Source organism: Myxine glutinosa, chromosome 1 (assembly GCF_964187855.1).
Source record: "Myxine glutinosa chromosome 1, kmMyxGlut1.1, whole genome shotgun sequence".
NCBI lineage: Eukaryota > Metazoa > Chordata > Myxini > Myxiniformes > Myxinidae > Myxine > Myxine glutinosa.
The window spans coordinates 46,639,957-46,712,045 of NC_136261.1; the positions used below are offsets into that span (position 1 = coordinate 46,639,957).

Sequence of the window (72,089 nt, forward strand, 5' to 3'; positions counted from 1 at the left end):
ATAAGACCTTCTTCCAGTCTTCAGTTGTCCACTGGCGGCGCTTCATGGCCCAGGCAAGCCTCTTTTTCTTATTTTGCCATCTTAGCAATGGCTTTCTTACTGCCACTCGACCTGTCAAACCTGCAGCTCGAAGTCTTCTCTTCACAGTTGAAACTGAGCCTTGCTTACTTCGACCAGTGTTAAGCTGTGCTTAAAGCTGTTGTCCTATGAGCCGCCTATCACGCAAGCTGTTGACTCTCAGAAACTTGTCTTCTGATTTTGTTGTGGCTTTGGGTCTGCCAGAGCTCTTCCTGTCAGAGTTTCCTCCAGTTTCCAATATACTACTTCCTGCAGTGCAATATTGTCCAAATAATGCTTCAGAGGGTGTAATAACAGTCTGTTCCAATACTGCTTTTATACAGACAGGGGGTTTGTAATCAAGTAATCAGCAGAGGTTGGGACACCTGTAGCAATTGTTTGCATCAACTTTCAAGGCTTAATTTACTTACATTGCTGCAGAACAGCTGTAAGTTGTTAACCCACTACTTGTTCCCTGAAGAAGGCCTTTTTTTTTTTTACAATATAACTGTGCAATTTACATTATTTTCCCGTTTTTGCGAACCTCAACATTTTTTTTAACCTCGAGCAGTTTACTGCTTACCTTTGTACCATTTCAGGTCATTCACTGGACAATAAATTGCGTAAATTTCAATGAAAACTGGAAAAATTGAGGTGTTCTAAAGCTTTTGACCAGTAGTGTACATATATATACACACATACATACATACATAAACACAATCGTTTAAATACATTTTTTCCCTCATCAATCTACACTCAATACCCCATAATAACAAAGAGAAAACAGGATTTTAGAAAGTTTTGCAAATTTATTAAAAAGAAAAAACTGAAATATCACATTTACATAAGTATTCAGACCCTTTGCTATGACACTTGAAATTTAGCTCAGGTGCCTCCCATTTCTCTTGATCATCTTTGAGATGTTTCTACACCTTGATTGGAGTCCACCTGTGGTAAATTCAATTGATTGGACATGATTTGGAAACACACACACCTGTCTATGTGAGGTCTCACAGCTGACAATGCATATCAGAGCAAAAACCAAACCATGAGGTCGAAGGAACTGCCTGCAGAGCTCAGAGACAGGAATGTTTCGAGACACAGATCTGGGGAAGCCTACAAAAATATCTCTGCTACATTGAAGTTTCCCAAGAGCACAGTGGCCTCCATAATTCTTTAATGGAAGAAGTTTGGAACAACAAGGACTCTTCCTAGAGCTGGCCGCCCCGCCAAACTGAGCAATCGGGGGAGAAGGGCCTTGGTAAGAGAGGTGACCAAGAACCCGATGGTCACTCTGGCTGAGCTCCAGAGATCCTGTGTGGAGATGGGAGAAACTTGAAAGCACATAGAATCTTGTTTCTCACAGTCTGAGAGTCCTTTAGGTGCTTTTTTGCAAACTCCAACCGGGCTTTCATGTGTCTTTCACTGAGGAGAGGCTTCCGTCTGGCCACTCTGCCATAAAGCCCACATCGGTGGAGTGTTGCAGTGATGGTTGTCCTTCTGGAAGTTTCTCCCATCTCCACACAGGATCTCTGCAGCTCAGCCAGAGTGACCATCGGGTTCTTGATCACCTCTCTTACCAAGGCCCTTCTCCCCCGATTGCTCAGTATATATATATATATATATATATATATATATATATATATATATATATATATATATATATATATATATATATATATATATATATATGTCGGATTGAGACTTAGGACTTGGGACTCAGAAGACTCAGAAGTAAGGAGCAACGGATATATTTATTAGAACTCGAGTACACAAGCTTGAGGACAGCAAAGTTGTATTGAAACTCACAAGGAGTGACCAACAGCACAACAAGATGCTCTGAAATAATTCAATTAACATTGCTTTATATACACAAAGAATTAAGTTAAGCACCCCCCCCGTTTTTTTACAACCTCGCACATTACAAGTTTGTTGTCGTCAAAACAGTGTAATATACCCATGATATTGCTATATTTTCTGGAGAAGTGATATTATGGTCACATAAAAACATAACAATCATGCCGTTTTCAATATTTTATTCTGAATAATTTAAGGTGAAATTTTTTGGGAATTTTAGGCATATTTTCACCTCAATTTAAGTATGGAGCTATAGGTCCATCACGGACAGTGTGGATGACGTTTATGTTTTCTAACGTACAGTCATTGTTCTGAGAAGACCTCTAGCGATCTTTGCGTCAATAACGTGTGTAGGACCCACGTGATCGGATCACTGACTCAACCAATCACTTTTTTTCACTTTGATCACTCAATTTCATCAATGGATAATTGCTAATGTCATACCAATCATTATTTGATCTCACATACCTTAGAATATATGCCAATGTATACATATACACAAAGAATATATATTAGGGGGTGCTTACCTTAATTCGTTGTGTAGGGGTGCTTAACTTAATTCTTTGTGTATATAAAGAAAATCAGGGGTGGAGTTAGCTCACAAGACACAGAGACAGAATGGGCTCATTGGGCCTCCCACCATAGTCCCATCCTGTTGTTCAGTTAATTAAAGGAAGTTCATCCAAGGCCAGTCATGGGTTAGCTCTGATAAGGAGATGGTCAGCATTATGTGGCAACATGTTTACAACTTTCTGTATAGAAGCTAGCTTGGGAAAGTACAAAGGGAGTGGACACTCATAAAACTGTCAGCTTGCAAGATAATGGCAAAGTCAGGAGAAAGGCAAAGAGAGATAACAGTTGCCTCCAAGGCCTGGGAAGGGGAAATAGAGATTGTGCCCACGCAGGCCAGAGCTCACAGGCAGAGAACTCCTTATTAGGATATTACACATCCTCAATGCACAAGAAAGAACTCAGTATCATAAAAGAGTACAGTAGTAAGTCAAAACAAAACATACAATTGGTTATACTTGGTAATTGGTAAAGCAGCAAGGATATACAAAGGGGGAGGGGCATTACAGCTCCCTACATACCGCCCTTTTGGATCTAAGATACAAAGTTATCTACGAGCCAATCAAAGGCCTTTATTTCAAACAAACAGAAAAAATCATTCAACATATCACGCGAAGGCAGCCCCGTAAGAATGTCCCGTACCAAAGCACCACACAAACTCAGTAGGATGATTCGCGTCTGTATGTGAGTATACAATGTAAGGCCGTAAAAGCAGTGTGATCAAATGGCACACAAAATCCACCAAGAGAGGTGGGAGAGACAGTGTAAAGGATTCACTAAACGTAACGTACCACACGAATGCACCCCAGTGAGCATGTCCCGTACCCCCGTACCGCACAGCGCACTCAGCAGGGTGATCCGCGGGTGTGTGGGTGCAAGTGGGTGTAAGTGGATGTATGATGTAAGGCAGGTGTAGATGGGTGTATGAGGTGAGACCGTAGAGACATGAAGATTGAATAGCGCGCCAAATCCACAACGAAGACCTCTGGTTCCACCGGGGTCCACACCCAGGAAGATCTCCGACCCACCCTTGGTCCACAGAGGTGCAGCCGGACTCCCCCCTAACTGGAGCTCGCCCAGGCTTCCCCAAGTGAAATCCTTGTAGATCTTCGGCGCTCAATCGATATTCATGTTCATGAGGTCTCTTACATGCTGGTGATCTGGGGAAGACACAACATCGTCAGTATCAGGTGGCTCAAACCTATGGCCATGAAATAAAGCATAACGATCCAAAGGTGGAAGAGAAACTTCCTTTGGGTCAAAGTCGAGATCGTCCGAGGCGATGCTGCTTGCTTCGCTGTTATCCACGGGCGAATCTCCAAAACAATCAGACTCGGAACTCAGAGTATTTTCACGATCGAGTTCCTCTCCATCCGGGCTTGGGTTCACAGCTGGGTCCAAATCCCGAACTGGGTCAGTGGCGTTTGACTCACTGTGGGCTTGTGAGACATAAAGGTGAGCTCGTGAAACATGGAGAGGCAGAGCCTGCATTGAAATATAAACATCAGCCGGGGACCCTCGCAAGTGGCCCACATCATCATTGGTAACATCATCAGTAACATTATTCTCAGGTGGCGTAGGCCTACGGCGCCGACGGCCACCCATAGTCGTAGCCACGGCATGGCATATCGTGAAGAAACGAGAGGAATCCTTCAGGAAATCGTCGATTTCTTCATTCGACGTGTCGGGGCCCAGTTTAAACGGCCTCCTGGCAGCCTGAAATGCTTCGAGGTCCGCATAAGTGTACTCGACATCATTATCGGTAATATCAACAATGGAAGAACAATCTTCGGAAGCGGAGATCTCATTGTCGCGGCCCAGTGGCTCGTCCGGGTCGTCGTTCCAGGATCCGCGGTCTGCAGTCACGTCGATGGCCAGTGTGTCATCTGGACCCGCGGTCAGCTTTTCAAGCATCACCATGGCCTTTTCTGTTGTCGTCTTCAGTGTCCATCCTGTGGAAAACTTCCTCACACACGCAAGGACTAAAGCCTTGATTATTACACAACAAACCACGATTCCAAGGACTATTGCCAAGGCGGTTAATACCCACTTTACAATTGTGCCTGTCCACCCTTTGAACCAGTCGGTAAGCCACTGGTGGGAGGCTTCCCGATCCAGTCGATCCCTTGTCAATGAGTGGGCGCTTTCCCTTAACGTTATAATAGCAGCACTGACGCCCTGTGAGGGGTCAGGAATAAAAGTGCAACATTTACCCTCAATTATCCCACATACCCCTCCTCGTTCTGCCAATAGCATATCTAATGCAACCCTATTTTGCATAACCATTGTACGCAGATGGACAACTGTGTCCAACATTTCGTCGTGTGCTGTAGCGGTAGCGTTGGCCACCGTTTCTAAGATTAACGCAATTTTGTCAATGCGGTAACTGCTCATGACCGTCCCAGCCCATGGGAAAAAGAAACTAACGGCCTTCTCCCAATCAGCGCCATGTAAGGTGGTGGTGCCGTCGTCGTTCCAATAGGTGCTTCGTTGTGTCCTTATGAGTGCGGGGGTATTATGCAAGTGTTGTCGCATTTCCATTTCTGGGAAAACTGATCCTAAATAGCAACGTCCTCCCCAATTATCAGGTAAATACGGGTAAGCTTTGTTCCCGCATACAAACATGGTTCCGTGTGGAGCCACTAAATGAGTGGTCATGCAAGTGCGACGGTCTGCGATAGTGTTTGTTCCGTTTACCCCTTCCCATGCCAACTGGAGGTGTGTGAGATTATGTAAGGGCGAACTCGTAACATTTACTAACAGCATGTGTTTCCCTTCCCTAGGGTCCGCGAGGAGGGTAGCTCTACACACAGATTTGCCTACCGTTATTTGGCCCTTTCCTTCTAAGCAGAGGGCCCCCCTAGCCGGTTTAACCCAAACCGGCGCCGGACGTTCCTCAAAGTGTCGGGACTGGATGGGGGGCGAGTACTGGAAAACTCGTTTACACGCAGTTCCGTCAGAACCTTGGCTTGTCAGGGTTGTACTAAGGCATTTGGTGTCTAGTGGCTTTGAGCACAAATCATTGAGTGATAGGGGTAACGCTACCATTGGTATTCCTGTTGTGCTGGTGCGGGGAAGGTGCATACACATCCAACACCGTGTCCTATTTTGTAATGTGGCCATATGCCGTGCGACCTTCCAGTATGTGTTCTCCTCTGGCTTCTTTCTTACTTTCTGGGCAGGCGGGGTCTTAATGACGTAAGAGGCGCAACTAGGTCGAAGGTAAGATGTGGTTCCATTTGGAATTGTCGTGCGAGGGGGCCATATTCCACATTCAAGTATCATTGTTGTATCCGGACCAATGGGGGCATAATGCAACATGAGGGTAGTATTCTCAACGCCCTTGCCCCATCCATATCCTCGGGCATGTCGGCAGCTTATGTCCCCATATGTTCCATTTTCCACTTTCCTAACCTTAGTCAGGACTAGGCGTGTTCTTGTCATCCGTGCCTGTGGTGTGTTATTGTGTACCACTATAGCTTCCGCCCATCTTACAGATAACCACTTAAAGCTCGTTTCCAGGTTGCAGCAATTCACCGCTATTTTGTCTCCCCAGCGAGCCGTTATATACTTGACGGGGTAGAGGGAAAATGCTGAATAGTTGTCGGGTCCTGGGTACTTGGGGAGGTCCTTTCTCAGTCGCTCAAAGTTCAAGAGCCTATCTCCGGCAGGGGGTTTGAGGCAGCTACCCAGAATTCCCATCATCATGACCGTCATCACCGCCCTTAGGAGACTGTGGTGCCCTAGACGATGCATTATCTTCGGCAGTGTGAGGTGCGGTGTTTTCAGCAGTGAGAGGTGCGGTGTCTTGTGTGACTTGTGGTGCGGGAATGGACAACTTACAATGGGTGGCGTGGATCCACGAAGGTTTACCCTCGCAGAAGACTGCCGTCGGTGTGACTAGTAGCACCTGGAATGGTCCCTTCCACCGTGGCTCCAAAGCAGCCTTGCGGGTGAAGTGCTTTACGAGCACCCAGTCGCCGGCCTGGAAGTTGTGGATGGCGTGGCCTATTGGTTCAGGCAGCGCCTCTCGTACTCGAGCATGGATGCTGCGTGCCACATTCGACAAGCCTATGCAAAATCTCAAAAGCATGTCATCCATTACTGGCAAAGCAAGGGTGGACATGTCTGTTGGTGCTGAAACGGGCAAGCTCATAGGTCGTCCCATTAATATTTCGTGGGGGGAAAGGCCCGTAGTGCGACCCGGGGTGGAACGAATGCTCATCAATGCAAGCGGAAGAGCCTCTGGCCACCTTAAGCCTGTGTCTGCGCAAAGTTTCGCTAGTTTATTCTTTAAAGTCTTGTTCGTTCGTTCCACAAGTCCAGAGGACTGTGGGTGGTAGACGCAATGGAAGGATTGTTTAACGCCCAACGCCTTCAGGATGCCCTTAACCACCTGCGCCGTGAAATGGCCCCCTTGATCTGACGAAATTATCTGGGGAATGCCAAATCTGCACATAAAATCCCGCACGAGGCGCTTCACTACTGTCGGAGCATCGGACTTGACGCATGGGTATGCTTCGACCCATTTGGTGAACGTATCTACGATCACCAACACATAGCGAAACGACATGCTTGGTTCCAATTCTGTAAAATCGAACTCAATAGTTGCGAACGGCCCACTAGGCGGGGGCCGTCCCCCATCATGTGCATGTCTCGGCGGCGCCCCTCTATTGTGTTGCTGGCAGACCACGCACGATCGGCACACTTCGGATACAATCCGTGACAGTCCTGGCGCTGTCCAAGTGTAGTTTATCTGACCCATCACCCCCCTCTGGCACACATGACCATTCTGATGAGCCATGCGTGCCAGCCAAGGCAGTAAAGCCTGGGGTGCTATGGGTTTCTCGTCAAGGGTCCATATTTCTCCTGGCCCGGGGCGTATCGCCCCTCGCTTGAGCCAGTCCTCGTGTTCGGCCGTCGTTGCAGCGTTCTGCAAATTTATGATATCGTCTTTAGTAGGTGTGGCGGGTGGTCCCGCAGTCGGTATGTCAGCGATCTGTGCGGCTGTCTTCTGTGCTCGTGTCACCATCGGCATGTTGCGTTCTATCTGTTGGTTGGCGGCCTTTCCTGCCGCCTCGTCCGCCCTTGCATTGCCCCGGGCAACGTCAGTGTCCGCCCTTTGGTGGCCACGACACTTAATTACCGCAATAGCGCGGGGAAGTAAAATACTTCGGAGGAGCCCTTCTACCAACGCGCCGTTCTTTATCACTGAACCGGCAGATGTGAGAAAACCTCTCATCTTCCAGATGGCACCTTTATCGTGGACTACGCCGTGAGCGTAGGCCGAATCTGTGTAAATGTTGACGGCAAGGCCTTCCGCCAAGCTGCACGCTCTAGTCAAGGCGCACAGTTCCGCCTGCTGTGCGGAAAATGTAGGTGGAAGACGCCCGCTTTCTACCGTTTCGCTATCCGAGCACACGGCGTACCCGGACAACAGGGACCCGTCCCATGCGCGCCTAGCTGATCCATCGACATAATATGTACAGTCGGGATATTCTAAGGGATTGTCCTTTAAATCCGATCGCACCGTGGAGACTAGCTGCACAACGTCGGTGCACACATGAGGTTCGCCCTCCTCAGGAGTGGGCATCAGTGAGGCTGGGTTGAGCGTCGTGCAACGTTCGATCGTGATGTTGGCTGCAGTGATCAGTGCGGATTCGTATTGCATTAATCTAGTGTTAGACAAATGCTGTGTGCTTCGCTGTAACAACAGCGAAGTGACGCAATGTGGTACCCGTAGCGTTACTGGGTGTCCCATAACAATGTCCGCTGTTCTTTCTACTGCGTACCTGGCCGCTGCCACGGCTTGCAGGCACACCGGAAACCCTTGTTCGACCGGGTCTAACTTTTTACTAAAGTAGGCTACCGGCCGCTCCTTATCCCCATGGGTCTGTGTCAAAACTGACTGGGCGAAACCTCCCACGGCGTGAGTGTAAAGGGTAAATGGTTTCGCATAATCCGGGAGTCCTAATGACGGTGCCGTGACCAGCGCCTTTTTCAGCCCGTCAAAACATCGCCTCAATTCATCCGTCCATACCAATTCGATCGAGGCGGTTGATTTGGTTGCCTCGTATAGTGGCTTAGCCAGCAGTGCAAAATCAAGTATCCAAGTGCGGCAATATCCCGTCATACCTAGGAAGCGCAGCATTTGCCGTTGCGAGCGAGGGCGAGGCAGCTCCATAATAGCGGTCACTCGTCCAGCATCCAATTCTCGTTTTCCGTGCGAAATGGCGTGTCCCAAGTAAGTTACAACCTGCCGCACAAACTGAAGTTTTGGTCTGCCTACTTTGTGGCCTTTGGCCGCCAAGGCCTTTAATAGGGCCAAGGAATCCATTTCGCACGCCTCCTTTGAAGGGGAGCAAATCAACAAATCGTCAACGTATTGCAGCAACACTGACCCTCCCTTCAATTCCACATCCGCCAGGTCGCGGTGCAGCGCCCGAGAAAACAGAGTGGGGCTATCTGAAAACCCCTGAGGTAGTACTGTCCAAGTATACTGGCGCCCCCTATGGGTGAAAGCGAACAAGTATTGTGACTCAGGCGCGATGGGCACAGAGAAAAACGCAGAACAAAGGTCGATGACCGTGAAGTATGTTGCGTCCGGCGGAATTGACATCATGAGGGTTTCTCCGTTTGGAACTAGTGGGTGTATGCCCTGTATCACCTTGTTCACCTCCCTTAAATCCTGTACAAACCTCCATTTGTCCTTTGACGGCTTTTTTACTGGCAAAATTGGTGTATTACATGGGCTGTTAGTTTCCACAATAATTTTCTGTTCCACTAGGGATTGAATTACTGGTGCTATGCCTACGTCGGCCTCAGGTCGTAGCTTATACTGTTTTACATTTGGCAAGCGCATCCCCGGCTGCACTGCTATCACTAGAGGTTCGGCGTCTCACATCCGTCCAACCTCACCGTCGCTTTTGGGCCATAAATTGTCTGGCACCTCCGCTAGGAGGTAATCTGACTCACCCGGGTCCGTCAGCACTGCCCTCATGGCATAGGTGCCCTTAGGAGGCAACTCTGTTGCTTCGAACACTCCATCCCTCCGTTGTGTCTTGAAGTCAATTGAGAACCCTTCGCCATTTTGGAGCCGTTTCAAAGTCCAGCGGCCTCTCTTACTCCGGTAACCTTGTAAGGGGACTTCTCGTAACCTCCCCACCATCCAACCTACACTTTCCGGCGGCCACCCCTTGGCAGTAGTGAGGGTAACATGGGCGGCCGCTCCTTCGGGGTATTGGGTCAACGCACGCTGACTCGAGGTTAGGACTGCCTCGATTCCTATTCCCTCACGGCCGATCCATATCCGTGATAAGTGTAGAGGCGTGCGCTCGCCCAGCTTTTCCTTAACCTTTTCTCGATAATTCTCGTCGTTGCCCGTAGCATCATAGTACGCAGTGCAATGGGGTGGATTATCCTTTAAGGTTTTTATCGAAATTTGGTGCAGTTGTAGCCAATCTCGCAGGACCGCACTGTCCAAGCACACATTATCTATGATATGCGTCCAGGTAGCCAGAGCCCCTTCATCCATGCGCCACCAATACACGGTGGGGCCGGGCCGAGACAATGCCGTCATTACCAAGTCGCGTTTAGATTCCGCGACGTCTACGAAAACTCCCTCCTCGGTACATGAGATTTGACAGCCCAAGCGGCACAATAAATCCCGTCCCAACAAATTCGTCGGGGCGGTAGTGGTCATCAAGAAAGCATGTTTAGCCTCCAGCGGGCCGCATGTTACTCGCACTTCCTCCGAAATAGGAAGCGCTTGGGGTAAACCCGAAACACCCAGTATTTGAACGTTCCTGGCCGTAGGGCGCAAAGAGGGCAATTGCCCCTTGTTAATTGTGCTGCGAGTCGCACCCGTATCTACGAGGAATTCTAATGGTCTTCCCTCCACGTCCAACATCATGGTTGGTTCCTCTGCCGGTGTCATGGTCAAGAGAGGACACTCCTTGGGCGACTCGCCAGTGTCCCGTCAATAGGCCCCTCTATTGTATTGGGGCTGAAACCCCTTACGAGCCTTTGGGCAATCACGTATCCAGTGTCCCATCTGCTTGCAATAATGGCACGGTTCCTGCGGAACCGGTGGTGCGGAGGGCATAGGTCGTCCCTCTACAGCGCCCCTTCCGCCCTGCCGGCGTTCTGGCGGCCCCCAATGTGACTGGTTTACTGGTTGCCACTGCGGCGGGCCCCGAGGCGGGGCCCAGTTCCCCCTTGGTCCGTTCTGCATCCCACTATTGGGGGGTGGTCCAGGGGTTTGGAGAAGGGGTCTTGGTGGATACCAATTTTGGGGAGGGGGCCCTTGCACAGTCCAAGTTTGAGGGTTTTGAGGAGGAGGGGGAAGAGGGGGTGGTATTGTCCATTGCTGTTTTATTTCATCCATATTAATTAGTCCTAAATCCTCAGCAGTACAACCTTCACAGAGGTTACCTTCGCGGTGGATCCACTCTCCGTTAGGGAATTGGCCCCTATAGAAAGGCAAACCGCTCCTCCCAAGGTCCTCATAACCTCGAACAGGTCCCCACTTCTGGCACTGTTCGCGTATGTAGTCCTGACTCTGATCCCCCTTTTTATTTTGATTAAATTGAGCCCGTTTCTCCTGGACAAACATTTGCAATATTTCCTCCTTAATATCCTTCTTCTCCTCTAGGGAGGAGCCCGGGCATTGTTCCAGTTTGTCGCATAATTCGTTGGTTGTCATTCCCTTCCAGCCGAAGAGGACGGTCTGTACCTGTTTCTTTAATACCGGCCGAAGCCCCTCGATTAGATATTGATTTACCAATGGTTGGGGTAGCCCTACCAGCTGCATCGGACCCAGTCCTCCCCAGCGCGCAATGGCCTTTTCCAACCTTTCTCGGTACTCTCCAATTGGTTCTCCTGCCTTTTGTTTTATGGCCCCGATTTTTCCCCAATCCGGACCCCCTGCTGGCAACAGCGCATGTTCGATGGCACCCAGCAGCCGGACCTTCAGTGCCTCCCATTGCACTAGTGTTATCTGGGGGTTTGCACCCACCGCCCTTGGGTCGTCGTGCGGCCAGTGTGCTCTTTGTCTAGCCCTTTCCCATACTTTGGGTGGGAGCACGGATACTCCCATATGAGTTATGTCTCGATAGTCGCACTCGCCAGCTATAAACCAATTCGACATGGTCGGCACTATCTGCCGTGGATCCTCAATAAGCAAATGTTGAATCCTTTCCCGCATTACAGTTAAAGAGGATTCTTTCCATGGTACCCTTTCTCGAACCCCCTGTCCTTGGGCGTCAACTCCGATAACTTGTACAGGGCACAATGTTTTCCTTCCCTCTATTTCCTGACATTCCAATGGGGTAGTTTGTGAGGTCCTTTTCCCCTTACAACCTACCAGTGAGGGGTATAACCCATCCGGTCCTATCGGTGGCGGGAACCCTGCGATGTCGGTCCCGTCATCTATTCCATTAGCCCCGAGTTGTGCAAACAGTCTTCCCTGGCTCGGGTGGTTCTGGGGTATCTGGGGCGCGATGGTAGCGGGGTTATAGGGGGGTGGTAGCAGGGGCGCAGAAAGGATAGGTGGTGCCTGAAACCCCGGGACAGGGTTTAGGTCTGGGGCTGGGGAGGGTAGATTGGTCGCTACCTCCCCTCTCGCGGGGTCTGGGTTTTCAACGAGCGGCATCAGTCGCGCGTTGGCCTGCTTTTCTATTTCCTTAAGCGCTTCATCCTGCTCTTTATTCGCCTGTTTCCTCAGACCCTTGAGTTTTGTTACCTCACCGGCCAAGCTGGCCTGTTTCGACTTTGCGTGTCGCTTCATCGCTTCTTCCTTCCACCAGCCAAAGACTTTCCAGTAGTCCGGCGGGAAGTGTTTCGTGGTCTGTTCAAACTTGTCTAATGTCTCATACAACACGTCCAATTTTTCCAGCGCAAAAGACCCTCCTTCGGGCCATGGTTCTCCTAAATCCTTCGTCAGCGCAACCCATGACTTCCCTGGTCTCACAGCATCATAGCCATGCCTCTTAAACATAAAAAATGCTGGGGTATGTCTAAGCGGTTCACCTGCCTTTACTGTCTTATTACCTATACTGTTACCCATCCTAAGAAACCTTAGTTTACCGACGTAGCCTTGTACTCGTGAGGATCTCCCGCCTCGCGGCACAGCTACACTACCTAACTCTGAGAGGCTCGCAGCCTTGTACCCGTGAGGTTCGCCCGCCTCGCGTGGTACGGCCGCGCTACCTACTCTCCTGAGAGGCTCGTCCGCCTACACAGCCGTCTATCCTACCCTTACTGCACTTTCCTGGCGTCCTACGCCCGTGTAATAGTTCTGATCTTACTTAAAATCCCGACGTCTCCCGGGTAGGTCTCGGATCGGGACGCCGCCCTTATCCTTACCCTCACAACCCAGAGATCTATTACCCCTTAACCTCAGGCGCCCAACGTGGGGCACTTTCCCTTACATAACGTTACCCTGACGAGTCCATAAACAATCAGTTGCTCCAGGACCCAAGCGGTCCGTAATTAAATTTAGGTTCGTGGAACAGGTATGAGCAGGGAACGGAACAGACGGCAACCGAGCAAGAGAGAGTGGGTTACAATTTGGACTGACCCCCAGGCTAAAAAGGAAAAACAAAAGAAAACCACAGCTCACCTGACCCGGATCAATTGCCAGCTGGTCTCTCACCACTCACTTGCCTGGGACCGCGTCCCGGACTGCCCAGACTGATCCCACCGCTGCCACCAGTTGTCGGATTGAGACTTAGGACTTGGGACTCAGAAGACTCAGAAGTAAGGAGCAACGGATATATTTATTAGAACTCGAGTACACAAGCTTGAGGACAGCAAAGTTGTATTGAAACTCACAAGGAGTGACCAACAGCACAACAAGATGCTCTGAAATAATTCAATTAACATTGCTTTATATAAAGAAAATCAGGGGTGGAGTTAGCTCACAAGACACAGAGACAGAATGGGCTCATTGGGCCTCCCACCATAGTCCCATCCTGTTGTTCAGTTAATTAAAGGAAGTTCATCCAAGGCCAGTCATGGGTTAGCTCTGATAAGGAGATGATCAGCATTATGTGGCAACATGTTTACAACTTTCTGTATAGAAGCTAGCTTGGGAAAGTACAAAGGGAGTGGACACTCATAAAACTGTCAGCTTGCAAGATAATGGCAAAGTCAGGAGAAAGGCAAAGAGAGATAACAGTTGCCTCCAAGGCCTGGGAAGGGGAAATAGAGATTGTGCCCACGCAGGCCAGAGCTCACAGGCAGAGAACTCCTTATTAGGATATTACACATCCTCAATGCACAAGAAAGAACTCGGTATCATAAAAGAGTACAGTAGTAAGTCAAAACAAAACATACAATTGGTTATACTTGGTAATTGGTAAAGCAGCAAGGATATACAAAGGGGGAGGGGCATTACAGCTCCCTACATATATATACATATATCTGCTCAGTATATATATACTCAGTATCTGTATATATTATATATATATATATATATATATATATATATATATATATATATATATATATATATATATATATATATATATATATATATATATATGTTGGAACCCATCTGTGGATCGGTCCCATCGGCCGATGGGTCTGACCCATCTGTGGATGCACGAGAAATGACAATGCAGACCCATCGGCCGATGGGTCTGCGCCATCTGCGGATGTGTTGTTCACCTTGAAGGAATGTGTTGACAGAATTGTGCTCTTCAATCAGGTACACAGTCATTGGAATTCCATGTGGTAGTAATTTAACAGAGATGAATTTTAAATGTTTTATTTAACTTTTATTTTTTAAATTTAAATTTTATTTTTTTATTTAATTTAAATTTTATTTTATTTAATTTAATATAAAGGAATTTAACATTCCCCTCCGCCATTATCAGAAGAACACCTAATGTTTTGTATGAATGTTGAGTATGTTATGTAAAGCTTTACTAAAACTGCCATGTATCTGGTAATTACAAAATGTATTGACAAAATGTATAAATAGATGGGTAGAAATAGATAATAAAACATTTTAAATTCATCTCTGTTAAATTCCTACCACATGTAATTCCAATGACTGTGTACCTGATTGAAGAGCACCATTCTGTCAACACATTCCTTCAAGGTGAACAACACATCCGCAGATCGCGCAGACCCATCGGCCGATGGGTCTGCATTGTCATTTCTCGTGCATCCACAGATGGGTCAGACCCATCGGCCGATGGGACCGATCCACAGATGGGTTCCAACATATATATATATATATATATATACAGAATACTTTGTGAATGCACTGTAAAGAATATATATATATATATATATTCTTTATACATGGTCTTGACTTGTAGAAGGATACTTAAGCAACATTTTGTTGGGGTGTGGGTGATTTAACGGGTGTAGAATATATCATGGCTTTGGATGGGGGATGACACATCCTCTTCCTCTTTCTCTTTCTCTTTCTCTTTCTCTTTCTCTTTCTCTCTAACTCTGTCATGGCCCTAACTTCGTGAAGGTGGTGGTACACCATCCTGGATATGGGGGGTATCTGTGTCGCTCCTGGTTGATCGATTGGTTGTCTCTGTGTTGCGGGCTTGTTCGAGAGAACTTTCCAGTGCTTTTCAACAACAACCACAACAAAAACAACAAGAACACTTCAGCCACACTTAATTTCCCACAGGAGTAAAAATCCATTGTTCCTCTTGTATCTCAACACAGAAATGTACTCACTTTCACAAAGATGAGTGTTCTGATGTATCATTTTTAGAATATTGACTTGCATTACTATAAACAATTAGATCATTAAGTTTAATCACTTGAAGAAACATGAACTATGGGTATCCAAAGAGGATTCAATCCAACTATGATGTTTCATGGAAAAAAAAACAGGTACCGGTAATTACAGATCGATAAGTTTTACTCATTGGCATGTGAATGTTTTTGAAACAATAATATAATTCATTTCTTCAGCTATGATACTTTTTCTACTTGTGCCATATTTAACCCTTGCCCTGCTTGATTCACTCTCCGAGACGTCTTTCAGGGGTCGCAGGATAGCACATCGTAATGGTTTTGTCAAGGTGTTGCTGTTGGTTGGAGAACAAATTAAACAAGAATGTATCAATTGAATGCAGGTTTATTCGCAACAACGATGAACAATCAATCTGCAAGACAAAGAAAGCGATGGTAGATATTAGAATAAGATAATAGATACAGAATATGCAAATAACAATGCGCAGTATTACACAAGATGAGAACGCAATAGAGAACAGCACCATACAAGAGTTGTCTATCTCCCTTTCCCAAAAACGTTCAATTGTGACACAGAATAGAACGAAACTGGAGACCGAGAAAAAGGATCACATGAGTTTATAATTGATATTTTTCTGAATTGAATCGGGCTGGTGGTTTGATAATTCGCTTCGGGCGGCCCGTCACCACCCGATCAATCGTCGGAGTCCTCTGAGGGCAGTTCGTAATTTCCTGGTCCATTGTGGGAGTCTCCGGTGGGTGGTTCACTATCGCCCTGTCCGACGCCGGAGTCCCCTCCAGCTGGTCCATCATCACCCGAACCGTCAAGGGGGCAGAAATAGGCAGTGACCGTGGAGGTGTGGCGGTGGTCTGCACATGTGGTTGGTTAGCGACTCTCGCGGGTGGTGTCATCGCGGTGGTGGAGCGGAGTGTCTGTGATGGTAAGCCCGGCGCAATGACATGTTGGGGTTCACCCTTCTGGGGAGTGGTAACAGGATTGAGACAGACTCTTGGAGCGGCGATGGGTTGGGTACCAGACATTAAGTATTTCGGTACGATTGGCATAACACTTGGCATAACGGTTGGCAGCATGCCACTTTTGCCAGTCGTAGTGGGAGTTGTCATGCTGAAAGGCGTAAAATGTCGCAGGAACTTACGATTCCGGAGAGTGATTCTTCCGGAGCCATCCACCTTGACAACGTATTGATCGAATTGTTTTACCTCAATCACGGTTCCGGTCCGGTCCCATTTTCGTGGTTCCAGGCCGGTCTGGTTCTGGATCCGGACATGGTCCCCGACGGCCAGTGGAGGTAGTTTTGTCGTGTGTTCAGAGAGTCTTTCGATCTCCCTGGCATGCCGAATGCGCAAAGCTTCCTCACGATTGTTGCGTGTTTCCGGCCAGGTGTCCGATGGCAAGTATCTGCCTGGGATGATGGGTATGAAGTCCTTGACTGGCCTCTTGAAGATGATCATGGCTGGAGACAACCTAGTGTCCTGATCCGGTGCATTCCGGTACTGGAGTATTGCACGTTGGAACCGATCAGTGTCTAGTTCACCATTGGAACCAGTGTTATCGGTGATCATTCTTTTCGATGTTTTGACTGCGATCTCGGCACGACAGTTGCTGTGTGGGAAGGCAGTGGATGACAACCGATGGTTAACGCCCCACCGACGCAAGAAGTCTTGGGTGTCATGTGCCGTGAATTCTGGCCCACAGTCAGATGCCAATTCGTCGGGGATACCATAAGTGGCGAAGTTCGACCGCAGACATTTCACTAGGCCTTGTGCCCCGCCAGTAGTTAGCTGAATGATTGGCCAATTAGAGTAACGATCAACGGTGACCAAATAACTCCGACCCTTGTGATGAAAGTAATCTGAACAAACGTACTGGAAAGGGTAGGCAGGTTCAGCTGAGGCTGTAGGTGGAGCACTTGGGTGCGATGGGGCCATCCGATTGCAGTGTGAGCAGCGATTGCGCATCTCATGAATCTGGGGAGTGATTCCAGGCCAAAAGATCGAGCTGCTGGCCCGGGTGGTCATAGCCGTGACTCCTTGGTGAGCAGCATGAAGATTCTCAAGGACAAGCTTCCGTAGCTTCGGTGGGATGATAATCCTCCCCTTGTAGACCACTATGCCATCAATAGTGTAGAGGTGTTCACGGAAGGGAAAGTATTCCAAAATGGACACAGGGAAATCGTCCCGACTGGCAGGTAGACCCTGCTCAATAGAATTGAGTAACTGCAGCATCTGAGTGTCACTTGCTGTTTCGTCCCGAACATCGTCCCAAGTGACGGACCGCACAGAATCGAGTGTCTTGATGGCTGCCATAGAAATAGCCATTTCCATGCCAGAGTCGTCATCTGTGGTCCACAGCCCAGTCAAGGTGTGCTGTCTTAGTGTAGTCGATGTGGCCACATCCATAATGGAGGAAATGTCATCCACCAGTGGCAGTCGTTCCGATGGTCTGGCACCCGGCGGATGTCGTGAAATCGCATCTGGTACGCAGTGTCGTTTTCCCGGGATGTGGATAATTCGGAAACGATATGCTAGGGTCCTTTCTTTCAAGTTGGCAAGCCGCGTGTTATGGATGTCCTCTAATCGTCTGTCACCAAGAAGCTTGATTAAGGGCTTGTGATCGACGGCAATAATCAGGTTCTTGCATCCCAACACAAAATACTTTACTTTTTCCAGGCTGTCCGCCACTGCTAGAGCTTCACCCTCTATCGGAGCATAGCGCGACTCCGCTGCATGGGTGAAGCGGCCTCCAGCAAGGGTGATTTTCCAGCCATCGGGGCAGCACTGTGGGGTTTCACCAGGGCATCTGCAGTGTTTTTGGGGGAGCCAGAAGCCAATCCCATCCTTCGACCAGTCAGTTGCGAGACATGTTGTCCGTTCCTTGTCAAAGATCCGGACCCCATTTGCGACTTCAGATATGATGAGTCGTTTTGATTCTTCGAATAGGGATTGTAGTGTTGCATCCCAGTAGAAGGGGGTGCATGGTTTTAGGAGGTCCCGAAAAGGTCGCATCCTCTCGGTCATGCTGAAGCAGTATGTTACCTGATTGACTAGCCCAAACCAGGAGCGAATGTCAGTAATTGTTTTTGGTGTGGGGAAGTCCTGTATCGCTTGGAGATACCTTTGGCATGGTCGTACACTGTCCATGGTGATCTCGAATCCAGCGAATTCGACCGTGTCCTGACCAAAATGGAATTTCGTCGGATTTTGCGTAATCCCATTACGGCCGCACAGGTCGAGCCAGTTGCATGTCTGAAAAAAGCTCTCTTCCAATGTGTCGCTCCACATGATGGTATCATCAATACATTTGGACTTGTTTTTGAAGTCCGATACGATTTCGTCAAATCGTCTGGAGTATCCATCACCTGAAGCGATGTAACCTTGGGGAGTGGTGCAGTAACGGTATCGGCCCCATGGTGTGATGAACGTTGTCAGATGGCGGTCACATTCTCTGATTGGAACGCTGTGATAGCCATTCCAGGCGTCTGTTACCGTCTTTTTGGTGTTATGTGGCACCGCCATTGCTTGATGGAAGGGTGACTGGGTGTGGTGGGTCTCACGTGTGCAGTGCGCATTCAGTGGTTGCAGATCAACTGTCCTCCGTGGGGTCCCATCCTTCTTTGGACAGACGACCATTCTGCTGCACCATGTCACTGGTTCACCAATTGGCACCGGTTCCAGAACCCCTAACCTGATGTCGCGATCGATGCCAGCCTTGACTTCTGCCTGCCAGTGTAAGGGGACAGGCACTGGGGTGTGCACCGCTTTTGGTGTTGCCTCGGGGTCAACCATCAGTGTGAGAGGCGGACCTTCCATGTGGGGTAGTGGCTGGTGTTCGCAGACATTGAATGTGCTGCTTTTGTAGTACTCCAGTAGCCATTTCTCCAGCCTCTCTCGGTTCTCGTCAGTGGCCGGAAATGGGATAGATGTAGGCAGTGTAGGGGGAAGCGATCTTACCGGGCAGTTACAATTTGCATCGATAACTGCTGCCACTGCAGCACCAACTGTGTTGGATTCGCCAATGGTTGGGAAGCTACTAGACACGAGGCCTAGATCGACGCATGCTTCACGACTGAGATACATGTTCCGTGTGTCAGGTGAGATGTAGCAGATTTGTCGGGTTTCAATAATGTCGCCATTGGCTGTGCGACCAGACAGGTGTAGGAGCATGGCGCCGATAATCCGGACCCTTCCACTGTTAACAGCATTCATCTTCAGGTTGACAGGTAACAGGTCTTCATTACGCAGCCCGAGTTTGTGGAAAATATTAAGTCCTGTGAGGCAGCTTTGACAGCCAGTGTCGGCCATGGCCTGGAGCCTGGCCGATTTTGGTCGGGATGACAGTGGCTGGCCGAAATGGTCATAAGATTCCTTATCGATCCGTGCTATGAGTTTTATGTACGGCTGTGGTTGAGACTTCTTCTTGGTCCAGCCAGAGAGGTGGTCAAATATATGGTGGTCGAGGTGTAGTGGAGTTGACAAGGTGGCCATGGCCCTTTTAATTTGCGGCTTCCAAATGGCCGTTTCTCGTTCCGTGACAGAGCAGAGGAGATCGTGGACCTGGCTGCTTTCATCCACATCATGAGCATCCATTGATTTGTCCGTAGGTTTGTTGTCCGCCTTTTTCGTGCCTCCCCGGCAGACATGTGCAAAATGGCCGCGAGTGGCGCATTTACTGCATGTTTTCCCGTAGGCATTGCAGAATTGACGCCTTTGGTCGATGTTCGGCTGTTTGCCATGACCAGTTTTGCCGCAATAACTACAAATGGCCGCCTGCTTGTCGGTAGTGATCAGGGCTCTTTTGTTCTTCCAGTTTTTGTATTGGCTTGCGCCATGAGCGCCTTCACTATCGAGCAAGGCATTCTGGGAACGTTTCCCTGCTTCCTTGGCCTCGACGAAAATGAGAACTTCCTCCAAGCTCATGTTCTGATTTTGATCGCCGAGAATGTCCTGTTGTATATCTTGATCGGCGAGTCCCCGACATAGGACATCGCGAACCATGTCCTTGGTGTAGTTGACATCAGTAGGGGGATTGCATGAGCATACAACAGAAAACTTGCAGATCTCAGCTTGACCAGCCAGACGGGCTGCGTAGGTACGAATTGGTTCTTCTCGGTCCTGTCGCATGTTGTGGAGGTTTACGCGGGACACCATGGTATTCTCCTCTCGGACAGCAAGGGACCGAATGGCTTGTAGTATAGCTGCCTCGTCCTTGATTTCAATGCGTGGGTTGCTGCGGTGGAGGTCACGTCGTAGGTTATCATCACAACATTCAAGGAGTTGAACGCGAACATCATTGCCGATTATCTGGGTCGCTGCCTTGTAACCATCCCATCTTCTGGTGAAATATTGCCAATCTTCGCTGGTACCGCCGGTTTGGATACGAGGACGGCTGACTTTGTCCGGTTTGGCTGGTGCAATGGACGTGTGGGTCATGGCGTGGATGGAGAGCTGGATAGCAGCAACGGCATTGTCAGTGCTGTCAGTAACGTAGACACAGCTCGGGAAGGGGCAGACTGCAGCAGGCATCCTCAGATGAGTTGATTGTTCATAAACAAGAATGTATCAATTGAATGCAGGTTTATTAGCAACAACGATGAACAATCAATCTGCAAGACAAAGAAAGCGATGGTAGATATTAGAATAAGATAATAGATACAGAATATGCAAATAACAATGCGCAGTATTACACAAGATGAGAACGCAATAGAGAACAGCACCATACAAGAGTTGTCTACAAATAATTAGCAATAATAAAGAACAGTTTTGTCATCATGAATAGTGTTTCATGGACTGGCCATTCTATCAATAGCTAATTACACCAGGACTACCAGGACTTCGCATTCCCATCCACCAAAAAAGAAATCTCAATGATAGTCCTCAATGAATTAGCCATAATAGAAGGTGTGACAACTTTCAACCTTGACAACGCCAACAACCCCCCACCCCCAACCACTCCCCATTACCAGTCAGCTGGCACTCATTTTGCCAACCTAGCAAGGATGACAGGCTGAGACAACCCACATGGTGTTAATTCAACGGCACAACAGGGGCTTAAACGTAGGACCCTGAGTTTACAAGCTAGCCAGTTTAGCCATTAAGCCAACACCTGGCTTTTCTCATATTGACAACAGGCTGGTAGGATAGGATTGAGGTACACTATGTCCACTCGCCTCCAAGATGTCTCGTCTCAATCGGCAACCCCTGAATCCACCATTTGTTTTAAATTGCTCAATTTAAATCCACTCATCCTTAAGCATTGAGATATCACATGTTTGTACAGGTTGTTTATGTCAACATAATAAGATAATTTAATTCATTATTTTCATCATATCCGTTAAGATATACACGTATTTTTTGCTTTTGCATATCTCTGATCGCAGTTGTGAAATGCCTCCACTTTTAACAAGTTCAAACATTAAGATAAATCGAATTTTGTTGTGTCATCTTTTGAACTGATTTCCAAGCTAATCCTGATGCTGTGTTCAAGGAGCAGGCTCAATATTCTAAGAATCTTTATCTAAGCAGGTTTTTCTAATTTCTTCAAAAGTATCTGTTAGTAGTCGAATGTCCATTAGTAAATAAAGTTCGTAATATTCTCCCATGTTTTTCATGTTAATTAAACTCCCATACCTTGGTTCATGTTCATAGTCTTTGTTAGAAATATGATGATCGTTCAATCTGTCATAAAAGTCTTCTTTACATGACAATAGTTTCATTAAATTTTCAAAATAATCTTTCTTTTGGGAAATTCTTTTTATCACTAAACTCTTTGTATACAGTTGGAAAATATTGTTATGAATTTTGGGTAGGGGGATATATAGATTCAGGTAGATCTGCATAGGTAGGTGCTCCGATGTCGTGAAGAAGAAGAACCATCTCGATGTAAGTAAGTCAGGGATCTGTCCAGCCCGGTTTGCCGGGGTAAGCTGCGTATCTGTGTCCCCGCCATGAGGGGGTGGGGCTTTGTAACTAGAATTAGGGCATAAGGATAAGATTCCATTGTACATCGTTCCCTCTGTGATCATTCGGGTGTCCCGTATGGCAATGCACTCATACACATTAGTTTGGCCCAATAGCGCACCACATTAATTAAATCCCCCCCTCAGCCACAATAACTTATGGAAAACAGACCGGAAGTGACCGCACACTAAGGCGGCATGGCAGGCAAACATCGAACAGGCAGTCTGGGAGCCACGCACAGGAGAACTCGTGATTGGCCAGGGGAGGGGCGAGTAACAACCAGTTCAGGTCAGGAGAATAAGGAAGGTGAAGGACGTGCCACACTGATTTGCCACCGACCAATGACACCATGGTCAATCAGTGAGGAGGGCGCGAAAGAACCACAAGAAGCAATGCACTGATTGGAGGAGAAGCGACGGTGATGTAAAGAGGGCACGAAAAACTATGAAGAAGCGACGCACTGGTTGGGGGGTGGGGGGGTGGATGGAGGAGAGCTGACATCAGGAGACGACCAGTAAAACCAATCGCTGGCCGACATTTCCTTCTTCTCGTTTTTGGATTCTTCCTGCCCGGACCTCTCTCTCTCTCTCCTCTCTCCTCTCTCCTCTCTCCTCTCTCCTCTCTCTCCTCTCTCCTCTCTCCTCTCTCCTCTCTCTCCTCTCTCTCCTCTCTCTCTCCCCTTGTGTACCTTTGCCTGTTGGGCGCCGACAATCGTCCTCCCCTGTTGTTCTGGCTCCTGGTGCCTGTGGACGAGTGCTGTGGCGTGGGACAAACCATGAATCGAGGCCGGTGTTCGCGCCAATGACCGAGCGGTTCGCGCCAACCGGATCTGGGGTCGGGCGATGTGCTCGGACCCAACGATTCCTGACGGACACTGCATCCAGACAGAGATAAGACGCATCCACAAGCACAACCTTTTCTTTCATTTATCCTTTCCATTTGTCTTTTATTTGTAGTGAGGTTTGGGGACGTCCCGATATAGGAGTTTAGTTTTTACCGGCGCGTTTCTTTGTTCTCGGAGTCCGGCAATAAAGCCGCGGTTGATTTTTGCACATAAATTCCGTTTCTGTGAGTCATTTTCAAAGGGTGAAGACATCGTCGAGGCCACCCAGGTAAGTCGGCATTCTCCCCCAAACCTCCCCCCCCCCCCTCCTCGCGTATTGTCTGCCATCAATTGGAAACGCCTCAAAGTAAGCTCGATTAGCCATCCATGGAGGCTCTGTCTTAATAGAGTCATCCACAGGACAATATGTTAAAATTTTAGCTAAACCTGATAGAGAATATGCCATAAATTAAAAATAATCTAAAAATCGAAGATGAGTTTTATGAATAGGATTTGATTTTGTAAAAGAAATGTATTTTTCATCTTTTGAAGGAATATTGGAGATATAACCAGGGGTGTTACTTACAGTTTGCATTGTTATAGAAAAACACGAATAAAAGTTGTGGTCTCAAAATTCAAACAGGTCAGGAGACGACGATGGTTCACGAGCGAGCGGTATTCAATGACAAAGGACATACTATAACCGAAACAGGCCCGGACTGGGGGGTCGGGGGCCCATGTGGCAGGTGTCAGCCCCCGATATGCAGTGTACATGCCTATTTACAAAGGGCCCCAATGCGGTGCGTGCGCAGGCATTTAAGAGCCAGCTGTACGTAACTGTGTGTGGTGCTGGTCTGGAAATGTCAAAACGAAGGTTACTGACCTTGAAATGAGATAGAAATAATGCATAATCAGTTATGAGGTTAGTTAGCTACACAATACCGAAAATTCGGTTCGATTCCGACAACTTTGAAAATTTGACCTTTGTGACCTTCAAAGGTCAACGGTCGAAGATTCTGAAATTTGTTGGAAAACTTGTATTTCATGATGTGTGTGATAATATAAGATCATGTACGACATTTCACCCTATCAGGAAGCGAACAATGTAATAAAACCATAAAAAATCAACTTTTCTAAATTTCCTGGCCTTGTGACCTTGGGGCGAAAATGAAAAATCGAGCTCCGTGGGGCTAGACAGATGACATTGGCCTAACCAAATACTGAAACCCCTGTCAGATTCCACCAACTCCCTCGGAGAAGATGTAGCTTGAACACGATTACCCCCTAAAAATACATCTTTTTCGGGCGTCGCTCCGCCCACAATGGGCGCAATACGCCCACTCTAGGCAGGACACAACTAGATCATGATATCAACCTCCCACCCAAGTTTCATCAAGACCGGATGATATCATCGGGTAGTTATGCTGCGGACATACAGACACACAGACACACAGACAGACACGCACCCATGACGAATATAGTGGTCACTCTGTTTGATAACTCATGAACCAATTACATGCATTATGAGCTACTTCGCGAAACTCCCCCAACATATGACAATTTATTTAACATGTTTGACAATTTTGGGTATTTTCAAAAAGGCCTCTTTTTCTCGTTCTGTACTCACCATTATCTCATTTTAAAATAATAACACATTGTAAGTTATTTTACATGTTGTTGTAATATTTTAATAAATTATTTCATTGCATCTTTTTCCCTGTATCATTCCATTTTATTAAATTGTTTACCTACGGATGATTTGATATAATAATATAAACCTGATGGAATGTGTTTTTCATATTCTTTCTCGTGTGATTTATTTGTATTATAAGAAAAATAAGTATTTTTTCTAAGGTACATTCAAATTAGCATAGATTACAAAATACTGTTCGATTCTTTTTTATAAACATAAAATTTAACAAGTCAGGAGACGACGATGGTTCACGAGCAAGCGGTATTCAATGACAAAGGGCAAAACCGACATGGAAAAAATATAAATAGGAATGTATTATCTTTTATGAGACTAGTTAGCTACACAATAGCGAAAATTAAGTTCGATTCTGACAACTTTGAAAATTTGACCTTTGTGACCTTGAAATGTCAAAACGAAGGTTACTGACCTTGAAATGAGATAGAAAATAATGTATAATCAGTTATGAGGTTAGTTAGCTGCACAATACCGAAAAAATTCGGTTCGATTCCGACAACTTTGAAAATTTGACCTTTGTGACCTTCAAAGGTCAAAGGTCGAAGATTCTGAATTTTGTTGGAAAACTGCTATTTCATGATGTATGTGATAATATAAAAGCATGTACGACATTTCACCCTACCAGGAAGCGAACAATGTAATAAAACCATCAAAAATCGACTTTTCAAAATTTCGTGACCTTGTGACCTTGACCCTGGGGCGAAAATGAAAAATCGAGCTCTGTGGGGCTAGACACATGACATTGGCCTAACCAAATATCGAAACCCCTGTCAGATTCCCCCAAACCCCTCGGAGAAGATGTAGCTTGAAATCGATTACCCCCTAAAAAGACATCTTTTTCGGGCGTCGCTCCGCCAACAATGGGCGCAATACGCCCCCTCTAGGCAGGACACAACTAGATCATGATATCAACCTCCCACCCAAGTTTCATCAAGATCGGATGATATCATCGGGTAGTTATGCTGCGGACAGACAGACACACAGACACACACCCATGACGAATATAGTGGTCACACTGTTTGATAACTCGTGAACCAATAGTTGTATCTCCAGGATACATTTTAATTGTAAGTGTTTTATTATTCAGGAAATATTCCATATGTTGTTCGAATCCTCGTTTATCATTAAATAATTTTAAGCTTCTTCTACAAATAATTTTGTCCCATCTCTTAATTTCTGAGAAGTATGTAATATTGATAATTTTTCAACGAATGTATAATGTGAAATGGAACCATGGTTAAAATAAAGGTCAATGTGAACTTTTAAATTTAAACATTTTTTTGGATCTCTTAATACATAGATTTCATTCTTATCTGTTAGTCCATGAACATTAATGGATAAATTATTTTGTTCTTCAAACCTTTGAACATCTTTTATTTTGACTGGGTTTTCAATGCCTTTAATGTTTAAGTTATCCTCAATAATTTTATATTTACTGACTGTTTTGAAATTAGCAGGTTGAAGATGAGAGAAGAGAGACCAAATAAAACATATAATATTTTGATTTTTTAAAATGTTTATTACTGCTTTTTAATTCTGAATGACTTGATAATTCAATGTAAGAAGAAAGAGATAAAGAATTAACTTGAAATGTGTAAATCAATATAATTAATCTTAACCACACCAAAACCACACTGCCTGCCCTGTTATCCTTTATTGATCTTACATAGTTTTATAGTTCTCTGCAAATATTGTAATTACTAGCAAAAGTACCCGGCGTTGCCGGGTAACAATGAGTTGCTTCATGAGAGGAATATGAAGAGAGGGGGAGCAGAGGAGGGAGGGAGATGGGTGGGGAGGATCGGAGGTTGGGGGATGGGAAGGGAAGGGAAGGGGAGTTGGAGGAGAGAGAGGGAAAGGGGTGGGGGGAAAGGAGGGGGAGGGAGGAGAGGGTTAGTATATCGCACAAAAATGTTAGTCAATAAAAAAATGGGTACGCAAAAACAAAAAGGGAGCTGTATCTACTGTAACACCATGGCTTTCAAAAGCAGCCTGAATATCGTTCACCAAATGGTGGGTAATCATATTCAAAAATGGTGCCATAACACACCCAAACCTCCCCGGTCTTGTGACTAATTAATTTCGTACACAGGTATTTCTGATTTCATTTGCAGAGCCCTCGCCAAGCAGCTTAAGCACTCCAGCAAGCACTCCAACGAAATGGGTGATAAGGAACGGCTGGCTTGGCAAGCGATAGCAAGCTGATTGCTTCTGGTTGAAATGGCCGAGGAATTTTAAAAACAGATTGCAGGTACAGTGGAGTGACACCCTATCCCATGGAAGTATGAATTAAGTTAAAATTATTATTAGGTTAAATTACAAAAAAAAACTAACCCCAGAAGAAGAATGACAGCCTCGCTTAAATAAATGCATATATACACTAAGATATAAAAATCGCTAGATATGGTAAATTTCGTCAGAATTCACTCCAGATTTGGACATTTATTTAGTCTACATGATCCAATCCTCATATCCAAATCCAGATTTTGATGATATGCTTGCTTCAATTATGTAATGATAAATCGATCGTCTTTCCAAGAAAGGCACGTTTGAATAGGCCGAAACAAAATGCCGGCTTAAAAACTCAGTGAGTGGCAGTGGGCTGACCAATATGGCGGGCTGCCATATTGGTCCACCACGACATCCGTTGTTTTTATTCTGAGCACCTCGTTAATCTTCTTCAAAAAGCATGTTATAACACACAAACACCCAGTTTTCATCATTGCAATCTGTTAGAGGTTCAGGTGTATGCATGTAAAGTTTGAGGCCACTAAGTTTCATGGTTTTGGAGTTATGGAGGAGACCATTTGAGCTTTGTTAACAAATTTTCAACAAAGCTTTATTATGAGAACGAGCATGACTCGGCGCGCTCCACGTGCCTCACCACACGTCGTTTCAGAGGGGTAGGCATCTTTGACCATTTCGGTGTCTTTTGGGTCCTCATGGTGTTTTGGGTATTCAGGGCCATTTGGGTCTTCAGGGTCTTTTGGATCCTCTGGGCATTTAAGGGTATTTTGGGTCTTTGAGGTGTTTTGGGTCTTCAGGGTCTTTTGGGTCTTTGGCATCTTCAGAGGCTTTTGGGTCTTAAGGGTCTTTTGTTTCCTCTGGGTCTTTGGGTCTCTGGGTCTCTGGGTCTGGGTCTGGCCTCTGGGTCTTTGGGGTGTTTTGGTTTCTCTTGGTCTTTAACGGTATTTGGGTATTTTTGGGTCTTCAGGGTCTTTTGGGACTTCAGGGTATTTTGGGTCTTCAGGGTATTTTTGGTCTTCAGGGTCTTTTTGGTCTTCGGGGTCTTTTGGGTCTTTGAGGTGTTTTGGGTCATTGGAGTCTTTGGGTATTCGGCACCATTTGGGTATTCAGGGACTTTTTGGTCTTCGGGGTGTTTTGGGTCTTCGGGGTGTTTTGGGTCTTTGGGGTGTTTTGGGTTTTCAGGATATTTTGGGTCTTCTGGCTGTTTTGGGGTCTTTGGGGTGTTTTCGGTCTTCGGGGTGTTTCGGGTCTTCAGGGTGTTTTGGGTCTTTGGGTCTTTGGGGTGTTTTGGGTCTTTGGGGTGTTTTGGGTCTTTGGGGTGTTTTGGGTCTTTGGGGTTTTGGTTTTTTTGGGGTACTTAGGGTCTTTTTGAGCCTCGGGGCCTTGAAGGCTATTTTGGGTCTTTGGGATGTTTTGGGTCTTCGGGGTCTTTGGGGTCTTCAGGGTATTTTGGGTCTTCAGGGGTCTTGGTGGTTTGAAGGGTCTTGGGGGATTTAAAGGGTGGTCGTCAAAGGTCTGAGGGTTCTCAGCAGTCTTAACGCAATTAAGAAGGGTGGTAATTAAGAGGGTGGTAATTTTATTTGAAGAAGAAGAAGACGTTTTTGTCGCATATAAACATAACGACATACATAACCAGATACATTTGCTCTATTAAAATTAAGATATTTCAGAAACAAAAAACATGACGTTTATATCAGCACAATTTATTTTATATTTTGAGGTTTTTAAATGCTCTCTTCGATGTTTTTTTAACAACGTAACAAAAACACCTGGGACAAAGAATCATCGGTTTGTAGCGGTTACCGGAAGCATGACACAATCACCTTGCACCGGCCGATGATGTAACCGGCGGGTGGTTACTTGCCCAGACTCGCCCGGACGTGTCCGGACTTGCCTTGCCCGGGCGGTCTCTCGATTTGCATACCACGCCCCGTTGAGAGGCGTGGCTTTTGTGTGGTGAACTTTTGATATAAATTGCCGCCCTTGTTAACGGGCTATTCGGTGCTTTTGAGTTATTTCGAGTTGAGCTAGAATAAATAGCTCAGTGAAACTTCATTCCTGGTGTTGTCCATTTTGTCCGGCTTTATCGTGCGAGCATAGCTCCACAATTGGTGACCCCTTTTCAAGAACATGGCGATGGAGTCATCTGTAGCGTTGAAGCTCCCTGGCTTTTGGGAATCGCACGCAGCCGTCTGGTTCGCCCAAGCGGATTCTCAATTCGCCCTGCGGAACATTACGGAGGACATGACGCGCTACCACCATGTGGTCTCCGCACTCAATGCCTCCACTGCTGCCCGGGTCCTGAGCTTCCTACAGAACTCGCCGAATGCCGACAAATACGGCGCGCTCAAAGGCCTACTCCTCGGTGCGTTTGGACTCACGGAGACCGAACGCGCGCGACAACTGCTCGACCTCCCGGAGCTGGGTGAGGCCCGTCCATCCGAACGCATGGACCACATGCTTGCTCTACTCAGTGACCACAGCCCAGATTTCGTCTTCAGCGAGCTGTTCCTCCGGCAGCTACCTGGGCAGGTACGATTAGCTTTGGCTAATTCGCCCATCACGGACCCTCGCGCCCTGGCCAAGGAGGCCGATAAATTTTTCTCGGCCAGGCGACACGTCGGAGCGGCCGCCTGGACCCCTGGGCCGACCGAGGCAACACCCGCGCCACCACCGGTGCCACCACCGGCCGAGTTAGCGGCACTGGCGGCATCGGCCACCGCGACGCCCCGTCGACCGAACCCGACGCGACCGCCGGAGCCTCCACTAGAGCGGACCATGTGCTACTACCACGCCAGGTTCGGGCAGAAGGCCAGAACGTGCCGCCCACCGTGCACTTTCGGCAGGTCGGGAAACGACCAGGCCGGCGCTCGCTGCCTGCCATGAGCGTCGGCCATTCAGGCAGCCTTGTGTTTATTACGGACACAGTGTCCGGGCGGCGTTTTTTGTGCAACACTGGCGCTCAGCTGAGCGTGATACCCGCCTCGGTGCAGGACAAACAGGCCGCGCTCTGCGGCCCCGCCTTGGTCGCCGCAAATGGCTCCTCCATCCGCACCTTCGGTTCACGCAGCATGGCATTCTGCTTCGGGGGCCAGCGCTTCATGTGGGACTTCATCACGGCGAACGTGCCCATGGCCTTGCTGGGTGCAGATTTTCTGTGCACGCATGGGCTTTTGGTGGACGTCAAACGGCGTCGGCTCATCAACGCGGAGACCTTCAGCTTGCTCGCTTGCTCATTGAGCGGCTCCGCACCAACCAAGCTAGCCTGCGCGCTCCCGGCCGCGGACGATTTCACCCGCCTGCTCGCCGAGTTTCCCGCCCTCACGCAGCCGACGTTTTCGGCTGTCGCCGTCAAACACGGCGTCGAACACCACATCCCGACCACAGGTCCACCGGTCTACGCCAGGGCTCGTCACCTCAACCCGACCAAACTCGCCGTGGCGAAGGCGGAATTCGACGCGCTGGAGCGATTGGGCATTGTGCGGCGCTCGAATAGCACGTGGGCCTCGCCCCTGCACATCGTGCCCAAACCAGGTGGCGGATGGTGACCATGCGGCGATTACCGCCACCTCAACGACGCCACCACCCCCGACCGGTACCCGATACCACACATACAGGGCTTTTCCGCCCGTTTGGCGTGGCGGGTGATCTTTTCCAAGGTCGACCTCATTCGGGGCTACCACCAGGTACCCGTCCGGCCAGCCGATGTGCCGAAGACGGCGTTAATTACACCTTTTGGCCTCTTTGAGTTCCTTCGCATGCCGTTCGTTCGGCCTTAAGAACGTGGCCCAGGCCTTCCAGTGGCTGTTGCACAGCGTGCTGCGCGACCTCACCTTCCTTTTCGTCGACTTGGACGACATTCTCGTCGCCAGCACTTCCCGGGCGGAGCACCTCATCCACCTGCGCATGCTTTTTGAGTGCCTCGGCCAGCATGGCCTCATCATCAACCCGGCGAAATGCCAGTTTGGGGTAACGGCCGTCGACTTCCTAAAGCACCGCATCATGAAAGCGGGGCCGTCCCGCTGCCTACCAAGGTGGAGGCAGTCACATGTTTCCCGCGCCCTTGCTCCATCAAGGCCCTACAGGAATTTTTGGGGATGGTAAATTTCTACCACCGGTTCGTGCCTCGTGCCGCCCAACTCATGTGCCCCCTGTACGAAGACCTCCGGGGCAAGCCGGCCAAGCACGACGTCGCCTGGACCAAAGAGATGGACGAGGCATTCACAGGCGCTAAGCTGGCCCTCGCCAACGCGACCATGCTGACGCACCCGGCGCTCGACGCACCCATCGCCCTCACCACGGACGCTTCCGACTACGCGGTGGGCGCCGTGCATCAACAGTGGGTGAATGGGGCTTGGCAACCGCTGGCCTGCTTCAGCCGGGAGCTTCACCCTAACGAGCGCAAGTATCACGCTTTCGACCGCAGCTCCTCGGCCTTTACCTGGCCGTTCGCCACTTCCGCCATCTTTTAGAGGGCCGCCCGTTCACGGCGTTTGTGGACCAAAAACCCCTGGTCTTCACCATGGCCATGGTTGCAGAGCCGTGGTCGGCCCGCCAGCAGCGCCACCTCTCCGCCGTGTCCGAATTTACGACGGACATCCGGCACATCATGGGCAAGGACAACGCTGTGGCCGATTGCCTCTCCCGGTCCGGCGCGAACGCTGTCCACCTCGGTGTGGACTTCGCCCGCATGGCGGCCGACCAGACCGCCGACCCCACGGTGCAAGCCCTCCGGACAGCGGACACAGGCCTGCGGTTGGCCGACGTCCCCTTCGAGGACACAGGCACAGTTCTCCTGTGCGGCGTTTCCCTGGGCCAACCTCGCCCCATCATGCCCACCGGATGGCAGCGGCACATATTTGACGCCCTCCACGGCCTTTCCCACCTGGGCCGGAAAGTGTCGCAGAAGCTCGTGGCAGCAAAGTTCGTCTGGCACGGGCTCTGTAAGGACGTCCGCGACTGGGCCAACGCCTGTGTCGCCTGCCAGCGCGCGAAGGTCCACCGGCACACCCAGGCCCCGTTGGCACCATTCGACGTGCCCATGCGGCGCTTCGACTACGTCAATGTGGACCTGGTGGGACCCCTTCCCTCCTCGCAGGGCTTCACCCACCTCCTCACGATGGTGGACAGGACCACCAGGTGGACGGAGGCTGTCCCGCTGGCATCAACAACATCCGCCGACGTGGCGCAGGCCTTCATTGGCACCTGGATTGCCCGTTTCGGCGCCCCATCGGACATCTCCTCCGACAGAGGCCCGCAATTCACCTCCGAGATATGGGGCGTGGTCACCCAGGCCTTGGGGGTCAAGCTACACCGCACCACGGCCTACCACCCCCAAGCCTACGGCTTGTGCGAGCGGTTCCACCGCTCGATGAAGGCCACTCTCAGGGCCAGCCTCCAGGACGACGGTTGGGCCGACAGGCTCCCGTGGGTCCTATTGGGCCTTCGAACGGGCCCTAAAGAGGACCTCCAGGCTTCCACTGCCGAGCTGGTCTACGGCCAGCCACTGCGCGTGCCGGGCGAGTTCATCCCTGATGCCACAGGCCCCTGGTCCGCGGCTCGCCAACGCTCGGTCCTCCAGGAGGCCGCCAGGAGATTTGCCCCCATGCCCACGTCCCACCACGGCTGCCTCCAACCCCACATCCCCCCAGCACTTCACACTGCGGAGTACGTTTTTATCCGGAACGACGCACACCGGGGACCGCTCCGGCCGCCGTACGATGGACCTTTCCGTGTGCTGAAGAGGGACGACAAGTCGTTCATCATTGACATCGGCGGCAAACCGGACCGCATCTCCGTGGACCGCCTCAAGCCGGCCCATTTGGACCTCGACCAACCTCCACGGTTGGCCCTTCCTCCACGACGGGGCCGTCCCCCGTCAACCAAGCCCCCTGCCCGACCATCCACCGCCACGCCACCTACCACCCCCACACGAATCGCCAGGGGTCGTTTCGGCCGGGTCATCAAGACCCCCCTCAAACTGACTCTCCCGGTGCAAGTTAATTCTGGGGGGGCGCATGTAGCAGTTACCGGAAGCATGACACAATCACCTTGCACCGGCCGATGACGTAACCGGCGGGCGGTCACTTGCCCGGACTCGCCCGGACGTGTCCGGACTTGCCTTGCCCGGGCGGACTCTCGATTTGCATACCACGCCCCGTTGAGAGGCGTGGCTGACTTATTTGCATACCACGCCCCGCCTGAGAGGCGTGGCTTTTGTGTGGTGAACTTTTGATATAAATTGCCGCCCGTGTTAACGGGCTATTCAGTGCTTTTGAGTTCTTTCGAGTTGAGCTCGAATAAATAGCTCAGTGAAACTTCGTTCCTGGTGTCGTCCATTTTGTCCGGCTTTATCGTGCGAGCATAGCTCCACAGGTTCATCTTTTATTTTTTACTCCAGTATGAATTTTCACTTAAAATATTTTTCACTTCTAGTTAAAATTATTTGAATATTATTATTTGAATTGCAAGTACTGTATGACAACATTTAGAAGCCAGTTTTGTTATTTAACTCGTAAAGGTACCTGGGTGTTCATGATGGGAATTAAGAGAGGAGAGGGAGAGAGGAGGAGGAGGAGGAGGGAGAGGGGAGGGGAGTAGGAAGGGTGGGGGGAAGGAGGGGTAGTGGTTGGGAGAGGGGAGGGGGAGATTGTGGGACATGGAGGGGAAGGGGGAGAGGAGAGGAGTGGAGAGTGTGGGCAGGGGGAAAGGAAGGGAAAGGGGAGGATGGAGAGGAGGGGAAGGGGATGGTAGAGGGGATGGGAAGGCAGCATGAGAAGAGGGAAGGGGAAGGCAGCATGAGCAGAGGGGAAGCTAAGGCAATGCGAGGAGAGGGGAGGGGAAAGCAGCATGACGACATTAATTACAGGATAAACAAAGAAACAAAATATAACAAATGAAGGTTTAATGTAAATGATATCTTCACCTTTATATTCCATTATGAAGCGTCCAGTTTCACTCTCAGCTTTCTGTGCCCTTGCCCTTCTTGCTAACTTCACCAGCATCCAGATGATTACTCCCAATATGGCACCACACCCGAAAATCTGTGTTGCAACTGAGACCAAAAGGTCCACAAAGCATCTGGAGGAACCTTTAAAACATGTGTGCAGAAAGGCAGCAAGTTGAGTATTTTCATTGTTCAATATTTTTCTCATCAATAATACAAATCTACATCCAATGTGGTGAAGATACACCAATTAATTAACATTGATCTGCCAGTCCTGTGTTTCCATTAACATGGATTTAATCCCAACCAATTGTTGTCTTACTGCAGATCAAAGGCACTTTGTCCTTTGGAGGAAACATTATTGCATACCGCTCCTTTCCTATTCCATCTTCAGGCGCTGCATGACGTCATCGCCGGCCAACGCAGGGGGCCCGGTGATGACGAGCGCTAAACGGGAGTATTCAGTTTTCACTCCGTTTGTTTTCTTTCTTGTTTCCTTGTCTGGGTGATATCTCAGCCATCCTTTGAGCTAGGAAGCTGACATTTGTGCACAATAGTGAGCACGTGCTTTGGCAAAAACGGTATTTTTTATTTTTCGATTAATCAATTAATTGATTAATTACTTAATTATTATCGATTTATTTAGTACTTATATATTTTCGTTCTCATCTGGGCAATATCTCAGGCACCTTTTGAGCTAGGAAGCTGATATTTGGACACGACAATGACCAAGTGATATGGCTATAAAGGATATGTTTGATTTATTGATGAATCAATTATTCGATTTTTTTTTTTTATTGATTAATGAATTCATCAATTATTGATTTATTTATTTAACTAACTAATTATTTAATTCGTTTTCAAAAGGCTACAGCTTCGGAGGAAACACTAGTGGTTTGGGTATGCTATTAGCCAATATTGATTAGGAAAGTAATTATTTTATGATTATTATGTATTTATTTTAATTATGCAATTAATCGATTATTGTACACCACTCCCTCCCGGTATGTACAATAATCGATTATTGTACATACCGTCTCTATGTGCTGCATGGCGGCATCGCCGGGCGCTGAAGACACAGCTGTATCCATCTTACCCATCTCATCCATTGCAGGCAGCTGTTGGACGATATGGTATTTATTTATTTGGTATGGGGCAGTGTACTTTGAATATATCTGCACTTGTTCTGGATAAGGTCAAAATGTTTGTATCATCTAAGCCTTTCTAAGGCACTAAATTATTCATTACTTGGATTCGTGATCATACGTGAGCTTACATTTTGATAATGGTTGTGGAGGAATGCTTAAAACAGCGAACACAATGCATAATCAGATTTCCATGATGTTAAGCTAGAAGAATACATGTCAATAAAGATGTTTTCACTATGAAAATTTCCAGAAGAAATCAGGATGATTTATGTTTGGAAATCTGTTGCAAAGACAAAAGATGGAAATGAATGCATAAAAGCAGTAAGTTTTGACTTCCAAAAATGACTGCTCAGGAAAGACATTGGCTTTGGGGGGTGGGAGGGTTGAGGAGTTGGGAAGGCAGGAGTGGGAGTTGAGGACTTGAAGAAAATGGGTAAGTGGAGGACAGAGAGATGGATTGGAGGGGGTGACAAGGGACAGAAGTTGGGAGAGTGAAATTGAAGCTTTGAGAGATGGGTTGAGGACTTGAAAAATAAGGTGGAGCTGCAGACCTAGGATGAAGTGGGGATGGAGAGGGTGGGGTGGGGGGGGGGGGGGGGAGGTGTTGAGGACTTAAAGAAGAAAGAGCAAGTTGAGGACAGAGAGTTGGAGTGAGGAGGGTTTGGGGTGGGTGAGGGTGAGAAGGAGAGTATTGGGGAAATGGGGATTGAGGCTTTGGGGGGGGTGGGAGGTAAAGCTTAGAGTTGGGGGAGGGGTGAAATTGAACTTGGGGGTTTTTTTTGTTTGTTTTTTGTATACAAGATCGAGACTCGTGTAAGAGCTAACATTAATCACAAAAAAACAAACGGACACATAAAACATATAACAAGCAAAAGAGCAATCAGAGATTGCAAACTCTCGCCAGGATGTATTTTCAGTGGTTTTTAAGGCGTTTGTGTTAAAACAAATGTGGTGGCCGAACCACGTGACCGATGACGTCATCATTTATTTTTCCCTCCACCAGTTTATTCCGACATGGCGCTCAAGAAATTTCATCTTGATAGGATGAAGTTTTGTACTTGTCGAATTATGACATCATAATGGAGGCACCTTTGACATTATCATTAACATATTTTATTCCCCATGGAGATTTCTTTACAATGAGCCATGTCTCAATTTTTTTTATTCAGCGCTTTCCGGGATATAGAGGTGCAAAGTTTTTCGATTTTTCCAAGATGGCGGCCGAACCACGTGACCAAGACGTCATAATTATCCTTAAAAATTTTACTGGTGGAGTTGCACCTATAGTGAAAATCGGTTGCAGAGAAAATCATATTTATTCTGTGCGGACAAACAAACAAACAGACAAACAGACAAACGGACTCTCCTCTGGCGAGGGTAATAAAGGGACAGGAAACAAGATGGAGAGAGGGGGGAAGCACACAGGTTCAACATTTGAGAGCAGGGACATCAGGGGATCTGTGGAAGGGAGGGGGCTTGGGGGAAGTAGGCGTGGGAAGGGGGTGGGGGTGGGAGAGGTATAAAACGCATGGACACTGCAAGGACTTCCACGAAAGAAGTCGGAATTTCACAAAAGTGGCTCTGGGGTGAATTAACAGCAGTAGAAAAGGTCAATGTTTTGAATGGGGGAAGACAAGAGATGGTGGTGAGCAGCTGTTTTAAAGACCTGGAGGGAGGAGTGGGATTGAAGAGAGTGGGGGAGTTTGTTCCAGAGGTGGGGGAAAAATGAATGAAAGAGTGAAGGTTAGCAGAGAGTTTTGATTTTGGCAGTTTCACCAGAAGTGGCTTGCTGGGAGATCTTGAGCGACCTCTAGGAGTATTTGGGGGACAGAGCGAAGAGAGAGCTGGGGGGGGGGGGCAGGCCGGAGAGGAGTTGGTAGAAGACAGAAAGACCACCAACCTGCCTGCCGTGAGTGAATGAAAGGCCCTCAGAGTTAGCTTCATCGTGGTAGATTGCAATGATTCTGAAAGCTTTGGTTTCAACAGCGTGAAGCCGAGCTAGGTGTGAAGCAGGAGCACAAGCCCAGCGGGGAGAGCAGTAATCCAATGAGCTGCAGATGAAAGCCTTTTATGTGGTGAGGAGCTCAGATGTGCCAAGGAAGGACTTCGAACAACAGAGAATGCCCAGTCGGCGACTGGATTTGGAGGCCAGCTTGGAAATGTGGTTTTCCCAGGAAAGATCATGGCAGATAGTGAGATCCAAGAGCTTGACTGACAGAACTTCTTGGAGACGTTTGCCGAGAAAGTAGATGGGAGGGTTGTCCAGACGGTCTTTTCGGAGAGACAGAGTAAGAGTGTGAGATTTGTCAGGATTGAAAGACATGGTCCACTTGTTTGACGAGTCTATGATTTTGTCCAGGTCTGCAGAGAGTAAGGAGGCTGCAGTCTGCCGATTTGAGGGATGAGGTATGGAGCGACAGAGAGCAGAGTCATCAGCAAAGAGATAGAGAGGATTTTCCAGAGAGACAGGGAGATCATTGATGAAGACCAGAAAAAGCATAGGGCCCAGAACACTACCTTGGGGAACTCCAGCCTGAACAGGAAGGGGCGATGAGAGAAATTCATTCAGGGCCACACATTGACTACGACCAGAGAAGAAGTCCGCAAGCCATGCTTGGAGATTTCCATGGATACTATAGGAGGAGAGTTTGGTAATCAGAGCGGGGCGCCAGACCGTATCGAAGGCACGTGATATGTCAAGGGAGACAGCTCTTATTTCCTGTTTGGCATTGAGGACCTCCATCCATTGTTGAGAAAGCAGAAGCAGCATGTCCAGATTAGAGTGACCTGGTCTAAAACCTAATTGATGATCAGAGATCAAGCCATTGGATAAGAGGAAGGATTTGATATCCGAATCAATGATGGATTCCCTGACTTTGCTGATAATTGGGAGCAGGCTGATTGGTCTGTAGTTGCAAGGATTGTTTTTGCACATTTTTTGTGTAAAGCGGTAATGTTGGCTGATTTCTAAGCTGATGGCAGATGACCCTGAGCAAAACAGAGGGTGAAGAGAACAGAGAGAGGGTGTGAAAGAGTGGCAGAGCAGGATTTTAGGACCCGTGAGCTGATGCCGTCTGGTCCAGTTGCAGAATCAGCGTCGAGGATTGACAGACATTTCTCCACCTTGTCGGGAGAGAAGGACACAGAGTCCAAGAGCAGCTGAGTATGACTGGGTACGGTGGATACAAAGAGAGACGGGTTTGGGACACAAGATTTTGAGGCAAACACAGAGTTGAGGCATTCAGCTTTTTCACGTGCTGAGTCAGCTGCGTAGGCGTTTGAGGTAAGGGAGGGGATGGAGGGGGAACAAACACCAGAAACAGATTTGACCAGACACCACCAGGATTTGTAAGACGGTGACAGTCTTGAGAGTGGAGACACATTGTTTCCTGGCTCTCCTGAAGGTGGACACACACTTGTTCCGGGCTTTGTGAAAGGAAATGAGATTGCCATCCATTGGATTTGCCTTCCAGGCATGGAAGGCAAGTTGTTTCAGGGCAACAGCCTCACCACAAGATTCCGTGTACCATGGACGGGAGGAAGGTAAGACAACTGTAGACGAGATGGGATAAATCTGTGCATGAGAGAGAGCAATTTACTTTGGAAGAATTCCCAGGATGAGTTGATGTCAGAGGAAGTAGAGATGGCAGACCAGTCCAGATGATTGATGGCTGCTTGAAGACCATGCCAGTTGGCCTGAGTGAAATGCCAGACTCTTCGACGCTGAGGAGGCTCTCTGAGAATGGCCAGAGAGATGTCCACTTTAACAAGCACATGATCAGATGAGCTGATTGGAGCAGAAGAAGAGCAGCAGACATTTTCAGGGAAGTTAGTCATAACCAAGTCCAGAAGAGAAGATGCTCCATTGACTGAGATCCGGGTCAGGAAATTGACAGATTGTGTCAGTCCCAGTTGGTCGCAGAAGTCCCTTGCTGAGGTGCCATGGCTGGCGTGAAAGGTACCCACACCCAGCCAGCTGGCATGATGACAGTTGAAATCACCACATATGAGGAAGAGAGAGTTGGGAGGAGTCGATAGAAATTGGTCCATGTTATCAGACAGCGAGATGTAGATGGAGTCATCACTGTTTAGTGGACGGTACAACACACGTATGTACAACACACATACAACACACTTCTGATATGAACAAAAGGTGGAAGCGAAGGGGAAGTCGTAGCCAGAGGTACTCCTGGGGGTGAGGTGGAGAGAGAGCCGTGCAGGGAGGGTGAGGAAGAGAGTTTTTGATAAAGATAGCAACCCCACCGCCAGCACGAGGCTCAGGTCTATCACACCGTATGAGGGAGTAACCAGGGAGAGATATTAAGGAATCAGAGACATCTTGAAGGAGGAAAGTTTCTGTTGAGCAGATTATGTCTGGTTTGTCAGAAGCAACCTATATGGAGAGATCAGTCAGGTTTGAGCGAAGGCCCCGAATGCTAGAGGTCCATACCGTTAAGGAAGAGGAAGGGGGAGCATTGGATACAGGACAGGGGAGGGGAGGGGTAGGGTAGGATGAGGAAGAGGAAGAGGAGGTAGGGAGAGCTGTTGATAGTGTGTCAGAGATTTCAGAAGAGCTATGAGAAAGGGAAGGATGAGGAGGACAAAAGGTTTAATGGTGATTGGGTAAGGCACAGTGAGGTGTTGTTTGATTGGGGGCAGAGCGAGGAAGAAGGTTGGAGTAGATGGAGGTAAGAGTTGGAAGGGAGAGGAAGTGGTGAGGACGTTTTGAGGAGGAGAGGTGAGAGGGGAGAATTGGAGAAAAAAGGAGGGTGGGGAGGTTTGAAGGGGAGGGGAGGGATTTAGGAGGGGCGGGGTGAGGAGGGAGTTTAGGAGGGGAGGGGTTCGTGGGGAGTTTAGGAGGGGAGGGGCGAGGGGGGAGTTTATGAGGAGTGGCAAGGGGGGAGATTTGAAAGGGATGGGTGAGGGGGGAGTTTATGAGGGGAGGGGTGAGTTTGAATTTTCGAAAGTGTTTGACGATGAATGGAAAATGAACATTTATTGCAAAATCAGTTTCTTGTGATTTTTGAGTCAGAGATCCGTTTGAATATGTTGGAGGAGGGGTGGAATGCAGGTGAGTTTCGGGAATGTAGGAAGGAAGAACTTTTAGAGATTGAATTTTTATTTGAAATGCAGGGATTTGGTGAGCAAATCGAAAGCAACTTTTAAAGAAGAAGACGAAAAGTGTGTTATAATATACAACAGAATACAACACTTCAGGGGAAAGTATAAACATTTTAAAACTAAACTGTCAAAACTATCTGGGGAAATTCCCTAAATAAGGGCATGAATGATTCCTAAGGGGGATTAATGATTCCAGCACAGGTTCAAAAGCAGGAACAGAAGAATAGGAGACTGACAGTCAGGAGACCAGAGAACGAAGGAACAGGGAGGTTTACAAGCAAATGTGTTGGTATGGGAGGAAAGGTCTACTTTTTACAATCTTCGTTAATATGTTTTTTTGAAGGTTAGGTGAAAGTGGATCAGAGGAAGAAGGAGAAAGTTGAAGGAGTATGGTGAAAACTAGAATTGGAAAGGTGTCGGCTGGAGAGGATTGAGTTATGAAGGAAGGAGAGAAAAAAAATTGGTGGGGCGAAACACATGGTCGAAGAACGAACAAACACGAACAAAGAGGTAAATTGGATTATTTGTTTTTTTCTGAGTTAAAAAAAAAAAATTAAGACTTTAAACAAAGGGTAAGATGTTCGGGGAAGTATGGGGTGAAAAGAAAGACTGGAAAAAACAGTGAGAGAACGAAAGTAAATGGACCAAAAACGACCGCCGAGAGGAGACAACAAAGCTTCGAGGGACCAGGCCTGTAAAACGCAGCAGGAAACAACCGACGATTAAATACAGGTATGCACTATTTACACCGAGATCTTCCGAGAAACACACAGTAGGCACACACACCGTAAAATAAAAATACTGTTTTGACAAAAATACAAACAGGAAAAACACTTTATTTCGATAGCGTGGATAGCATGGAAAAACACAACCTCGCCGGCAAAACCAGAAGCGGGAGCTGTAAGGAAGGGTTGGGAAACCAGAACCGGAACAAAACCGGAAGGAAGGGTTGGGGGGGGGGGGGTTGAGGATTTGAAGAAGAAAGGGGGGTGGAGAGGACAGAGAGTTGCGGTGGGAGGGGACAGAAAGGGGACAGAGAGCTGGCAGATGGGTTTTGAGAACTTAGGTTGGGGAGAGGGGTGGAAGATTTTGGGTTGAGTAGTTGGGGCTGGGAGGGAAGGACGGGTTGAAGAATTGAAGTCACATTTTATATTATGTGGAATTTCCATGGGTCCTTTCTATTATGCTGTCAAAGGACATTCCTAGCAAACCCCATAAATATTCCACACCATATTGTGAATGAATTTCCTTACAATTGTCATCCTGGTGTTTCACAGGCAGGGTGATTCATCAATGTGTGTTGCTGTCCCTTGGATGGATGTTAAACTGGGAATCCCATCTGCCAGCATTACTTGGTGCACATTAAATAACCCACAGTGTCCTTTTTCCAGAATAGGATTTGTTATCCCTTAACCAAAAAATGTAATTCCTACCATTACCTACAGAGGGCATTGCTACCTGGCAGCATTGTGCTGCATTTGAAAGAAGAAGAAGATTATATTAGATTGCTGGTGATGTGCATAATCTCCAAGTGAATCAAATGGGAAAATTTGGGTTAATCCATTCATGCCTGGAATATCACGATCAAATTCTATATTGTGGCGGACACAAAAGCCCACTGGCGTGGTGACATCATTCCGCGCACCAAGTGGGCGGTGGCCACGCCAGAGGGGTAGGCGTGGCCTCATGATATACACTGGGCGCGCAGCCCGGAGCGCGCCAGTGTTACAGTGAGCTCCTGAAATAAAGACGCTTATAAGTTACCGCTTGTCCGCTTCCTCCTTGCTCGCAAGCAGCGCGCGTAACGCCGCGCTTTACTGGTGACCCCCTTGACGTTGGATCTGCCGGAGCGATCCTTCCACATGCGACGCCATTGCCATGGCCAACGTCATCAAACTTCCCGAATTTTGGGAGGCTCAGGCCGAAGTCTGGTTCGTGGCCGAAGCCCAATTTCAGCTTCGGCGCCTCACCGGCGATGACACGCGCTATTGCCACATCGTCGCCTCCCTCGGGCCCGGCACGGCCGCTCGAGTTGTGTCCGTCATTCGCCACCCACCGGACGGCCACTAGTACGAGGCACTCAAGCGGCTACTCCTAGCCACGTTCGGCCTCACGAACGACGCATGGGCCGACCGCCTCCTGGATCTCCCCGAGCTCGGTGACACGCGCCCGTCGGTCCGAATGGACCATATGCTGTCACTGTTGGGCAACGAAGCCCCCGGTTCTCTATTCCGAGCACTTTTCCGTCGCCAACTTCCAGCGCAGGTTCGCCTCGCGTTGGCCGGGACCGGGCTAACGGAACCCCGAGCATTGGCAGCCGAGGCGGACAAGTACTTCGCCGCTTCGGACACGCGGGCGAGAGTCGGCGTGGCCGTCACGGCCCTCGTGGCTGATGCTGCTGATGCTGCTGCTGATGCTGCTGATCCACAGCATCAGCTTATACAGCATACGCAGCATGCTAATACGCACCTCGTGACCGCCGCCACGCCCCGCCCACCGCCGCGGCGAAAACCGCCACCGCGGGGAAACCCGCCAACTCCACCGGCCTGGCGGAGCCAGCCGCGCTCCTCCAGCTCCACCACCTGGTGCTGGTTCCATGCCAAGTTCGGCCACGAAGCTCGGCAGTGTCATCCGCCATGCTCCTTCAACGGGTCGGGAAACGCCTGGGCCGGCGCTCAATAGTGGCGATGAGCGCCGGCCGTTCGAGCAGCCTGCTGTTCATAACGGACACCTTCTCCGGGCGCCGTTACCTGTGCGACACGGGAGCGCAGGTGAGTGTCATTCCCGCCGGCACGTCAGACAAGCACGCCGTGGGTGGGGGCCCCGCGCTGCTTGCCGCGAACGGGACGCCCAACCGTACGTATGGAAAACGCTGCCTCTCTCTGCGGTTCGGAGGGCAGGTTTTCCGATGGACGTTCGTCACCACCGACGTGCCCATGGCACTGCTTGGCGCGGACTTCCTGTGCGCTAATGGGCTCCTGGTCGACGTCAAGCGCAGACGTCTTGTCCAGGCCGAGACGTTCAGCTCGCTCGCTTGTGCGTTGCCCAGCTCAACGAGCGGCTTGCCAAGCGGCTTGCCGAACGGTTCGGTTCCGGCCACGTTGGTCTGTACGCTTCCGGCAGCGGACGCATTCACCCGCCTCCTCGCCGGCTTCCCGGCCCTCACGCGGCCCACCTTCTCGGCGGGGGCCGTCAAGCACGGGGTGGCCCATCACATCCCCACCGTCGGGCCACCGGTCTACGCCCGGGCACGCCGCCTCGAGCCGACGAAGCTGGCGGTGGCAAAAGCGGGGTTCGCTACCCTGGAGCGACTCGGCATCGTTCGGCGCTCAGAGAGCGCTTGGGTGTCGCCGCTGCACATCATGCCGAAGCCCGGCGGGGGATGGCGACCGTGCGGGGACTATCGCCATCTCAATGACGCCACGACTCCCGACCGCTACCCCGTCCCCCACATTCAGGACTTTTCCACCCGTTTGGCGGGCATGTCCTTCTTCTCGAAGGTGGACCTCATACGCGGCTACCATCAGGTCCCCGTCAGGCCGGAGGACGTCCCGAAGACGGCGGTCATCACGCCATTCAGACTCTTCGAGTTCCTGCGCATGCCCTTCGGTCTGAAGAATGCGGCTCAGGCGTTCCAGCGACTGATGGACAGCGTCCTGCGTGACTTGGATTTTGTCTATGTCTACCTGGACGATATCCTCGTCGCCAGCGCGTCCCGCGAAGAGCACCTACGCCACCTCCGCACGCTCTTCGAACGCCTGGGCCAGCATGGCCTGATTGTGAACCCCGCAAAGTGCCGGTTCGGCGCCACCATAATCGATTTTCTGGGGCACCGTGTCACCAGGCACGGAGCCGTCCCCCTGCCGGCCAAGGTGGAGGCGGTGAAGGGGTTTCCGCACCCCCGCATGATCAGAGGGCTGCAGGAGTTCCTGGGCATGGTGAACTTTTACCATCGGTTCCTGCCCCGTATCGCCCAGCTCCTGCGCCCCCTGCACGAAGCTCTCCGAGGTAAGCCGGGCAAAGGCGACGTTACCTGGACCGAGCAGATGGACATGGTGTTCACGGGCGCGAAGCTCGCCTTGGCTAACGCCACCATGCTCGCGCACCCGGCGCCCGATGCACCGATCGCCCTCACCACCGATGCCTCGGATTACGCGGTGGGCGCGGTGCACGAGCAATGGGTGCGTGGAGCTTGGCAACCGCTGGCGTTCTTTAGCCGGCAGCTTCGCCCACCCGAACGCCGTTACAGTACCTTCGACCGCGAGTTGCTCGGGCTTCACTTGGCGGTCAGGCACTTCCGCCATCTGCTCGAGGGCCGTGCGTTCACTGCCTTCGTCGACCACAAGCCGCTGATCTTCGCGATGGGCAAGGTCACCGAGCCGTGGTCGGCCCGGCAGCAGCGTCACCTCTCGGCCATGTCCGAGTACACGACAGACATCCAGCACGTCGCGGGGAAGGACAACCCGGTGGCGGATTGCCTTTCCCGGGCCGTCGCCCACGCAGTCCACCTCGGTATCGACTATGCCCGGATGGCAGCGGACCAGGCCGCTGATCCCGACGTCCAGGCCTTGCGGACCGCCGTCACGGGCCTCCGCGTCACCGAGGTGGCGTTCGATGGCGCGGGCGCGGCCCTCTTGTGCGACATCTCCCTCGGGCGTCCTCGCCCCATCGTGCCCGCGGGCTGGCAGCGCCAGGTGTTTGACGCCATCCACGGCCTGTCCCACCCGGGCGCGAGGGCCTCCCAAAGGCTGATCGCCGACAAGTTCGTCTGGCATGGCCTCCAGAAGGCCGTCCGCGGCTGGGCCAGGACGTGCCTCGCGTGCCAGCGCGCCAAGGTGCACTGGCACACCCAGGCCCCGTTGGCCCCATTCACGGTGCCGGAACGCCGGTTTGACCACGTCCACGTGGACCTGGTGGGACCTCTGCCCCCCTCGCAGGGTTTCACCTATGTCCTCACCATGGTGGACCGCACCACCCGGTGGCCGGAGGCCGTGCCGTTGGCGACGACAACGGCGGCCGATGTCGCGCAGGCTTTCATCGCCACCTGGGTCGCCCGGTTCGGCGCCCCCTCAGACATCTCGTCCGACCGCGGCCCCCAGTTCACCTCGGAGCTCTGGGGGGCGGTCGCGCAGGGGCTCGGGGTCCGGCTGCACCGAACCACAGCCTACCACCCCCGGCTAACGGCCTGTGTGAGCGATTTCACCGCTCATTGAAGGCCGCGCTCCGGGCCACCCTCTGCGACGGCGGCTGGGTCGACAGGCTCCCCTGGGTCCTGCTGGGCCTCCGGACGGCGCCCAAGGAGGACCTGCGCGCATCCGCGGCGGAGTTGGTCTTCGGGCAACCGCTGCGGGTGCCGGTCGAGTTCCTCCCCGACTCCACGGCACCATGGTCCGCGGCACAGCAGCGCTCCGCTCTGCAGGGGACCGCCTAGAGGTTCGCCCCGGTGCCAACGGCATGCCACGGGCACCCACCGACGCACGTCGCCCCGGAGCTTCGCACGGCGGAGTACGTCTTCGTCCGCCACGATGCCCACCGGACACCACTGCGGCCCCCGTACGACGTGCCTTTCCACGTGCTGTAGACCGGGGCGAAGCACTTCACCCTGGACATCGGCGGTACTCCTGACCGCGTTTTGGTAGACTGCCTCAAGCCGGCCCACCTCAACGTGGACCATCCACCGCCAGTGGCCCGACCCCCACGTCGGGGCCGCCCCCCTGCGGGCGGACCCCCGGCACCACCCAGCCCCGCCGCCACGCCGCCCCCCGGTCCTGCACCCATCCCAGGGGCAGCCAGGGGCATCCCACCTGGCATCCCTGCACCCCGGACGCTGCCGATCGCCAGGGGGCGCTCCGGCCGGGTCATTCGTCTGCCCCGCAAACTGGCCCTCCAGGTGCGCGGGAATTCTGGGGGGGCGCGTGTGGCGGACACAAAAGCCCACTGGCGTGGTGACATCATTCCGCGCACCAAGTGGGCGGTGGCCACGCCCGAGGGGTAGGTGTGGCCTCATGATATACACCGGGCGCGCAGCCCGGAGCGCGCCAGTGTTACAGTGAGCTCCTGAAATAAAGACGCTTATAAGTTACCGCTTGTCCGCTTCCTCCTTGCTCGCAAGCAGCGCGCGTAACGCCGCGCTTTAATATCCTGTTTATTTTGCATTGTCTTCTTGAGTTCTTGTATTTCATGGAAAAATACAATGATGTCTCCAAATAAGTTTGTCCTGAAAATCATATGGAATGTTTAAGATCCTCTATGAGGATGTGACTACTAAAACAAATATAAAACATACCTTGAGCTGAAGCTCCTGGAAGGGAATATTCATTGTCGTGAGTAGTCATAGTACTTGGCACTGTGGTTAGATCTGCAGGAAACATAGGAAGTAAATATACACATAAAGCTTGATATAATAACAATAACAAAAGTGGTTATAGTAGAGTGAGGTGGGGCAAGATTTCACCCTCCAATATGGAAACAACCTCCTTGGTCCTTTTGTTCATTATTTTGATTTGATGTACCATACTGGATCATAAGAGACCATTTTATTTATATTTATTTGATGAAATTCGCCCTAAACAAGACTGAGAGCTTCTGATTTGTAAAGGGCTTCAGAGAAAAAGAAGAAGAAGAAAAAACTTGTAAAACCTTCAGTTAGTCATGAAACAAGGAAATGACAACTATCAGGGACACCTCTTCATGGTGGTTGCACCCCCAACACAAGTCGGGGGCCAAATCTTCCCCATTCTTCCCTGCTGCACAGATTCGTCAGGGTAGCGGGGTCACGGTCAGAATGCCGATCGGTCCCCATGGACCGGCCCTTCCCCTCTTGTCTCTTCTCCTCTCTGCTCTTCTCCTCTCTTCTCCTCTCTGCTCATCTCCTCTCTTCTCCTCTCCTGTCATCTCCTCTCTTCTCCTCTCTGCTCATCTCCTCTCTTCTCCTCTCCTATCATCTCCTCTCTTCGCCTCTCTGCTCATCTCCTCTCTTCTCCTCTCCTATCATCTCCTCTCTTCTCCTCTCTGCTCAGCTCCTCTCTTCTCCTCTCCTATCATCTCCTCTCTTCGCCTCTCTGCTCATCTCCTCTCTTCTCCTCTCCTATCATCTCCTCTCTTCTCCTCTCTTCTCCTCTCTGCTCATCTCCTCTCTTCTCCTCTCTTATCCTCTCTGCTCATCTCCTCTCTTCTCCTCTCCTATCATCTCCTCTCTTCTCCTCTCTTCTCCTCTCTGCTCATCTCCTCTCTTCTCCTCTCTTCTCCTCTCTGCTCATCTCCTCTCTCCTCCTCTCTGCTCATCTCCTCTCTTCTCCTCTCTGCTCATCTCCTCTCTTCTCCTCTCTGCTCATCTCCTCTCTTCTCCTCTCTTCTCCTCTCTGCTCATCTCCTCTCTTCTCCTCTCCTATCATCTCCTCTCTTCTCCTCTCTGCTCATCTCCTCTCTTATCATCTCTTCTCTTCTCCTCTCTGCTCATCTCCTCTCTTCTCCTCTCCTATCATCTCCTCTCTTCTCCTCTCTGCTCATCTCCTCTCTTATCATCTCTTCTCTTCTCCTCTCTGCTCATCTCCTCTCTTCTCCTCTCTGCTCATCTCCTCTCTTCTCTCTTCTCCTCTCTGCTCATCTCCTCTCTTCTCCTCTCTGCTCATCTCCTCTCTTCTCCTCTCCTATCATCTCCTCTCTTCTCCTCTCTGCTCATCTCCTCTCTTCTCCTCTCTGCTCATCTCCTCTCTTCTCCTCTCCTATCATCTCCTCTCTTCTCCTCTCTGCTCATCTCCTCTCTTCTCCTCTCTGCTCATCTCCTCTCTTCTCTCTTCTCCTCTCTGCTCATCTCCTCTCTTCTTCTCCTCTCTTCTCCTCTCTGCTCATCTCCTCTCTTCTAATCTCTGCTCTTCTCCTGTCTTGTCCTCTCTGCTTATCTCCTCTCTGCTCATCTCCTCTTATCTCCTTTCTGCTCTTCTCAGGTAGTTTCACAGAAAACCTAAGCTGTTAAGCAAGTACCAACCCCATGAAGCTCCAGTGGCCATGCGCAAGATGGCCTCCAGAGTGTCTTAAGTTCGCACTGTGTATGCGCAAGCCAGTTGCATCTCAGTAATTGGCATCACAACCAAAACTAGAAGGCACTCGGCAGATCACATGAAGTAAATCTACCAGGCTGAACAGTTTACATTTTGTATCCCATTGATAGGCCGGATCTGGATTTGGACCTGAACCAAAATTTAAATGGGTTGTTCTTGTCACCTCACCAACTCATTCACCTAGTTTTGTCATAACTCAACCACAACGTTTTGAAATATCATGATATATGTATATATATATAAACCTTCAAAACCTCACTCCAAGATACAAGGCTTTATTCAAATCGACACAACAGGCAATAATATCATCAGTCCTACAAATCTAATAAAGCATTATAAAGCAAAGCCAAGCTTATAAAACATTAATCATGAATCCCAGTCACTTCTTACCAATAATATCCAGCGCTTATCTCTGCATAACTCATTCAGCAGACAAGATAATGACCTCCACTCAGACCGAGCGCTTGCCCCTAAATCTGCATCCAATATGCCCCACGCCTACGAAGGCTCTTCTTCTCCGTCATTTTCACCACAATATATATATATATATATATATATATATATATATATATATATATATATATATATATATATATATATATATATATATATATATACATACTGTATATAGTTTTGGTGCCATCTCTCAATGGTAAAGCATCACTTACAATTTCAAAATTCTCATATCCGGATTTGAATCTTCACCAAAATATAAGCAATTCATCCTTGGCGCCTACACAATTTGTCCACCAAGTTTCATCTGAATCCGATCAAAACTTTTTGAGATATTCGACTCAAAGGCAAACAAACTGACAAACAAACAATGGTGAAACTTATCTTCGGACACCCTGAGTATATCATGAAAATTTGGCGTCGATTGGCCCATGGGTCTCGGAGTAGATGCTGGCCAAAGTGTTAAGTCTGGTCTACCACAATGGAGAATTAGCCCGAATCTATGAGACCGAAACATCTATGAGAAATCCCAAACAAATACAAAAAAATAAACACCTTCTGTTTGTCAACCGACTTTACTGTCATGAGGTTCCATAAACTTTTCTGGAAATAGACAATCCAAGGGATATTAAAGTACCAACTATTATGGAAGCAAGTAATTTAAAAGATGTCCTAAAATAATCAAACTTACTCTGTGTGATACCATCGTTTATTGAAGCACATAATATAAAAGATGTACTCAAATAATCAAGCTAACTCTTTGTGATACCAACGTTTATTGAAGCACATAATATAAAAGATGTACTCAAATAATCAAACTAACTCTTTGTGATACCGACGTTTATTGAAGCACATAATATAAAAGATGTACTCAAATAATCAAACTAACTCTTTGTGATACCGACGTTTATTGAAGCACATAATATAAAAGATGTACTCAAATAATCAAACTAACTCTTTGTGATACCGACGTTTATTGAAGCACATAATTTAAAAGATGTACTAAAATAATCAAACTTACTCTGTGTGATACCGACGTTTATTGAAGCACATAATATAAAAGATGTACTCAAATAATCAAACTAACTCTTTGTGATACCGACGTTTATTGAAGCTCATAATATAAAAGATGTACTAAAATAATCAAACTAACTCTTTGTGATACCGACGTTTATTGAAGCACATAATATAAAAGATGTACTCAAATAATCAAACTTACTCTGTGTGAACCCAACGTTTATTGAAGCAAGTAATTTAAAAGATGTCCTAAAATAATCAAACTTACTCTGTGTGATACCGACGTTTATTGAAGCACATAATATAACAGATGTACTCAAACAATCAAACTAACTCTTTGTGATACCGACGTTTATTGAAGCACATAATATAAAAGATGTACTCAAATAATCAAACTAACTCTTTGTGATACCGACGTTTATTGAAGCACATAATATAAAAGATGTACTCAAATAATCAAACTAACTCTTTGTGATACCAACGTTTATTGAAGCACATAATATAAAAGATGTACTCAAATAATCAAACTAACTCTTTGTGATACCGACGTTTATTGAAGCACATAATATAAAAGATGTACTCAAATAATCAAACTAACTCTTTGTGATACCGACGTTTATTGAAGCACATAATATAAAAGATGTACTCAAATAATCAAACTTACTCTGTGTGATCCCAACGTTTATTGAAGCACGTAATTTAAAAGATGTCCTAAAATAATCAAACTTACTCTGTGTGATACCAACGTTTATTGAAGCACATAATATAAAAGATGTACTCAAATAATCAAACTAACTCTTTGTGATACCAACGTTTATTGAAGCACATAATATAAAAGATGTACTCAAACAATCAAACTAACTCTTTGTGATACCAACGTTTATTGAAGCACATAATATAAAAGATGTACTCAAACAATCAAACTAACTCTTTGTGATACCGACGTTTATTGAAGCACATAATATAAAAGATGTACTCAAACAATCAAACTAACTCTTTGTGATACCAACGTTTATTGAAGCACATAATATAAAAGATGTACTCAAACAATCAAACTAACTCTTTGTGATACCAACGTGTATTGAAGCACATAATATAAAAGATGTACTCAAATAATCAAACGAACTCTGTGTGATACCGACGTTTATTGAAGCGCATAATATAGAAGATGTACTAAAATAATCAAATGTACTCTGTGTGATACCGACGTTTATTGAAGCACATAATATTAAAAAACAAAACCACCTTTAGAGGCCATTTTTCCCCGCAAAGCGGGGGTTGGCCTTTTTCAGGAACCGTGGTTGTTGTTGTTTTTCGGTCCCCTATTTGAAGCAATGTTTTACGGCCGGATGCCCTTCCTGACGCCAACCCTTTTTGCCGCCTTTAACGACAAACAGGGAATTACCAGTGAACTGGTACTCAATTGGTACTCAATTGTACCGCAAAACTGGTACTCAATCAAACTGGAAGCACATAATATAAAAGATGTACTAAAATAATCAAACTAACTCTGTGTGATACCGAGGTTTATTGAAGCACATAATATAGAAGATGTACTCAAATAATCAAACTTACTCTGTGTGATACCGACGTTTATTGAAGCACATAATATAAAAGATGTACTAAAATAATCAAAGTTACTCTATGTGATACCGAGGTTTATTGAAGCACATAATATAAAACATGTACTAAAATAATCAAACTAACTCTGTGTGATACCGACGTTTATTGAAGCACATAATATAAAAGATGTACGAAAACAATCAAACTTACTCTGTGTGATACCAACGTTTATTGAAGCACATAATATAAAAGATGTACTAAAATAATCAAACTAACTCTGTGTGATACCGACGTTTATTGAAGCACATAATATAAAAGATGTACTAAAATAATCAAACTAACTCTGTGTGATACCGACGTTTATTGAAGCACATAATATAAAAGATGTACTCAAATAATCAAACTTACTCTGTGTGATACCGACGTTTATTGAAGCACATAATATAAAAGATGTACTAAAACAATCAAACTTACTCTGTGTGATACCAACGTTTATTGAAGCACATAATATAAAAGATGTACTAAAATAATCAAACTAACTCTGTGTGATACCGAGGTTTATTGAAGCACATAATATAAAAGATGTACTCAAATAATCAAACTTACTCTGTGTGATACCGAGGTTTATTGAAGCACATAATATAAAAGATGTACTAAAATAATCAAACTAACTCTGTGTGATACCGAGGTTTATTGAAGCACATAATATAAAAGATGTACTCAAATAATCAAACTTACTCTGTGTGATACCGACGTTTATTGAAGCACATAATATAAAAGATGTACTAACATAATCAAACTTACTTTGTGTGATCCCAACGTTTATTGAAGCACATAATATAAAAGATGTACTAAAATAATCAAACTTAATCTGTGTGATACCAACGTTTATTGAAGCACATAATTTAAAAGATGTACTAAAATAATCAAACTAACTCTGTGTGATACCGACGTTTATTGAAGCACATAATATAAAAGATGTACTAAAATAATCAAACTAACTCTGTGTGATACCAACGTTTATTGAAGCACATAATATAAAAGATGTACTAAAATAATCAAACTAACTCTGTGTGATACCGAGGTTTATTGAAGCACATAATATAAAAGATGTACTAAAATAATCAAACTAACTCTGTGTGATACCGAGGTTTATTGAAGCACATAATATAAAAGATGTACTCAAATAATCAAACTTACTCTGTGTGATACCAACGTTTATTGAAGCACATAATTTAAAAGATGTACTAAAATAATCAAACTAACTCTGTGTGATACCGACGTTTATTTAAGCACATAATATAAAAGATGTACTCAAATAATCAAACTAACTCTGTGTGATACCAACGTTTATTGAAGCACATAATAGAAAAGATGTACTAAAATAATCAAACTACCGCTGTGTGATACCAACGTTTATTGAAGCACATAATATAAAAGATGTACGGAAATAATCAAACTAACTCTGTGTGATACCAACGTTTATTGAAGCACATAATATAAAAGATGTACTAAAATAATCAAACTTACTTTGTGTGATCCCAACGTTTATTGAAGCACATAATTTAAAAGATGTACTAAAATAATCAAACTTACTCTGTGTGATACCGACATTTATTGAAGCACATAATATAAAAGATGTACTAAAATCATCAAACTAACTCTGTGTGAAACCAACGTTTATTGAAGCACATAATATAAAAGATGTACTAAAATAATCAAATTACTTTGTGTGATCCCAACGTTTATTGAAGCACATAATTTAAAAGATGTACGAAAATAATCAAACTAACTCTGTGTGATACCGACGTTTATTGAAGCACATAATATAAAAGATGTACTAAAATAATCAAACTTACTTTGTGTGATCCCAACGTTTATTGAAGCACATAATATAAAAGATGTACTAAAATAATCAAACTTACTCTGTGTGATACCAACGTTTATTGAAGCACATAATTTAAAAGATGTACTCAAATAATCAAACTAACTCTGTGTGATACCAACGTTTATTTAAGCACATAATATGAAAGATGTACTCAAATAATCAAACTAACTCTGTGTGATACCGACGTTTATTGAAGCACATAATATTAAAGATGTACTAAAATAATCAAACTTACTCTGTGTGATACCAACATTTATTGAAGCACATAATTTAAAAGATGTACTAAAATAATCAAACTAACTCTGTGTGATACCGACGTTTATTTAAGCACATAATATAAAAGATGTACTAAAATAATCAAACTACCGCTGTGTGATACCAACGTTTATTGAAGCATATAATATAAAAGATGTACTCAAATAATCAAACTAACTCTGTGTGATACCAACGTTTATTGAAGCACATAATTTAAAAGATGTACTAAAATAATCAAACTTACTCTGTGTGATACCGACGTTTATTGAAGCACATAATATAAAAGATGTACTAAAATAATCAAACTAACTCTGTGTGATACCAACGTTTATTGAAGCACATAATATAAAAGATGTACTAAAATAATCAAACTTACTTTGTGTGATCCCAACGTTTATTGAAGCACATAATTTAAAAGATGTACGAAAATAATCAAACTAATTCTGTGTGATACCGACGTTTATTGAAGAGCATAATATAAAAGATGTACTAAAATAATCAAACTAACTCTGTGTGATACCAACGTTTATTGAAGCACATAATTTAAAAGATGTACTAAAATAATCAAACTTACTCTGTGTGATACCGACGTTGATTGAAGCACATAATTTAAAAGATGTACTAAAATAATCAAACTTACTCTGTGTGATACCGACGTTTATTGAAGCACATAATATAAAAGATGTACTAAAATAATCAAACTTACTCTGTGTGATACCGACGTTTATTGAAGCACATAATATAAAAGATGTACTAAAATAATCAAACTAATTCTGTGTGATACCGACGTTTATTGAAGCGCATAATATAAAAGATGTACTAAAATAATCAAACTAACTCTGTGTGATACCGACGTTTATTGAAGCGCATAATATAAAAGATGTACTAAAATAATCAAACTTACTTTGTGTGATCCCAACGTTTATTGAAGCACATAATATAAAAGATGTACTAAAATAATCAAATATATTGATTCTGTGTCTGTGAATTCTGTGCATTCTGTGTCTGTGAAGCGCATAATTTAAAAGATGTACTAAAATAATCAAATTTACTCTGTGTGATACCGACGTTTATTGAAGCACATAATATAAAAGATGTACTCAAATAATCAAACTGACTCTGTGTGATACCGACGTTTACGGAAGCACATAATTTAAAAGATGTACTCAAATAATCAAACTTACTCTGTGTGATACCGACGTTTACTGAAGCACATAATTAAAAAGATGTACTAAAATAATCAAACTAACTCTGTGTGATACCAACGTTTATTGAAGCACATAATTTAAAAGATGTACTCAAATAATCAAACTAACTCTGTGTGATACCGACGTTTATTGAAGCACATAATTTAAAAGATGTACTCAAATAATCAAACTAACTCTGTGTGATACCAACGTTTATTGAAGCACATAATTTAAAAGATGTACTCAAATAATCAAACTAACTCTGTGTGATACCAACGTTTATTGAAGCACATAATTTAAAAGATGTACTCAAATAAACAAACTAACTCTGTGTGATACCAACGTTTATTGAAGCACATAATTTAAAAGATGTACTCAAATAATCAAACTAACTCTGTGTGATACCAACGTTTATTGAAGCACATAATTTAAAAGATGTACTAAAATAATCAAACTAACTCTGTGTGATACCAACGTTTATTGAAGCACATAATTTAAAAGATGTGCTCAAATAATCAAACTAACTCTGTGTGATACCAACGTTTATTGAAGCACATAATTTAAAAGATGTACTCAAATAATCAAACTAACTCTGTGTGATACCAACGTTGATTGAAGCACATAATTTAAAAGATGTACTCAAATAATCAAACTAACTCTGTGTGATACCAACGTTGATTGAAGCACATAATTTAAAAGGTGTACTCAAATAATCAAACTAACTCTGTGTGATACCAACGTTTATTGAAGCACATAATTTGAAAGATGTACTCAAATAATCAAACTAACTCTGTGTGATACCAACGTTTATTGAAGCACATAATACAAAAGATGTACTAAAATAATCAAACGAACTCTGTGTGATACCAACGTTTATTGTACGTGGAGGTTGAAAGAGGCGACGGTGAGGAGGCATTAAAAGAGAGGCAGAGTAGGGTAGAGGATGATGTGATTGAGCGTGAAAGTGGTTGGATGTCAATGAGAGATAGTCTGTTGGGAGCCGTTGGTGAGGTATGTGGATGGACAAAAGGACCACCGAAGCACTCGGAAACATGGTGGTGGGATGACGAAGTTGGAAAGAGGATTGACATGAAGAGGAAGATGTTCAAGGAGTGGCAGAAGGTGAAGGGTATGGGGGCAGAAAAAGCAGAGCATGAAAGTTATAAGGCAGCCAAGAAGGCTGCAAAGAAAGAGGTAGCAAAGGCGCAGGAGGCATTTCGGAAAATGTTCGGAGAACTCTTGGATTCAGAAGAGGGTCAGAGAGCGGTATTCAGGCTTGCAAAGCAGATAGCAAAAGAGAGGTGTGATGTGATGGGGGTGAGTTGCTTGAAGGGTGAAGTCGGACAAATCGTTGTGGACCCAGATGGAATTAAAGGAAGATAGAAAAGATATATGGAAATGCTGTTGAATGCAGAGAATGAATGGGATGGCAACATGGAGAGTAACCCAGTTTTAGGACCAGCAGAGAAGATAACTGAGAAGGAAGTTGAGGAAGCGATAAAAGCAATGAAGAGTAGAAAAGCAGGAGGGCCGACAGGAGTTGCGGGAGATATGTTGAAGGCAGCATGAAGTTGGGGTGTGAAGAGAATGACAGAGATCTGTAATCTGGTGGTGAAAGAAGGCCGCATTCCAGTGAATTGGGAACTGAGTACCCTTGTCCCTCTATACAAGGGGAAAGGTGATTCTCTGGACTGTGGCTTGTATCGAGCGATAAAGTCATTGGAGTATGGAATGAAGGTATTCAAAAGGGTCTTGGAGAGGAGGATAAGGAAGAAGTTGAAGATCGACGAAATGCAGTTTGGATTTATGCCAGGAAGATGAACGACAGACACACTTTTTATTGAAAGGGAGTTGCAGGAGAAGTACACGGAGAAGAGGGAGAAGTTGTTTCTTGGGTTTGTTGATCTGGAGAAAGTATTCAATGGGGGTCCCCGCAAAGTATTGACATGGGCATTGAGGAAGTTAGGAGTGGAGGAAGAGTGCATCTGGGGTCGGTACTAAGTCGACTGATATTTTTAGCTGTGATGGAGGTGTTGGCTCAGAACATCAAGGAGGGTTTACCGTGGGAGTTATTGTATGCACATGATCTGATGTTGATTGCGGAAAGTATGGATGGACTGAAGGAGAGGATGAACAGGTGGAAGCAATGTTTGGAGACAAAAGGTCTGAAGGTGAATATTGGAAAAACGAAGGTGATGGCAAGTGGTAAAGCATGTGGTGAGGTGGAAAGAACTGGGAAGTGGCCATGTGCTGTGTGCAGGAAGGGTGTCTGAGTGAACTCCATTCAATGTACAATGTGCGCAGAGTGGGTTCATCTAAAATGTAGTGGTCTGGGAGGGTCATTAACCAGTGTGGCAGCTACATTCAAATGTAAGGTGTGCACAGAGGGAGCTGCAGATGGAGGAAATGTTGAGTTGGATCTTGGAGACGGCGTGAAGCTGGAAGGTGTGAAAACATTTTGCTTCCCAGGAGACATGTTGAATGGAGAAGGTGGATCGGACTCGGCAATGTTTGCTGGAGTGAGATGTGCATGTAGGAATTTTCGGGAGCTGAGTGGCGTGCTGACGAGGAGGGGAGTGTTGTTGAAGCTGAAGGGAAAGGTGTATGCTGCATGTGTGAGAAGTGTTATGATTTATGGGAGCGAGACATGGGTAATGAACGTAGAGCAGCAACGAAGGCTGGAAAGGGTGGAAATGCGAATGGTTCGGTGGATGTGTGGAGTATCGTTGAGAGAGAGGAAAACAAATGATGAATTGCGAAAGATGATGGGAATAGAGCCTGTGATGGATGCTGTGAAGAGGAACAGGTTGAGATGGTTTGGTCATGTGTTGAGGAAGGATGAAAGTGACTGTTTGAGAAGAATGATGGAAATGAATGTATGAGGAAGTGGAGGACGGGGAAGACCGAGAAAGACTTGGCTAAAGGTGGAGGAAGAAGAAATGCGGGCAAGCGGGTTAACAAGAGGAGATGCAGAAAATAGGGCAAAATGGAGAAGATTGTCATGGGGCCGGCAAGTGTAACCCCCGCTCTAGCAGGGAAAATGGCCTTTAAATGCCTGTTGTGTTGTTGTTGTGTGCTACCCCTACATTGAGATCGCAATGGATGGATTAACAAAATCATTCGTTTCATTTGAGCAATCAATTAAATTTTTTGGAGTTTACCGTTTGAATATTTAAACATTAATCATGCTCAGTCGGGTTATACCAAACATTTTGTAATCGAGCTACAATTTTAAAACATTTTAAAATATTTTTGAATGGTTAAATAAAATCTCGACTTTGAATAACCTTCAAGTATTTTGAACCGTGATGCTTTAAGTTTGAGGTGAAAAAGATATATAATTATTTTTTTCTGTAGTCGTAGACTCACCTGGAATAAGTAATGAAAAAACTGACACGACCGGCAGAAGAATGATCCGAGGAAAGACATCCATGGCGTTTTCATCCACAGCTTCAACTGGAGACAAATGGGAGAAGTATTGAGAGAGATGGTGAAGGGTATCTGAGTATGGAAGAGTTTTTAAGGAATATTATTTGAAATAAAATCAAGACGTGCAAGATGAGGAGGTTATAAGGCGGACAAGGAAATGGAAATTTTTATCGTACTCTCAGGTTGTTTTGCTTGGTCAGAGAAAGCTTGTGTGCAATGTGGTTTGGCATTTATACATATTTCCTTTTCATGATGAAAACAGGTGAAGTTCTTTCTTGGTACTGTTCATTGGTGAAACGTTAAAATTCGTGAAACTGACTCTAATCACTAACCATCAGCTAACCACAAACCAATGCCTTGGAAGCAAAACTTTCCATAACCAAACAAAAAAAGATTTACATGTAATGACGTGTTATAACAGGGAAATACTAATAACTTTATCTTTATAAAATGAACCAAAATATGGTTGCCTACACTACAGTGTTATATGAGCATTTATCCTTAAGGAATTTAAGTTCAGGGTGGCCAGCTCTGATGAAGAAAAAATGGACACTCAGGCAGTGGTCAAGGAGGCCACCGTAGGCTCCCTTGCAGGATTCAGGGGGGAAAGACCCATGAAGTTATGAGTTTTTTTAGGATGAAAAGAATCTATAAATTCTTAAGTATTTAAATATGCCCAAGATGCCCTCTAGAGTGCCTTAAGGTCACACTGTGTATATACAAGGCAGTTGCATCACAACTAAAATCAGAACGGTGCTCGGTAGAGTGCATGCCTCTGCCTTTCCAAAGTATTCGAGAATTATTTATCCTTGTGAAGGTTTTTAGCCACGTCGCAGACGCTGCTCATAGAGTGCCCTCTGCTGTTGTTGTTGTTCTTCTTGTTCTTCTTGTTCTTCTTGTTCTTGTTCTTGCAGAGAAGACAAAACCTCAAAGCTCCACCCATTCTGGGAACCATAGCTCCACCCATTTTGGGAGAGGCTTCATATAAACAAATATCCACCATTTTATTAACTCGCATAGCTTTGAGGCCTGTTTTGTAGGCCCGTGGTGTCTTCCTCTCTCACACAGTTTTCTTTCAAATCAAATTCGATATATCATTCCATTTTTCACAGTCGCTAACATAGTTTTAGACTCGGTTGAAAAAAAACGGGAAGAAAATCCGATGAAAGTTGCCCTTTATAGAACGAAATGAATTCTAAAAGGCCTGTAACTTCAAGTCCATTGAGATATATATTTTTTAAATCGCGGCATGGTCAGTCATACACCGCCCGAAATAACAGATGGGAAAATGCCGAGATATATTAAAAATTCGTCCATTTGATGACAATCGTCACGATGAAATATTTAATTTATACGTCGTCACAATAATGTGGAGAGAGGAGCATAGCTTCGTTCACGTGTCGCCACACACGGGAAATTGCCGAGATATATTTTTTTTAAATCGCGGCATGGTCAGTCATACACTGCCCGAAATAACAAACGGGAAAATGCCGAGATATATTAAAAATTCGTCCATTTGATGACAATCGTCACGATGAAATATTTAATTTATACGTCGTCACAATAATGTGGAGAGAGGAGCATAGCTTCATTCACGTGTCGCCACACACGGGAAATTGCCGATATATATATTTTTTTAATCGCGGCATGGTCAGTCATACACTGCCCGAAATAACAAACGGGAAAATGCCGAGATATATTAAAAATTCGTCCATTTGATGACAATCGTCACGATGAAATATTTAATTTATACGTCGTCACAATAATGTGGAGAGAGGAGCATAGCTTCGTTCACGTGTCGCCACACACGGGAAATTGCCGAGATATATATTTTTTTAAATCGCGGCATGGTCAGTCATACACCGCCTGAAATAACAGACGGGAAAATGCCGAGATATATTAAAAATTCGTTGCCACACACGGGAAATTGCCGAGATATATTTTCACTTTGCACAAAAATAACATCAAGTAATCGAATCAATAGGAATGTCCTGTGCCTATAACATCGACGTTATACTTTATAGGCACAGCTGCATCTAGGCATTGTGTAACATCAACGCGGCTTTTGTTTTAATTAAAACTTTTTGTACTTGTTTGTACATAATGTAGCCCACCTAGTATATTCACAACAATTAACTCTTTTGTTTTCCTTGTTGCAAAACCAATGTGAAGTTCATCTATTAGTTTTTCATTTTTATTCATTTGCAACTGAAGGCCGGAGGCGTAATGTTTTTCGGATTGTCCTTGCTACTGTCTCTTTGTTATTCTTTTTTGTTGTAACGATAACTTGTGAACCACCGTCGAGATTGTAGGCAAAATTGGCAAATGTATGGACTGTAAAACAATGAGCTGATTACATTTTGTGTTGCACAGGTCAAAGGTCAGGTACCCTTTAAAGATCAATTTGCAAACCATCACTTGAGTTGGAAGCATCTGATGTCTCTTTTAATACTCATATCTCCTTTCTCTTTTGTGCAGTCTCTCATGTGACCTTTAATGTTAACACTGGTGGAAGTACTGTATGTCCATCAACCTTTTCGTGCACAATTATGTTTTTCTAGTTTGCTGTTTTATAATAAAGATGGAGGAGTGATTCTTTCTCTTTTTTTCTCGCTCCTTTCCAAGCCCTTCACTGGGCTGAATGGTGATGGTCGTGAATAATCCAGGCAACAAGTTTTTCCTCCCTTGTAATGTGGAGGGGCACATCGTGCACTTCTCTCCAGCACACGTTGGTATATTTTATGTATGATGACTTTGAATCTTTTTTTTTTTTGGCATACAGAGTCAAGGCTCGTGGAAGAGATAACACTTTAAACACGAAAACATGCATGGACACAAAAAACATACAACAAAGGGAGCGGGAGACAAGAGGGGGAGAGAGAGGAAAGCATACAAGCACAACAACAGTGGAGAACAGGGACGTCGGTAGATCTGTGGAAAAGAGAGGGCTGGGGAGGGTGGGAAGGAGGGAGGGTGGGGGTGGGGGGGTTACACGGTATAAAACAAATGTGCACTACTAGGAATTTCAGCAAAGAAGTTGGAGATTGAAAGAGGTGGATTTGAGGGGTTTTAGCGGGGGTAGAAAAGATCAAGGTTTTGGATGGGGGAAGATAAGAGATAGTGGCGAACAGCTGTTTTAAAGACCTGGAGGGAGGAGAGGGATTGAAGAGAGTGTGGGAGTTTGTTCCACAGGTGGGAAAAAGAGGAATGAAAGAGTGAAGGTGAGCAAATAGTATTGATTTTGGCAATTTCACCATAAGAGGGTTGCTGGCAGATCTTGTGTGTCCTGCAGGAATATTTGGGGGACAGAGCTGGGGGAGCAAGGCCGAGAGGAGTCGGTAGAAGACAGAAAGACCACCAACCTGCCTGCTGTGAGAGAGAGAAAGACCCTCAGAATCAGCTTCATCACGGGAGATTCCAATGATTCTGAAAGCTTTGGTTTCAACAGCGTGAAGCCGAGCTAGGTGTGAGGCAGGAGCACCAGCACAGAGGGGAGAGCAGTATTCCATTGAGCTGCGGATGAAAGCTTTGTATGTGGTGAGGAGCTCAGATGTGTCCAGAAAGGAATTAGCACGACGGAGGATGCCCAGTCGGCGACTGGATTTGGAGAGCAGATTGAAAATGTGGTTTTACCAGGAAATATCATTGCAGATAGTGAGACCCAAGAGCTTGCATGACAGAACTTCTTCGAGGCGATTGTTGAGAAAGTAGATGGGAGGGTTGTCCAGTCGGTCTTTTCGGAGAGACATAGTAAGAGTGTGAGATTTGTCAGGTTTGAAAGACATGTTCCACTTGTTTGACCAGTCCGTGATTTTATCCAGGTCTGCAGAGAGTGAAGAGGCTGCAGCTTGCCGATCTGAGGGAAGAGGAATGGAGCGGCAGAGAGTAGATTCATCAGCAAAGAGATGGAGAGGATTTTCTCGAGAGTCGGAGAGATCATTAATGAAGACCAGAAAAAGCACAGGGCCCAGATCACTGCCTTGGGGAACTCTAGCCTGGACAGGAAGAGGAGATGAGAGAATTCCATTTCGGATCACATGTTGACTGTGACCGGAGAGGAAGTCCGCAAGTCATGCGTGGTTTCCATGGATACCATAAGAGGAGAGTGTGGTGAGCAGGGAGGGGTGCCGGACTGGTGAGCATGGCGGGAGCCATCTTTCATGTCTATCAGTGAAAACAGGCAGATAAAACAACCAACTTAGTTATTCGGGAAGGTTTTGATTTCTACAATTTATGGAATGCATCATACGTAGTTTCGTTCTTGTGACAGATGAGCACAGACATCGAGCCAAATGAATCCTTCATCAAAATGGCATAATTTACAATCGACATTGTGTTGACTTCCTCCTGCCCTTTAGCTTAATCCACTGTTCCACTTCCTGTGTCATAAGCACACCAAATTCCATAGTATATTTAATTCCTTAGTAGCTCACCAGATTATCTGCGACAACTAGATTTAATTCAGATCATCATGGAATAACACAATTTAAAAGAGCTATATTTTGCTCTCTTCTTAGACAAATTCAACCTCTGCCACCCGAAGTTGCACCACCTTTTTGCGTTGGTGGTATAAGTAGCTCAGAGCTTTGGCTCTGAGTGAAACCAAGAGAGTAACACAATCAACATTTTTGAAGTCCATGAAATAATTGAAACTGATAGATTAAATTCAACAATACACTTACACTTGTATACAATACAATACACTTGTAATACACTTGTATACAATACACAACAATTCAACAACAATAATTCAGTATATATATACAAGACATAGCCAAAAGTATGTGGACACGAAGAGACAATATTATTGCTCTTGTGGAACGATTGGCTCTAAATCCAGATTGGCTTCCAGGAAGGATTAACTCTACCAGTGTTTGGATGCGTTTCTGGACTATTTTGGCCAAGACCTTGCCTGCAATGGAAAGAACAGAAAGTCCTCTCTGGTTGCCGTAGTCGAGTCTATCACCTTTCTTATAATAGAATCTTTGAACTGCCGAGGAACGCGTTCTTCTACCCAGCACCTTTGGTAAAATCAGTACGAGCTTTTAGTACGTCCCCACCATGTTTTAGTAATTCTGGTGGGATACCATCACCCTCGGGGGCTTTAGCTGATTTCAAGACCCGTAGGACACTTGCAAGTGTTTTGAGAGTGGGTACTGCGTTGAGATCTTCTCTGATTGGATCAATAAAACAATCAAATCAATCAAACAACAGCTCATAAGCATGTACAAGATGTTTTCAATGGGCCAATAGAGTCAGTTCCAGGAGAAATACATTTTGAACTGGACGCCCAAATCCGTCCAGTCCAGTGCACCCCGCGCAAGGTACCCGTGGCCATGAAGTCCGCCGTGAAGGCACAGCTGGACAGACATGAGGCAGATGGGCACATCACCACTGTGACCGATCCGACAGACTGGATAAGTAACATGGTCATAGTAAAAAAGCCTAAGAAGCTGAGAATTTGCATAGATCCAAAGTTTTTGAACCAAGCACTGTGAAGATCTCACTACCTCATGCCAACACTTGAAGATGTCTTATACAAATTACCAAAGGCACGGGTATTCACACTCATAGATGCACGTGATGCCTATTTACAATGCAAGCTAAACGAGAAGAGGTTACATGACAACATTTTGGACTCCCTGGGGCAGGAAACGGTGGCTCAAACTGCCTTTTGGAGTCTCCGTAGCACCAGAGGTGTACCAATGCAAGCAGCATGAGCTATTGGCTGGGCTAGATGGAGTAGAGCCCATTGCGGATGACATCCTCATTGTTGGCTGCGGGGATACAGATGATGAGGCAGATAGTGACCACGATGCAAAGTTACTGGCCCTGATGGACCGCTGCAGGCACGTTAAACTAAGACTTGGCGTGAAGAAGCTGCAGTTCAAGGTAGCAAAGGTCCGTTTCCATGGACATGTACTGTCTTCAAATGGCCTGACGGCTGATCCTGAAAAGGTGAGATCCATTCTGGAAATGTCACACCCAACAAATGGGAAGGCGGTCCAGCGTTTCATTGGTTTTGTGACCTACCTTGCCAAATTCACACCACACCTTTCTGAGGTTTGTGAGCCGTTGAGGAGAATGCTGGACAAGGATGCGATATGGCATTGGCTACCGAAACACGATGCTGCAGTGCAGGAAATAAAGGGCCTGGTCACCACGATGCCTGTACTAAGGTACTATGACATCTCAAAGCCAGTCACTCTACAAAGTGGCTCAAGCCAAAATGGACTGGGGTGCTTTCTCGTGCAAGAGGGACAACCGGTCGCATTTGCATCAAGGGCGCTAACGCTGATGGAACAAAACTATGCACAAATCGAAGAAGAATGCCTGAGCATAGTGTTTGCCTGTCAACGCTTCCATCACTATCTGTATGGCCGGGAAGTGATCACGGCAGAGACTGATCACAAGACGCTCATTGCCATTTTCAGCAAGCCTCTCCTTAGCGCACCTAAGCAGCTCCAGAGCATGCTGCTCACACTCCAAAACTACAGCCTCAGGGTTGTGTACAAGCCTAGGCCTAAAATGTATATCAGCGACATGCTCAGCAGGGCAACAGCAGCCGTCAGTACTTCCAATGTGGAACATGAGCGACACACAGTTTGTAGCATGCAGCAGGAGCAGTATGATGTGGAGCAGATCAATCAGGCAGATCACCTGAACGTCACTGATCGACGCCTGCTTCAGATCAGACAGCACACAGACAGAGACGAATACCTGCAAGCACTAAAAGCTGTTGTCTTGGCCGGGTGGCCTGACCAGAGAGAGGAGACATCTCTTGCTGTTAGAGATTATTAACGCACAGGTTGTAAACCTGGTGCGTTATAGCGTTTGCCTGGGAATTTCTGTCGCTCCAAAAGTGAAGCACGTTTCTGTCGCTCAGATGTGTAAACATGACGTCATCAAATCTATATTTAGGCTAACCATGGGCTACCCCTTTGGCTGGTACGCGGCCGCTCGCTAGTACATAATATAGGATATATTTGTTATATGTTATGTTATAGGATATATAGGATATATGTTATATGATATAGGATATATATAGGATAGGTTATAGGATATATATGTTATAGGATAGGAATATAGGACCCAAATGACCCAGAGGACCCAAATGACCCAGAGGACCCAAATGACCCAGAGGACCCAAATGACCCAGAGGACCCAAATGACCCAAATGACCCAAATGACCCAGAGGACCCAAATGACCCAGAGGACCCAAATGACCCAGAGGACCCAAATGACCCAGAGGACCCAAATGACCCAGAGGACCCAAATGACCCAGAGGACCCAAATGACCCAGAGGACCCAAATGACCCAGAGGACCCAAATGACCCAAATGACCCAGAGGACCCAAATGACCCAGAGGACCCAAATGACCCAGAGGACCCAAATGACCCAGAGGACCCAAATGACCCAGAGGACCCAAATGACCCAAATGACCCAAATGACCCAGAGGACCCAAATGACCCAGAGGACCCAAATGACCCAGAGGACCCAAATGACCCAGAGGACCCAAATGACCCAGAGGACCCAAATGACCCAGAGGACCCAAATGACCCAGAGGACCCAAATGACCCAGAGGACCCAAATGACCCAGAGGACCCAAATGACCCAGAGGACCCAAATGACCCAGAGGACCCAAATGACCCTCTGGGTCAATAAAAGTTGAAACTGGGCAAATGTCAATGAAAATTTGCCAGACCCAGACCAGAAAATGACCCAGAGGACCCAAATGCCCAGAGGACCCAGAGGACCCTGTGAATGTGAATGAATGTGAACATAATGTGAATACTAGTAGCAATTTTACAAAAACCATGGCATAATTTCAAATCTTGACCCGAGATGATAATTATGCTACATCATAATTTCCATGTGCCAACCTGGGCGGAATCCAAGTGGATTCACTTGACTTGTTGGCTATGCAGAGATGAAATCAGTGTGCAGAATGGCGTGCTGTTTAAAGGTCAGAGAGTTATCATACCGAAGTCTTTGCGCCCAGAGATGCTGGCACGAATCCACTCCAGCCACATTGAAGGGGAAGCATGCTACAGGCAAGCAAGCGATACTCTCTTCTGGGCAAACATGCAAGCAGAGATCAAAGACTTTGTCAGTAAATGTTCCGTGTGCAATGAATATGCACATGAGCAGCAAAAGGAGACGATGATGTCGCACGAGTTGCCCACACGGCCCTGGCAGATCATCAGCATGGACATATTCAAGTACATTGGGAAAGACTTCCTCCTGATGGTCGATCACTATTCTGACTTCTGGGAAATTGAGCTGCTCTCAGACCTGTTAGTGTGGTATGAGGTGTCATGAAAAACAGCTCCCGTGCGATTTGCGTGCTAAAATTGATTTTTTTGCTTCGTTGGATTGATTTTAGGTCAATGTATTCGAAAATAATGGGGTTCAAATTTTCCGACCCCTGGACCCCCTTTTAAGGGGTGTTTTGTTTCCAGTGACCCCCGGGACTGACCACGCGACTTTCTCCCCGAACAACTGAGAGATTTTATCGATCTCGGGGTCGTTAGAGAGGTTTTCGATGACGCTAAATCCATTTATGATACTTTCGAAGCGACCGGAAGTGGCGATGCCCGACTTCCGGTTAGGTTCCATGCCAAGGTCAAGGTCATTTCGAAGGTAGCGATAAAACCTGGTCATATAGTACCACTCTCTGAGGGTTTTCATGCACGAGAAGACGGCTGAAGCAGTTATTTTTGCGATCAGACTGGCCAGTCACAAATAAATCTACGTTTTAGAGCCATTCTTAGTCAAATTTAGAAAATATTTACGGAAATAGCAAAAGTCTTACAAATGATATAAAGACAGAACTATGTGTGTTTAGCTTGTTTAATGTCACAAAATGTTTTTGTTTACACAAGTATGTAAAAATGTAACACAATTCCTCTATTCTAACACACAATGTAACACAACTAACACAAAATGTAACACAATTCTCAAGATAACACATCCGAGAATCATGCAAGATAATTTGATAATGAAATAGCTTTTAAACTAAAATTACTGGATGGATTATTCGTCAAAATCTTCGCTAACTATATAGTTTCTTACCAAATGTACACAATTATCGACACAAGTAGTTAAGAAATGTAACACAATTCCTCTAAATTCTCAAGATAACACATCCGAGAATCATGCAAACTAAACGACTGGACGGATTATTCGTCAACGTCTTCGCTATGTATATCATTTCTGACCAAATTTACACAGTTATCGACATAACATTTACATAGAGGAGTGCATGGAAGACCGTTCTTCCAACAACTGCATCTGCCTTTGCAGCTTGATTTACATTTACATTTCGTAAGCTCAATCACAGCTTTTGGGGCAGGGAGGTTGAGACATCCCACCGGAACATATAGACCTTTCTTTACAGTCCATCCATTTTGTTCAATAGAAGGCAGAGTCGGGCAGTTTGTAGTATATGATTTATCCCGCATGGCGATGTAATTTGCGCGATGGATGTGGGGGCAATAACGCAGCGCGAGTAGGAGGTAACATCTCTCCCTCTAATTTTTTGACCGAAATAGTTCCCATCTAAGCGCCGGTAGGGTTGTAGGACCGGTCGAGCAGTATACGCGACAGACAAACTTCTCCAAATCCTTGACCTGAGAGGGCAGTTCACCATTCGTCAGCGTGGTCGGGATAGGACCCTCACCAAGCTCCTGGAAGCAGCTGATGGCAGGATCATCTTCATCAAGCTTCATGTAGGCACCAACCCAGGTCTTCTTGGTGATTCCCATGAATTTCCCACCCCAGTCAGCGCCAGAGAAATTGTGGAGTCCAATCAGTCCTTGACATTTCCGAAGACCTATTACTCCAACTCGGTCCACCACATCAATTTCGCGGTACTTCGTTCCCTTACCAGTTAAAAACTTCAGACGAGCTTGAGCTCCAAGACGACCACAAGAGACCAGGTCCAGGAGAAGCGTGAGGACGTCTGTGTCGGGTGACCAAACACATATGTATCTCTCAGCACTTTCAGCGATAGAAGCCAAGACTTGATGAGGTATCAGTGTATCAGCTTCTTCGTGTGAATGATCTTCTTCAAAATTGTGACCCTTGATCTTGGTGTTGTACACGACGACTAGTTTGAAGGTATTGTTACCGGAGAAGTGTTCCAACAAACCCTGAGCGAACATAGAAGTCAGTTTACTCTTAGAACTTGATGCAGACAGAATCTCCTTTAGAGACATTGTGAGCTTCATATCTGGGTGGATGGCATATTCTGTGGAGGTCTTACTTCTCTTCTCGCGCGTCTTGTTCTTCAGAGTTTGATCCAGATAACGATCCTCGAGCCTCATTGTAGGCTGTCATCATGTACTCAATCCACTTGATAAATGCGTCTTGGAGGTCCGATAGCTTTCGCATTATCGTTGTTTTCTTCATATTCTGAACCACAGCCATGGCGTCAATGACAAGAACTCGCGATGGACCATCCGCCGGAGATATATCGAGAAGAGGAGGCGATTGAAGTGGTTGCCCCTTCGCCCCTTCAACGGCATGCATCAGACTGGCCTTGTCCGTCAGAATGTACAGAGACCCATCAACAGCGCAAAGGGAGCAGGGTAGCACTGACATCTCATACTCTCCGATTGTCTCTTCTAGTTTTGGCACCAGCTGAGGCCGGCTTCTTTGGATGATAAGAAATCTGCTGAGCAGTTGACGATCTTCACGCAACTTGATGACCTTATCACCAACGCGAACTTTAGTTTTCTCCATCAAGTTCAAAAAGGTTTTTAGCTTCAGTTTCTTCATTGGGTCCCAAACCGAAAGTGTTGATGTGGGCAGTAATCTGTCTTGAACGAAATCGTTAAAACATTTCTGTCCCTTCCCTGCAAATCGCAAGATATCGTCTTTCGCATCTTCTGGAACAAGGGCTGAAGACACCAGGCTCTTCAAAGCAGGCTTTACTGTAAACGGATTGCCCGCGCAATGCAACTCGATGGAGTGACGGATCTTCAGAGTGTTTTCTCTCGATCTCGCTGCAACTTGTCCAGAAAGCTGGTAATGTTCACTTTGCTCAGTAGATTTAGAGGCTTGAGGGAAACTGTTGAGATACTGCTTCACTATACGAGCGAGGTGAGGTGTGGTAGTAAGACGTCGGTCTAGGGCAGCTTCGTCTTGGCTCAATCCAACCATCCCGCCGTGACGCTTCAACCCTTTGATCTCTTGCTCCAGGGCCTGGTTGGTGAAAAGATGAGTGAAGGGAACTTCTGATTTTGCCACAACGAAGTCTCCTGATTTCAGTGCCTCCCACGTAACTGGATCATCCTCTTCCAGAGCATTCATTTGTGCAAGATGGACTGGCATTAGGCGAGCATAATTCAGGAGATCGCGCGCAAAGAAATACTTGATGAGGTTCTCTAAGGCAGCCAAGTAACCTTCCCAGTCAGCTGAACGGCAGGCACCTATGAGATGCAAAAGACTTTCCACTTGCTCGAGGTACTGGTTGAGAAATTGAGCTCGCTCGCCGATGTTGTCATCTTCTTTCTCATGGGGATTTTCTGAGTACGAGGACCGGATGTCGTTGTAGATATCAACCATGTCTTGGCTACGGTCGTGGAGAGCTTTCTTGAGAGCAACGCATTGGTCACGAAGTGGTTCAGGTGGATGATCAGAGAAAATGGCGTCAAACTTCATCATCATGATCGCCAGGCTAGTCGTGATGTGGTACTCAACTCCCCGCTTGTATGCCTTGCCACCATAGACCCCACGAAGACCTGCAGAAGTGTATGTGCCACTTTCAATCGCACACGTGTCAATGCCACTTCCGTCGATTGTTTTGCCAAGAGCGTGCAGGGCAGCAAACGCAATATGCAGAACGCCCGCTCGGAGAATCCAGTTGGTGTTATTCACTGACTGCTGAATCTTGAGGGCGCGGCTGTAAAGATCAAGATCGAGCGTTATGAGGGTTCTTCTCTCAGGACCAACCACAAAAGCAGATATGCCCTGAATCAACATCAGAACAGTATAGAGGGTCGAGTAATCCATTGGAGAAGTCTTGAATAGTGGAGCGATCACTTCTGTGTTAGTCGGGCTCAGAATCTGACAGGAGCGTGATAACAGAAGAGATTTAGTAGCACCCCATGTTGGCATAACTTCTTCCTTTGCTAACTCCTTACCTTTAAGGATTCGTTTTGTCACTGAAAGAATAGGATCGTCGGAATATCTGGGGTTTTGACCTGCGGTCTGACCTTGCAGTTCTTCAGTCTCTTGCTGCTCTATATTCTCCACACGTTGGTTATTTAGCTTTTCACCACCTCTGTCATCAGTACCGTAGTAGTTGGCAAGCGCCCAGGTGTGAGTGAAGTCTTTGGAAATCTTACTCCTCCGCTTTTCTAGATGGTAGACCTCAAATCGAATTGGTTTAGGTTTAATGATTGGCTCTTGCAGGTACTTGACTTCGAACGTGAGTGGTGCCGGTGCGAGAAGTTTCTCTGGGATGACAAGTGGTTGGTTGATGGGCTCGCCATCTTCTGCTCGCTGGTTGATCACGATCACTGTGCCATGGAATGTGTTCTGTCCAGTCGGTGTGTCTTCTAAGAGGTCGATGTTATCAACAGCGAACCAGATGTTCAATCCCTTCTTGATGAAATCAGGCAGACAAAATCCACCAGCCTCCTTCATTCGCTGAAGAACGCCTTGCTCTATGCGCTTTTCGAGATCAAGGAGCCTCTGGTAGTCGCTCCCAATGTAAACTTCTGATAGGTTATTGACGAGGTTTTTGTCACGAACTCTGGAATGAATGGTGAGCGGTAAGCCGATTGAGAGGGGCGTCTGGGCAGTTTGCTGAAAGATTTCGTTTTGTTTTGGCTGATGCTTTACCTGGCGATCGGTTCGAGTATTCTGGACGAGAAACTGGCAAGCAACATCAACAGTTTTGTCCACTTGTGCATTGCGCATTTCAGAAACTTTGAGAACATGACGGCCAAATAGGAGATGAGTGAGGAAGAACTGGAGAAGTGGAGGATTCTCAAAGTCTTCAAACATTCCCCTGAACGACCAGCTTCGATGCTGCATTATCTCTTCCCTTAGAATGTTTGCCATGTTCTTCAAGTTGCCAACTGTGTCGTCGTTATCCAGCTGTGCAGACCTCAGTTGCATGGCCTTCCTAACCGCCAGTGAAAGAACGAGGTTGTCGGGCTCATTTTTGCGTAGTGATTGGACGAACTGGATATTCGGAAGCCGTTCAGTAATGAGCTTTTTCAAATGCTTGCGGTAGTTGGTTGTCTGATTGATTTCTACATTATACCTCTTCAAAATGGACAAATATGCACCATTCACTTCAGCCATGCTCAGAGTAAGATCGTCCGCAGTAAGAGTATTTTGGACGGAGAGAAGCAACTGTTCATCACATAGAGAGCCAATAAGCTGGGTATTACTACGATCTTTTCGCGTTAAAGTGCGCTGCGCGTATCGTAAACATTTCCTATGATAGTATTTTTCAAGAGCAGAGGCATCCCCAGCGTCTTCTAACTCGGACACGCAAGTTCTGATGCGGTCATCCTGAGTCTTGAGCTTTATCTCGAGGAAGTTTTCACCCATCTTGTCAGAGTAAACGTGATGGAGAGGTTCTGATATGTTATTAGAACAAAAGCTACATGACGAGAACAGACACACCTTTTCCTTCGGGATGGTTTTTGTTCTTTTAGGTCGGGTAGAGTCAGCCACACTGGAAGGTCGTCCAGGCCCACATGCAGGGCATGCAGGAGAATCAAACCGGACTCGTTTAACCCTTAGCCGTTCAATCATGCTTGTGTTGATGATGGGTTTTCGACATTCGCTATGATACCATACTGATTTCCGTTCAGATTCACCTAAGCTAGCTAACCGATCTGTAAGTCGCTTAATATCACCCTGACCCAAAGACAGTCGCTCGTTAGCACAATAAATAAGTTCGCCAATCATATCAGGATTGTTTATCAGTCTCTTCTTTGATGTAGTTCCCTCATTGCAGATGATGCACACGCTGTTCTTCTCAGACATGACCTCTAGATGGTTTTGTACGAGTCTCTGTCAGCCTTCT

General features: G+C 46.6%; 1 protein-coding gene across 1 annotated transcript; it reads right to left on the minus strand.

Moving 5' to 3' along the window:
* Window positions 1–15,361: 15,361 nt before the first annotated feature.
* On the minus strand, window positions 15,362–58,250 carry LOC144889717 (uncharacterized). Its single transcript, XM_078770900.1, has 5 exons — window positions 58,213–58,250; window positions 57,977–58,063; window positions 46,471–46,542; window positions 33,895–34,059; window positions 15,362–15,548 (listed from the first exon to the last, which is right to left on the minus strand). Exons 2-5 carry the CDS (start codon window positions 58,038–58,040, stop codon window positions 15,538–15,540), a joined length of 312 nt encoding a protein of 103 aa, XP_078627026.1. The 5' UTR covers window positions 58,041–58,063; window positions 58,213–58,250; the 3' UTR covers window positions 15,362–15,537.
* Between the last annotated feature and the right edge of the window lie 13,839 nt (window positions 58,251–72,089).

Excerpts from the sequence above, each read along its gene's own strand:
- LOC144889717 (XM_078770900.1), bottom strand. The coding sequence starts at position 58,040 with ATGGATGTCTTTCCTCGGATCATTCTTCTGCCGGTCGTGTCAGTTTTT. Across the intron at positions 46,543-57,976 it reads TTTTTCATTACTTATTCCAG|ATCTAACCACAGTGCCAAGT; the intron begins GTGAGTCTACGA and ends TGTTTCCTGCAG. Across the intron at positions 34,060-46,470 it reads TCCAGGAGCTTCAGCTCAAG|GTTCCTCCAGATGCTTTGTG; the intron begins GTATGTTTTATA and ends CATGTTTTAAAG.